The sequence below is a fragment of the Momordica charantia genome, assembly GCF_013281855.1.
Source record: "Momordica charantia cultivar OHB3-1 chromosome 11 unlocalized genomic scaffold, Mcharantia_2.0 BLBB01000011.1, whole genome shotgun sequence".
Taxonomy (NCBI): Eukaryota; Viridiplantae; Streptophyta; class Magnoliopsida; order Cucurbitales; family Cucurbitaceae; genus Momordica; species Momordica charantia.
In genome coordinates, this window is record NW_028275159.1 from 17,015,226 (window position 1) to 17,086,917 (window position 71,692).

The window sequence follows — 71,692 nt, forward strand, 5'->3', positions numbered from 1 at the left end:
TTTCTTTATTTTGTTTTTTTTATTATTTATTTATTTATTTTTATTCTTTCCTTTTGTTTTGTTTTAAAACCAATTTTCCCTCAATGAAAGCCCAACCATCCAAGACCAAAGAAGAAAGAGTCCATTCCCTTAAAACAAGACCCAACATACAAAGTTCGGTAAATATTAATTTAATTGGATTTTGAGAGCCCGATAAATATAGATAAATTTAATTAACAATCAATTTAATATTAAATGAAAAATCTCCTGATTCGAGACCAACTAACCTGAGGGACTCGGGGCGTTACAGACTTCCCTCCTTAAAAAACTTTCGTCCCGGAAAGTTGACTGTTCTAACAGTTCAGGGTACCTCGCCTTGATATCGTCCTCCCGCTCCCAAGTAGCTTCTTCCACTTGGTGGTTTCTCCATAAAACCTTAACCAAGCGAATCGTCCGGTTCCTCAACAACTTGGTTTCTCTTGCCAAAACTTTGACGGGTACCTCTCGTAGCACAAGGACTCATCCAGTTGCAATGGTTCTGGGTCCAAGACGTGCGAAGGGTCATGAATATACTTCCTCAGCATAGACACGTGAAACACATTGTGAACCGCTGCCAAGGATGGTGGCAAGGCCAACCTATATGCGACTTGGCCGATCCGTTCCAAAATTTCAAAAGGCCCAATGAACCTTGCGCTGAGCTTGCCCTTCTTCCCAAATCGTAAAATCCCCTTTACGGGTGCCACACGAAGAAACACCCGCTCACCTACCACAAACTCGAGCTCCCTACGCCTGACGTCCACATAACTCTTTTGACGGCTTTGTGCGACTTGCATCCTTCCCCTGATCTTTTGAATGGCGCTGTTAGTCGCCTGCACCAAATCCGGTCCGAAGAGAACTCTTTCTCCGACTTCGTCCCAATTAACCGGAGACCGACACTCCTTCCCATACAGTGCCTCGTACGGGGCCATCCCAATCGTGGCCTGGAAACTGTTATTATAAGCGAACTCTATTAGGTAGAGGTACTTGTCCCAACTACCACCAAAGTCTAACATGCAAGCTCTGAGCATGTCCTTCAAAACCTGGTTCACACACTCTGTCTAACCATCGGTTTTGGGGTGAAACGCCGTGCTAAAGTCCAACTTAGTGTTCAGGGACTTGTGTAGACTCTGCCAAAAAGTCGAGGTGAAACGCGAGTCTCGATCGGACACTATAGATACCGGTATACCATGTAGCCTGACAATTTCCTGTAAATACAGTTCCGCCCATTTTTCTACTGTATACGTGGCCTTGCCGAGAATAAAGTGAGCAAACTTGGTTAAACGATCTACAACTACCCAAATCGCAGTGAATCCCTTAACCGTCTTTGGTAGTTGACTGGGTGTTTATGCTGAACGCACGCGCTAAGCGTGGTAACAATTATATAGATGCAAGCGCACACCTGTCAGAGTAATATAAAATGGACGGAGTATCCAAGTATCGATCCTCAAGGACTTCTAAACAATTTCCAAACTCTAAAGTTTTAAAGAATAGTGAATGTTGGAATGAGTGATTCTTGTAAAATGGGAAGTGGTCACAAATAATGGTTTGGATTTGGGATTTGGACTTATAATAATAAAACCTAGCCCGAATTACTTCAAGTTAGCCATCAAAGACCCCGATCGTAGGTCTATCTTCGAGAACACCCTTGCTCCTTTTAGTTGGTCAAAGAGGTCATCGATGCGAGGAAGGGGGTACCTATTTTTTATTGTCACCTTGTTCAGATCCCGGTAGTCAACACAAAGTCGCATAGATCCATCCTTCTTTTTCACAAACAGCACGGGAGCACCCCAAGGAGACACGCTCGAGCGAGTGAAGCCTTTGTCTAAGAGCTCTTCCAGCGAGCCTTAAGCTCCTTAAGTTCCGCTGGAGCCATGCGGTACGGTGCCTTTGAAATAGGAGCAATCCCGGGTGGTAAGTCGATACAAAAATCCAGTTCACGAACAGGGGGTAGCCCCGGACGGTCATTGGGGAACACATCTGGGAACTCTCTGACCACGCGAACGGAGTCGGTACTAGGTGGAGTCTTACTAATGTCGACGACGTTGGCCAAATATCCCCAAGCTCCATTCTGCAACAGGCGTCTTGCCTTCAACGCTGATACTGTCCTTGGGACTCTACCCGTAACCCCTTTAAATGTAAAGTTCCGACCCGAAGGTAGTTGGAAGGAGACTTCTCTTCTCGAGCAATTAATGTTGGCTTGGTTGGTAGCTAGCCAATCCATGCCCAAAATAACGTCAAAATCTTGCATGTCCAGCTGGATCAGTCTTGCCCTTGATTATCAAAAGACAACTCACCTGCCCTCACCTTTTGACTAGCGATCAAAATCGACCCTGATGGTGTAAAGACCAACAACAAAAACCCTAACAGCTCTAATTCGAGGGTTGCCTGACGAACAAACGCAGAAGAGATGAAAGTGTGGCTCGACCCCGAATCAAACAACACATACGCAGGTACATCATGGACTAAAACAGTACCTGGATCACAATGCAAAGATAAGGACATACGCTCACACACAAAGCCAAAAAAAATGAGAAGAAATACTTGTGACCACTGTTTCGGCATCCGCCACTTCCTTGCGAGTAAGTGCGAAGACACGAGCCCTTTGGTTATTTCCCTGCGTCGAAACTGATGGTGGAATCCTCTGACCCAACCTCTGTGTATTTGCAGCCGACATGGGACATTCCCTTGCAAAATGCCCCTCTCTTCCGCACCTGGAACAACCCTTACTTCCCGTCCAGCACTGCCCCGTATGTCTTTTCTGGCAGGTGGGGCATAATGGCGGCATGCCCTGGTGTTGAGCCTGGCGCTGGGGTGCTCTCAATACCGGGTCGGCATAAGTCGAAGGAAACTTCCTTTTCACACCTGAAGATGATCCGACCTCTGGCAGGGGTGAGGCCTTGTTGAAAACATCCTTATCCATAACCAAGGCGCCCCTAACCGCTTCAGCATAGGTGGTGGGTCGCTGGAGGTCCACCGGGCCTCTGATTCCCTTGCGCAAGCCTTTAACAAACCTCTTGATCTTTAATGCCTCAGTGGGAATCAACTCTAGAGCGAAAGGGGAGAGTTCCGTGAACTTCCTTTCATACTGTGCCACCGATAAAGTTCCTTGGACTAGATGCAGGAATTCTGCCTTCTTCATGTCTTTCACAGTCTCCGGATAGTAGTAGTCGTACAACAAGTTCTTGAACCTCGCCCACCCCTGCGGCGTTATTGATCACTGCTTGCAAAGCCTCCACAAACAACACCAATTGGGGGTTCACCTGAGGAACTGCTGGGGGAACTGGAGGATATGCCCGCTCTCAAGCTGCTGCTGGAGAAAATGGAGAGACTACTCCTGCCTGATTCCCAGCAGGAGGGGGCGGTGGATCCGCTCCGTTCTCACCTCCGGGAGCGGGGTCGGCGTCAGCTCGCAATCCATACTACGACGGGGAGGCATTGTCTGGAAGAACGGCACAAAATTTCGATAAGACGTTAGCACGATACTCCACGCATAGACTAATAGGAAAAGTGGCAGTCGAAACTCCCCTAATAGTAAAACGTCCACCACAGTAAATCATGGAAAATGTATAAGCTCTCAAGGACAAGCATGAAGCGTACCTAGTGATGACGAGGAGGTCGACCGAGATCACTACTCCTACGTATGCTAGTTTCTAACTCAGTCTACAGGAACGTTTCGGCTCTGATACCAACTGTGACGCCCCAGGTTTTTATATAACATCCTAGGCAACACTAAATAATTCACCTGGCAAACCTTAGCTCTAAACACGAGATAAACAACTCCCTGGGAAATAATTTAAATGAAATAAAGCTTCGACTCTCATACGTTCTATCAGAAATATAAATGTCATAAACTGTCAGGACTTCGCCCTCCGTGGGCAATTTAAAAGCAACAACATCTCATATCCGCCTCAGTGGCAAAAATTCTTAAATAAATAAAACAAACGTACACCTAAACTCCAATGACAACAGTGACGCATTTACCAGCATCATCCATAACAAATAAAGTAGTTCTAAAGAATACAAAATTTCCTCATTGGTCCACACCTAGCAATAACATAAATCTCAATGCTACTCGTACCCAACGACCCTTCCCTCTATCCTCACTAACTAGGCTAGTGATCCCTCCTCGGTCAAGCCCTCTCCACGTCATCACCGCGGTCGACCCTGTTCACACCTGAAAACATATAAGGGTAAAAAGGGGGGTGAGTACGTAAGGTACTCTGTAAGTAGCACTTCCTAACTAGCACAAAAATCATGCTCACAGTCACGGCATATAGAATAAAACGATAGCAAAGCAATTAAATAGGCAGCGAGAGATAGCGAACAATAATTTGACATTTACATACAACAACCATGCGTCGGAACTACCAAGACTACAACCCATAATTCACTAGCCCTTGTCTCATAGTACTAAACCTTCCTCTACACCCTCCCTGTGCTACCCCCCGCTTAACTTCTCGAGGCATGACGGCTCTTGACATTTATTCCCAAGTTACCGCACCCCCTCCTTTTACAGTACTTGATGTTCGACCTTGCCATTTATTCCCAAGGCCTAGCACCAGTACTTCGCAAGCACCACTTTACTGTAATCCCTCAAGCCTAACTCCTCGAGTCGCATTGACCCTTGACATTTATCCCCAAGGCTTCAATACTCCACTACAGAAACTTGACGTTCGGCCTTGCCATTTATTCCCAAGGCCTGAACTGTGCACCGGTCCTTGCCGTTTATCCCCAAGGTATACTTCCCAGCGTATTGGTCCTTGACATTTATCCCCAAGACCCCAATACTCGTTTACAGAAATTTGACGTTCGGCCTTGTCATTTATTCCCAAGGCCACTGCTCAAGGCTTTGAACCTCCAAGCGATTTATATGCATTTTCAGGTCAGAACCCATAGTTAACGGACTATCAACCCGTCCCTTTACCCTTCACCCCTTACCACTTCACTAACCCTCCCATGACCACCTACAGGTAAATTTCCCATATTCTAAATCACTGCACCGTTTACAAGCATGCTTTTCCTCGTAATAAACAAAATACATCCACAACTCACAACCAGAACAATATAAACTAAATTATCAGTTTAACAACGCGAGCAATTCATTTACATCACATTTGCAAAACGTCATGAGCCAGTTACTTCTAACTACAACCATTCAGAACCTACTAGCCACCTACAACAATAAGAACAGGAAGCATGTTTCCTCAAAAGTGTTCAATAATAGAAAGACAGCAACAATCAAAACTAACAATCCCTACATGCTCAATTAAATTATTTTAACAAGAAAAACAGCATCAAAACCATTCCGTTAACGCTAAATAACGCACGCACTCGCCCCCTGGTGCTACTTACACAACCACGTCTTTAAGTTTGCGTCGATCTCACACCTAAGCACCAAAAACAGAAAAATACAGCAATTTAAATGTACTGTTCAGCCTTTGAAAACGACTCTACGAGGGTTCAAAGGGCTCATTACCGCAAAACGACTTCTTGTAGGTGTGGGTAAATTAGATCTAGCTTGCAAAGGTGTGGGTAGCGTAAATCGGGCTTCGAACGGATGAAGATAATCGCCGAACACCACCAAAACACTGCTGTCCACGTTTTTGCAGCAGCGAAAAGTGCCCAAAACGACCTCCAACGGCTTCGTTTTGATGTCCGTTACTACAAAACAACTTTGCTTAGGTGTGGGTATTCCAAATCGATTTCGTTTGGACGTGGGTAATCCAAATCTAACTTCGAACAAATGTGGGTCAAAGAAGAGTTACCGGGTTTCACGGATCTAAGCTATTCGAGGTTGTTAGGCTCGTTGGATCGGAGAAGGGACGCCGCGAAAACAGCCTCACGTGTATCGATGCCGCCTGCAGCTGCCCGAACGTCACGCGCCGCCGCTGCCCGTCGCACGCTGCCGCCGTCTGCCGCTGCCCAACGCCGCGCTGCTGCTGCCTGACGCCCGCGCCAGCTGCTGCCCGACGCCGCACTTGCTGCTGCCGACGCCCGCGCCTGCTGCTGTCCGACTGAGGGGGCCGTCGTCGGTGCTGCTTCGTCGGAGAAAGAAATCCGGATGGGGGCTGGCGGCTTCAAATGAAAGGGAAAGGTGGAAGAAGATGAGGAAGGAGAACAAGATGGGCTAGGATTGTTTTTTTTAATTCCCCTTTTTCTTTTGTTTTGCAACATATAACTCACTTGGGCTAGTTTCTTTTGTTTAAGGCCCACTTACCCAATCACTCCTTGTTAACAAAATCAACAATATAATTTCGTAGTTGGTCCAATGGCCCAGAGCAAGTGTCACTTAGCGGAATCCGTACTAAACCATAACTTAATAAATACTACACGCTACTAACTCACCACTAAATCTGTAACAATACACACAAGCCGAGAGGCCACACTTAAATTAAATAAAGATCACTGATGAATCAAATAAAATAAAAAATGAAATAAATAAGTAAATCAATAAACAAAATCTATTTTGTTATAAAATTTTCCGGAACTCGAGGCAAGCTAACCTGAGTAACGCGGGACGTTACAGGGTAGAAGAAGATGAAAGAAGGGTTAGGAGATGGGGCAAAAAATAAAAAGCTTACCAACAGCCATAAAAGGAGAACCACGCGCCTGAGTATATAAAGCTAAAACTCACGCTCACAAGCAGCCACGTGAGCAATTTATAATTTGCGCGCGTGATTGTTTGAATACTGGATTTCCCTCTCTTTCTTTTTATTTTTTATTTTTAGCTGTGAAGCGCCCGTTTGAAAATCCTCCTTTTCCTTTTTCTCTCTTTTTTTTTTCAAATTGTTTTTTTTCACCCTGTGTTATGTGTCAACACTTGCACGGCGGAATGGTCAACCTAATCAGCCACGTAATTCTTCAATTGACCTTAGGTCATGTTAGTGAATAGAAATGGAAGAATGAGAATAAAATATTCTCTTTGATCGTGTTTATCAAAGTGTAAGAATATGAATTAAATGGTGGGATCCACCCATTTCTTTCATTTTCATTCCCTTAAAGGGGCAATTCGAATTCTTCCACTACCTCTCATCAATCCAATTCTCATTTGTTATTCCTTATTCCGTGAGCCCCACACAATTATTGGTTACTTTTCTACTTTTACCTTTTTTCTCCCTCGTGATTAATGAGACTCGTAACTTTTTATTTAAGTATTTTGCCTTTTTTATTTCTTTTTCATTTATATTACTAATATTCTTTCTTCTAGTAAAAATTTATATCATCTTTATTAATTGATGTGATTTTATTATAAAATATTATAAATTTATATTTAATATTTAATATTTTAATTTAATTATTATAATAATAAAATTTAATAACATTATTATTAAATATTATTATAATAAAATTTACTAAAATTTTATATTAAATTATGACGATTCTAATAAAATATTATTTTAGTAGATGTAATTTTATTTTAATTATTTATTATTTATTAATATTAATATTAATTAAATTGCTATGGTAAAAATATATTTACAATTAATAATATAGTAATAAAATAAATTTCAAAATATTATTATTATAATTAAAAAATTAGCTTTAGCTAAAAAGAAAAAAATGATATACTAGTAATTGTGATATATCTGATTCCAATTCCGATTCTAGACAGTTTTAGTAAACATCGCCTGATTTCGATTCCAAAAAATTTTTGGTACACAGCATCAAATGAATAACATTCTCATTCTAATTGATTTGATTCTGATTGATTTTTATTCCGATTAATTCTCATTTCGATTCTTGGTAGGTAAACATGTTCTTAGATTTAAGTGGTTTAAGAACCTCGTTCAAAAAGAAAAAAAAAAGTGATTCTAGAAGCCTCAGAATAAGTGTTTTAATTTTTCTTTTCTACTCAATTTGGTTAGTTTCTCCATTAATTAAAAAAATTGCTAACATAAATGTAATGGTAAAAGACAGGTTAGCTCCTTGCCAAGAGGTTTGAGGTTCTTCCATTTTGACATTTATTGTCTCGTAACACAAAAATAGAAACAGAAAAAAAAAAAACTTTTGGTTTTTCCCGTCTTTTGTTTTTAAAAACAAAAATAAAAAATGTTTGATAACCGCATTTTGTTTAAAATAAAAAAACTAAAACTTTGGTAACCATTTTTAGTTTTTTGTTTTAAAAAGGTTAGAAAATTGAAAATAGAAAGATGACAACAACGTGGGTGCGAGTGAAGATGCTCTCCCCCATTCGCGGGCTCGTGAAAATTTTTAGTCTCCATCTCCACCTCGTTCTAGGGTCTGATTGATGTTCTCGAGAAAAATTATCCGTTTTATAATTGTTTTTAATTATTTTTAGAATTTAAGTATAAAAAGAGTGTAATAAATATATATTAATTATTTAAAAAATGGAATCGGGGACGGGGACAGGGTCAGGACATGCATTTTCTATTTTTGGGACTCAACACTGCGGCAATTTTTGTCTTCTCATAATGTAGAGACATGAAAATACAGATGTAAGTAAACTTTTGGAAGATAAATTTTAGAGAGATAAATAAAATATTTAGAAAAAAAAACAGTGAAAGAAAAGTTAAAGACAAAAAGAGAAAAATTTTGGAGAAAAAAATAAAGTCGAGAGGAAAGATATGTTAAAAAAAATGATAAAGAAATATAAAAATTATCGTGGAAACAAATTTAGAGATAAAACAAGATTCAAAATATAATATTTATAGAAAATAAATAAATACAAATATAAATAAAAGTTAAAGTGAAAGAAAATTGAAGGAGAAAATAAAATATAATTTTTAGAGGAACAGAAATAAAAGTTATAAAATGTGAAATTTTAGAGAGAAAAAAGTTAGGAAAAGTATTAAAAAAAACGAAGATAGACAAAAATTTGGAGGGAGACAAATAACAATAAATATTCAAAATATGAAAATTTTAGAGAGACAAATAAAATTTGTAAAGAGAAATTTAAAAATAAAAAAATTTCAGAGTGAAAAATAAATTTTTTTAGAGATAAACATGAGAAAGAAAAAAAATTGAATATTAGAAGAAAAAATGAGATTTTGAAAAACAAAAAACCCTCGTTTTCAAAACTATTTTTTTTTCTTTTGAAAAACAAAAAATAAAAAATTGAATTGGTTATGAAACAATCTTGTTTTGCAAAACTAAAAACCAAAAATCAAAACCAAAAAACGAAATGGTTATAAAACGGGCCCTAACAAAAATCAAGTTTCTCAATTAATTTGATTAAGACACAAAATCTACTATTTAATAACTTTGTCAAAACTTACAAATTTAAGTTAAAAAGTCAAGTCCAAATTCGTTTTTTTGTTTAAATCCTATCCATATTGTATCAAATACGTGTTTTCTAATTCATTTGACACGTAAGAATATATTTTTCAAAAAACAAATAATAATAAATTAAATGAAAATCTATCAATGGGTCAATTTTGTGTTACTTTTTAAGGTCAATGCGAAGATTGCAAAATTTATTTAAAGGTAAGGTGCAAGATTGATATATTATATGTATTTGTGACTTCCTGATACAAAATCTTTAATTCGCCTCTGCTTACCATAGTAATTCTAACCCAACAAAAATAATTACTACAAAGTATTTGTTATCATGAAACTATTAATTAATTTAATTAATTAATCGAAATTAAGGGTAAAAATCCAACTTTTAACTCCCTATCTTTTTGGAAAGAATACTATTGTTACCAAACATCTTTAGCCAAAAAAGTAATTACCAAATATATATTATTTTTGTTTTAAAGAAATGAAAAACTAAAAACTAAAATCATAAAAACAGACAAAAACCAATGATCATAATATATAAATTGTTGTCAAATGAGGCCTTACAAATTTAATTATAAAAGAAGTTGCATGAGAGGGAAGAGTGGAGAGAGGGAGGCCACCGTGACAAGGGAGGGGGAAATGTGAGAGAGGTTGTGCTCCTTGGTTACTAAAGATGCATCTCTTGTTGGTTTGATCACTACAAAAATAATAAAAACTAAGAAATAGTTATGCAGTACAATTTTTTTTTCAGTGTTAAAAAAGAAAAATCAGAAAAATAAAAACAGAATGATACATGAAAAATAAAAAATAAAAAATTCACCGATCTCTAGTTTTCTTTGGAGAAATGTCTAAGTCTGTTGGGATGCCGAAACGTAAACCATGGAGGCCAAACTTCCCCTCCCCAAAATATCGTACGCCGAACTGACAGGTCGGGAAAGAGGCCTTAGGCTCCCACACAAAGCCCTGAGGTCAAGTTGTTGGGTATAACAAATCCAGCTCCCAGTACGGCAAACAGTGGATGATAAGTCGCCTATCATTCGTACAGTAGAATAGATAGATGTGACACTCACTTCACTTCTTATAAAATACACCTACACTCCACTTAATCAGGTATGAAATCTGTCTGAAATTTATCTGTCTAGCGTGTACTTACTACCTATTTTTGTAGGCATCAAATCTCCAGTTGTTCGCTCTCATCAACTCGCTCCTCCACACTTGGACAGATTTTGGCATCAACAAAACGAAACAAAATTTTTAACAAATCAACTAACTTTTACAGTTTTATGACTTAGAATATGGTATAATTCTTATAATTAAAAGTTTAAGAGTTAATTATAACAAATATCACACTTTAAGGTGTTTTTGCAAATTTGACCATTATTTTCTTTGCCAAAGGGGGAAATGGTAGTAAGTTGGGTTTCAGAAGGGCAGAATTGGAAGAAAATTATTGCATGTTTATCAATTTTCGAGAATGTAGAAACGACCGAGTCATAAAAGCCACGCCTACCTACTCCTTATAAGCGGATGTCAGAACTCACCAGAAGCATAAATTCCTTATAATTTTCTATTTGTCTCTTAGCCCACCTACTTATTTAATTCAAATCCTTGCATAATTTTATATGTCTTCTTATGCCACCTTTTCACTTTTATTTCTACATTAATTAATATGTTCAAGGTTTTTTTTTTTTTTTTTTTTTTTTTTTTTTTTTTTTTTAAGATGGTCGTAGATAAAAATAAATTCACAAATTTATTTAGTAAAAATATGAAGTCAAGTTTGTAATTCTTACAAAATATTTTATTTACCCCGGATAAGTTGGTATAAACTAAGATTAGAAAGTCAAATGTACAATTTTTATGTCATTTTATTTAAATGAAAAGTTCACTAATTTTATGGACTACATAAATTCAGACTTTTAAAGATCATCTTTTCAGCTATTATATAATTATATGTATAATGTATATATTGTCATTTACCTAGGTAAATAATTATGAGAATACAGTTAACTTGTTTTCATACTGAAGTATTTCTTGTATTATAAGTTACAGATCACAACTTTGAAATTCTTCATTTGAAATATCCCAAGTATCCAAAATATTCCAAATGCTGAGTTTTTACTCATCTCATGTGGGATCCTTAACATGTCGTCTCAGATCGTGGCTCTTTTGGCTCATCGATCTTAGTCGGATCCCATTTTTTTTTTGACCAAATGCTCGTTTGAATTTTTGGACTCTGATTCCATATTAATATTAATGGGGTTCCATCTCAAAACCAATTGACAATGAGAGGAGTAGCTCATATCTATTATAAATCATTGTTAGGTACTTCTCTTTTCAATGTGGGATCCTTCACAGAGTTTGTAGTCTTATTACTCTATAAGTATCAATTATGTTATAATTTGTTTGCTAGTATGGTACAACTTATACATGCAATGTAGTTTCTCCAGCAAATTGTTTGTAAGAAGTGAGAACTTTTATTCAGTTGCATGTAAGGTTACATTTTGCAATATATATCTAATTATATCTGTTTGAGGATAAAGATACCCTGTACACGTGGAGGACGCTCATTGGTGTTCAGGGAATGAAGGAAGTATCCCAGGTCCACCTCGAACCTGTCGAGGAGACTAGGTTTGCCCATAAACAAGGCTAAGTGTAAAAAACCCCGGTTCGACCTGGACGGGTTCGATCTACTTAAACCCTACAGGTTCGACATAAAAAAGACAAAGGTAACCGCCGGTCGGGAGCACTGTCGGACCTGCCACCTATAAATAGAGGGCCTCATTTCACAGACAAGTATCGAATCTCATCTCGAACTTAATATTGAGTCCGACTAGAACTGACTCGAGCGTCAGAGAGTTTGCTCTCTTGTGCAGGTTCACTCTTGAGTTCAGGTCAGGCCGGAAGCCGGGTTCGAGCTTGGTTCGTAAAACTGCATTGTGCAATAACTTGCATAAACATTTGGCTTCGTCTGTGGGAAGGGCAATGTAAGTCATCCCGATCTAAAAAGCATGAACTAAGATGGTTCAACCAGCGAACTCAACCAACACAGTAGACCGAAGAGCTCTGGCTGCCAACGATGGTCATTAGAGGGAGGTGGGGGTAGAAGTGGCAGAGGGCCAGATTCATGAAGGCCTTGGGACCGAGCCGCTCCGTAGGTCAGCACGCATCACCACGCCCGTTCTGCCACTGATACATCCAAAACCGTCAAAGGCCAATCGCGGCCGAGGTGGTGCATCAAGAAAAACCACTCGAGGAGCAGCCCAGCTCCTACTAGGGAGAACTTTGATGCACTCCAGAAAGAAATGGAGGCAATGCGCACCCAGATGTGCACCATGGAAGATATGTACAACGAAATGGTGCAAGCTGTGGGTGCAGGGTCTCGATCTGAAGACCGAGCGGCGCACGACGAGGTGCTTGAACAAGGAGGTCTTTACCTCGACCCAGTCGATGAAGGGCGTCCTGGAGGAGATGAAGATGAGGAGTACACTCGTCAGAGAGGCGATCTCCACGACCATCTCAACAGAAAGAAAAGCTCGTCCCTTCGAAAAGGACGATCTCCAGCCTACTCGCACAAGAACTCCAACCAGTAGGCCGAATCTTCTTACAATCCAGTAGTTCCTGAGGGAGTAATTACAAGGGAAGAGTTCGACCAGCTTAAAAGCAAATTTGATGCTCAGGTTGAAGCTTTAAAGGCAAGGTGCGAGGTCAAAGGGAGCGTATTTGATGATGGCGACTTGGGAGAGTCACCATTCACCTCAGATATCCTGAAGGCTCCCATCCCTCAAAAGTTCAAAACTCCCACTATGAAACCGTATGATGGGTCTAAGGACCCAAAAGACTATGTTGAGGTCTTCGAAGGCCTCATGGATTTTCAAGCGGCAACGGACGCCATTAAATGTCGCGCTTTCCAAATCGCGCTTACTGACAGTGCACGTTTGTGGTACAGAAGATTGTCGGCTAGGTTGATCTCGACCTACTCACAGTTGAGGAAGGAGTTTATTAGTCAATTCTCTTCTCGACACTATTACAGAAAAACAGCGACTCACCTCGCCACCATCAGACAGAACGAGGGTGAGACGCTTAGAGAGTACGTCACAAGGTTCCAGGAGGAGCAGCTAAAGATCGCACACTGTTCCGATGACTCGGCCATGTGTTACTTCCTCACTGGCTTGGCCGATGAGACTCTTACGGTAAAACTTGGAGAGGAGGCTCTAGCTACTTTTGCCGAGGTCCTGCAAAAGGCGAAGAAAGTTATTGATGGGCAAGAGCTCCTCCGGACCAAGACCGGCCGACCAGAGAAGCAGATCGACCAGAGGAGGTCCGACCAGGACAAGAGTAAGACTGACTCCAAGTCCAAAGACAAGGGACCATCCTCCTCCAGCAACCGAGCTGATTATCGCAGGTTAGATAGCGGTCACAACCGAAGCCGACTTTATGAACGTTATACTCCTACCACCATCCCCATCTCTGAAATACTAACAAACATTGAAGATACTGGGATGGAAAAGCTCCTCAAGCGACCGGAGAAGCTCATAGGAGACCCAGAGAAGCGCAACAAAGATAAGTATTGCCGTTTTCATCGTGATCACGACCATAACACTTCGAGTTGCTAGGAACTCAAGCGCTAGATTGAAGACCTCATTCAAGATGGCTACTTCAAAAAATTTGTTGGCAAGCCGAGGTCTAACTCGGTAGAAAAGAAAGAGGAGAGGAAGCGTTCAAAGACGCCACCTCGCCGAGATGATCGACCTGCGGTCATCAACACCATCTTCGGAGGCCCAAGTGGGGGCTAGTCTGGGAATAAGAGGAAGAAGTTGGCCGAGAAGCCAGGCGCGAGGTGTGCGCCATTAGGGAGCAGCAACCGACCTGCTCCATTGCCTTTGATGATTCCGACTTGAAGGGGGTCCACTTGCCCCATAATGACACACTTGTGATCGCACCTCTCATCGATCACGTCTTGGTTCGGAGAGTATTGGTAGATGGTGGTGCATCTGCCAATATTCTGTCTCTTACAATGTACCTTGCTTTGGCATGGACCAGAGCGCAATTGAAGAAGAGTCCAACACCTTTGGTTGGATTCTCGGGGGAATCAGTCTCCCCAGAAGGGTGTATTGACTTGCCGGTTACGATTGGGCAGGATAATACGCAAGTCACGCAGATGGCCGAGTTCGTCGTGATCGACGGAAGGTTGGCCTACAATGCCATCTTTGGAAGACCTGTCATCCACTCATTTCAGGTTGTTCCCTCAACACTTCACCAAGCTTTGAAGTACTCAACTCCCAATGGGATAGGCATAGTCCGAGGAGAACAAAGGATGTCAAGGAAGTGCTATGCCTTGACACTTAAAGGGACATCGGTGTGCGCCCTTGAGAAACAAGCCGAACGAGCTGGAAAGCAAGACTTCAAGGTCGACCTACCCAGGGAGGGTAAAAGGGAGTTCTCTCCCCCAACAGAGGAGCTCGAGCTTGTTCCCTTGCTTAGCTCTGAAAAGCAAGTAAGCATAGGCACCAAGCTGGGGGCCACTGATAGGGAGGAGCTGATCAACTTCCTCAAGTCCAACTCGGATGTTTTCGCATGGTCCCACGAGGACATGTCTGGCATAAACCCAAAGATCATGGTGCATCGTCTCAACATGGATCCATCATTCCGACCTGTAAAGCAAAAGAAAAGACCTGTAAATAAGGAGAGGAGTGATGTAATTGTTGAAGAAGTAAACAAACTTTTAAAAGCTGAATATATAAGAGAAATTACGTATCCCGAGTGGCTCTCTAATGTTGTATTAGTGAAAAAATCCAATGGGAAGTGGAGAATGTGTGTAGACTTTACAAATTTAAATAAGGCATGCCCAAAAGACTGCTTCCCACTGAGGATCGACCAGCTTGTAGATGCAACAGCCGGTCACGAGCTGCTCACCTTCATGGATGCTTACTCTGGCTACAACCAAATTAAAATGCATGTGTTAGATCAAGATCATACTGCGTTCATAACAGACCAAGGTCTATACTGCTATAAGGTTATGCCCTTCGGCCTAAAAAACGCAGGTGCGACCAAACCAAAGAATGGTGAATAAAATGTTCGCCAAGCAGATCGGCCGGAACATGGAAGTATATGTGGACGACATGCTTGTCAAGAGCAAGCAGTCAAAGTCGCATCTTTCCGACCTGACCGAAGCCTTTGAAGTGCTGCGAAAGTATCAAATGAAGCTTAATCCAGCCAAGTGTGCCTTTGGAGTCTCCTCGGGTAAGTTTCTTGGCTTTATGGTAAATAATCGGGGGATTGAAGCTAACCTAGAGAAGATAAAGGCCGTGCTCGAGACGGAAGCACCCAAAACACTTAAGCAGCTCCAATGCCTCAATGGGAGGATTGCAGGTCTGAATAGATTCGTCTCGAGGTTCACAGATAAGTGCCTTCCTTTCTTCAAAGTCCTAAGAAAGAAGGGGCCATTTGAATGGACGACAGAGTGCGAGCAAGCATTGGAACAATTAAAGACCTACCTCTGCTCGGGACCACTGCTCGCCAAGCCCTTGCCGGAAGACAAGCTCCACTTGTATTTTGCGGTATCCGATAGTGCTGTCAGCTCGACCCTGGTTAAGAAGGAGGGGGTACGCCATAGTCCAGTTTACTACACAAGTAAGGCCATGACTGAGGCTGAGACCAGGTATCCCCAAATGGAAAAGCTGGCCCTCGCCTTGGTCACCTCGGCCCGAAGACTTAGGCCGTATTTCCAAGCACACACCATTGTGGTGCTTACCAACTTGCCCCTGAAGAACGTCTTCCATAAGTCAGAAACTTCAGGACGCCTGATGAAATGGGCATTGGAGCTGAGCAAGTATGACATCCAGTTCGAAGCCAAAACTGCACTAAAGGGGCAAGCAGTGGCAGACTTCATCGCAGAGCTCACTCCACCGTCTCGATCTGCAGAGTCCGATCTTCCTTAGATGATCTATGTAGACGGATCTTCTAATGAAAGGGGATGTGGAGCAGGAATCCTCTTGCTCGCACCAGGTGGCATGCGGTTTGAATATGCTCTACGATTCAACTTTCGAACTTCGAAAAATGAGGCCGAGTATGAAGCGCTTCTGGCAGGACTCCGCGTTGCTAAAGGACTGGGGGCTACCCACATTAAGGTTTTCAGCGACTCCCAGTTAGTGGTAAATCAAATCAAGGAGGAGTATCAAACAAAAGACTCCCTGATGGAAAAATATTTAAGTAAAGTCAGATTGCACCTTACCCAATTCAAAACTTACGAGGTGAATCAATTTCCAAGATCGGAGAATTCAAACGCAGATGCCTTGGCCAAATTGGCGTCAGCATACAAGACCGATCTAGCGAGATCGGTCCCAGTCGAAATCTTGGATAATTCTTCAATTCTGGAGCCAGACATGATGGACATTGACACACCAGCGCACTCATGGATGGATCCAATTCTGGAGTTTATCAAAGGAAACCCCTTGCAAGACTCAAAAAAACACAAGAGGATGGCACGAAGAGTAGCCCGGTTCATACTCCGTGATGAAGCATTGTATCGGCGAGGATTCTTCCTGCCTCTCCTTAAGTGTGTAACTCCTGAAGATGGGAACTACATCCTAAGAGAAATTAACGAAGGAGTATGCGGCAACCATTCAGGAGCCAGGTCGTTATCAACCAAGGTGGTCCGACAAGGCTATTATTGGCCCACTGTTGATCATGATGGCAAGCAGTTTGTGAAAACTTGTGACAACTGCCACCACTTTGCGAACATCATCCATCAGCCTCTTGAATTGCTCACCCCCATCTCGGCCCCGTGGCCATTCGCGCAATGGGGGGTGGATATTATAGGTCATTTTCCTCTGGGAAAAGGGCAAACCAAGTTCGCCGTTGTCGCTATGGACTACTTCACCAAATGGGTCGAGGCCGAGGCGCTCACCCACATCACAGGGTCCAGGATCACATCATTCATTTGGACAAACATCGTATGCCGCTTTGGTATACTGAACGCCATCGTGACGGACAACGGGAAACAGTTTGACAACGCAAAGTTCAAGGACTTCTGTAAGAAGCTGAACATAAGCCATCTCAGCTCGTCCCCCACCCATCCAAAAGCTAATGGATAAGTTGAAGCGATAAACAAGATAATTAAGCGTGAGAATGCAGTTGCTTCTCAAAGAACATGATCTTTTTTTTTCATTCTTGAGAAAAGAGAAGCCCGCAGATCTGGCGCTAATGGCTTCTTCAATCAATTGATGTTGTTGAGACTAGATTCCAGAAAAGGTAGGTGGACCGAGGAGCTACCCGAGGTGTTGTGGTCATATCGAACCACCCCAAGAGAGTCAACCGCTGAAACTCCGTTCTCGCTGGCCTTCGGCTCCGAAGCCGTTGTCCCAGTGGAGATCGGCATGCCAACAGACAGAGTGGAACAGTACGAACCAGTAAGGAATGAGGAAGAGCTGCTCCTCAACCTTGACTTGTTAGAAGAAAGGAGAGAAATGGCTCAGCTACGCTTGACAGAGTACCAAAACAGAATGGCCAGGCATTACAACGCCCGAGTTCGACCTCGAAGTTTTCAAGTCGGATATTTGGTCTTAAGGAAGATTCAGAGACACGTGGACACCCTTGACCCAAGTTGGGAGGGACTGTTCGAAGTTAAAGGCATAGTCGACCAGGAACGTATATATTGGCCGATCTGGAAGAAAACGTGCTTACGCATCCATGGAATGCAAAGCACTTAAAGCGTTATTACCCTTGAAATGTTAAAATAGTCCGACTTGTAAAAATTTTCAAGGGGATGAAATTTTAATAAACAGTGGGGTTATTTAATTTCATGACTCCAAGTTCGACGAGAAATTAAATGGGGGCCAAGGACTCCATAGGACTTAAACCTGGCAAGGTATTGACTGCCAAGGTAAATGTTAAAACTAAGGTTAAAAATTCAATCCTCTAAGCTTACGGGTTCGAGGTGCGATGTAAAAAATTACTTATGAACTTGAAATTCAATCCTTCGAACGCTTAAGTTAAAGGTGCGATGTGGAAAGTTCAATTGTCAATGTTATCCTTTGGACTTCCTAGTTCGAGGAGAAATGATGAAGTCAATCAAGGAAACTCTTAAGGTTTGAATTCAAGTAAAAGGTGCGGTGTGCAAAGTTCCTCTTAAGCTCAATCTTTTAGACTTATAAGTTTGAGGTGCGAGATGAAATTGTTTATATGAGATCAATTCTAACAAAGTATAAAAGCTTAAAGAAAGAGTAAGAAAGGAGCAGAACACAATGCACAGAGCTGGAGAAGTGAAAATTAAATTTCATTACAAGACAAAGCCAAGGCTTGTGTACCCTGTAGCTCTGCCCAAAAACTTGTACAAATAATGAAAAGCAAAAAGCAGAAACTCAAAAGCTCAGCCACTCCCGAGGTGAGAAGATAACTCACCTTGGGAGCCCAGAAGGTTGACCTACTGGGACCCGCCCTATTGCAAAGGGACTTCTTCTTGGGTGGTGCCGACCTCATTGGGCTCTTGACTAGGAGTGTCATCCTCTTCAAGATCGGAGTAGTCAGAGTCCAGCTCCCTGACGTACTTCTCCACCAGTGACTGGGGGCCTGGAGTATTGTTAGGCCCAGAAGCCCATTTTTCAGCATACTTCTTCTTCAGATCGCTGAGATCAATCTGAAGATGAGGCATGTCGGCAGTGATGCCCTTCATCAAGAACTTGAAGCCCGCATTACTGAAGTCCTTGGCAAACCCATCGAAGTCTTGGTGCTGCCTGCATGCTTCCTCCAACAGAGCTCCATTGGTGAGGCGTTCCTTCACATCCTTGAGCACGGTGGTAAGGCGCCCTATTGAAGTGTTCTTCTCCTCAAGGACTTGAGCCAGGTCGTCCTTCTCCTTCAGGAGCTGGAATTTCTCCTTCTCCATTTTGGTGATGGCATGAGCAGCTCGGAGGTGGGCCTTGTGCTTTTCTTCTTCTTTTCTTTAGTAGCAGAGCCTTGGCCTCCACCTCAGCCTTCAGAGTCTCCACTTCGGAGCGAGCTTTCAGTAGCTCCTTCATTGTGGTGGCAGCTTCCAGGGCAGTAGAGGAGTTCGCAGTCTCCCTGGCTGCCAAGATCTCCCTTCCATCCAGCTCGGCCTTCATCATGACTGCCGAGTGAATGGAGGCAATGAATGCCTGCAAAGACAAATCACAGAAAGGTTAGACCGAGTTAGAAGTTGTAAAAATAAAAGCAGATACAGAAGCAGGTCTTACCTTGGCGGCGTGGTCAATGGTCCTTTGCAGCACGGACCCAGGATCACTTATGAACTTGGATGCCCTTCGGAGGCAGCGGTCCAACCATGAAGCTGAGATGCGGGACACCTGGTCCCTTACCCTGGAGCTTGACGGTTCCACTCTGAACCGCATCTTCACGTCGGACGTCCCCCTCATTCGAGCTTCGGGGTCGTCCACCAAGTCAGTATGACTCGTGGGCAAGGGCCCACGAGGTCCAACCTCCGAGGAGGAGGTGGTTTTCTTCTTCTTCTTTTTCCTCTTCAGATGAGTGTCTTCTCTTACCTCGCACAGAGGAGACACATCCAGCGCCTCAGACTCATCCCTCGGGCGCTTCTCTCTAGAGTGCTCCTCGACAGAGTTCAGTTCGATCACTGGAGTTGGGGCGTCGGCATAGGGCCCAGCTTTGTCTTGAGCCGCAGGTTGGGCGACAGTAGGAGTTGCTGGCTCTATACCCTCAATGGACTTAAGGGCGTGAGCACGATCCTTAGACTTACGCTTCACGCTGCCAGTGAATCCGCACACCATTGTTGCAAGGCAAACAAAGTAAAAGGTCAAAAATTGAAGTTGAAGTATAAACTTGAAGTAAGGTCGAGCTCGACTTACCGAGCTTGGAGTTTGGCCTTGAAGCTTCAACCGGACGCACTAAACGATTGTAATCTAACAACCCAGACTCTAGAAGCAGCTTGTCAGTCACCAAGGTTTCGATCTTCCTGCCCCTTGGAAAGCGATCCTTATAATACTTGAGGGTGACGAATGAGGCTTGAGTGAGCTCGGGAATTGGTCTGATCGACACTGCACAAGACAGAGAAGAATTCAAGTTAGATATGAAAAGATAGAGTAGAAAGATCTACAGTTGCAAAAATAATCGTAACGACCTCATACCTAAATTTCCAAACCTAACAGGCACGTCAAAGAAGGGACGACTTGACTCGTTCTTTGCCAGCCACTCTCCAGAGGCAAAGAACCATTTTCCCACCCATCATTTGATGGAGGTCGGCCCTTTGACTATACCACCCGCGCCCTTCCTTGCGCACATGTAGTACCGACCTGGCTTCTTAGCTATCCTTTTAGCTTCAAAGCACCCTAGAAGCTGTTCAAGATCTAGCAGAATAGGATGGCCAAAGCAAAAATGACACCCCATCCGTTGGGGGCCACTTGAGTAGGAGCCAGTCCAGTTCGGTTTAGGAACTCCTGGGCAAAAGGGTGAAGGGGAAGTCTGAGGGCGTACTCAAACATTTTTAAGTAGAGAGTGACCCATCCCTCTGGAGGATTGTCAGCTCTTTCCCCTTCCTCCGGGATTCTAAGGATGATGTCATCTGGAATACTAAACCCCCTACGGAGGGGTCCAAGATAGTGCTCAGGCATTTTTGAAGGGTATTCCAAACCCTAGCCCGGAGTGGAAGTGTCGCTATCTTCCCCATCGTCGGGAAATCTAAAGTTCTCTACCTCTTCTAGCTCGGACTCTAATCTACGAGCTAAATCCTCCCCAGAGTCACTTGGCTGAGGGGGCGAACTACTTATAGTCCGACCTACACTATCTAAGCTATCACTACTGGAGGGAGAGGTCATGAAAACCACCATATTCGAAACAAAGAAATAAAACGAAAATGACTGACCTACAGAGGTTTCGAGCTGGTTTCAGATCGAACTCCAAAAATTCAGAGAACGTAAGGTTTGACCTGAAGTCTCGAAACTATTTATAGCTAATCGAAAAAACCTCTACATTGTACACGTGTAAAGAACGAGCTGCCAGGATCACCTCGAAATTCGTAACGACGGAATACTTGAGTGCTCTGACAGCCTGGCAGATCGAAACATCTTCCACAACGGTCACATTTTTTCTACGAACTAGAAGTCGCCACGTGCCACAAATTGAGTCGGGTAACTTCTCTGCCAGATCGAGATCGAACCTAACAGAGATGGGCCAATGTTTGGGGATAAAGATACCCTGGACACGTGGAGGACGCTCATTGGTGTTCAGGGAATGAAGGAAGTATCCCAGGTCCACCTCGAACCTGTCGAGGAGACTAGGTTTGCCCATAAACAAGGCTAAGTGTAAAAACCCCCGGTCGACCTGGACGGGTTCGATCTGCTCAAACCCGACAGGTTCGACATAAAAAAGACAAAGGTAACCGCCGGTCGGGAGCACTGTCGGACCCGCCACCTATAAATAGAGGGCCTCATTTCACAAACAGGTATCGAATCTCACCTCGAACTTAATATTGAGTCCGACTAGAACTGACTTGAGCGTCGGAGAGTTTGCCCTCTTGTGCATGTTCACTCTTGAGTTCAGGTCAGGCCGGAAGCCGGGTTCGAGCTTGGTTCGTAAAACTGCGTTGTGCAATTCCTTGCATAAACAATATCTAATTAACAAAGTGATGCTTCACATGCATGTTAAATATATATTTTGATATATGAAGGGCATGTTGTGATGCTAACATGAACTTAGCTAAACGATGATTGACACATATTTCTGATCAAGAAGGCATGAGTTTGGATTTTTCAACTTCTGTTAATTGATGCTTCACATGCATGTTAAATATATATTTTGATATATGAAGGGCATGTTGTGATGCTAACATGAACTTAGCTAAACGATGATTGACACATATTTCTGATCAAGAAGGCATGAGTTTGGATTTTTCAACTTCTAGTTATTGTACTATATATATATATATATATGTCTTGATCGTCACACATGTTTTGGAGCTTTTTTCTTTGTTTTGGTTGGGTTGATAGAGTTTTTCTTGTGTGTGTCTAAATATATACATATGCATATTTGAAAGAAGGGCCGAATATTTCCCTTTTATCCATCTTTAGCTCAGATGGTAGGGTGTCTCCTTAATAATGATTTAGAATCCTTCTTTTTTTGGTCGTATCTTTGTCGTTGTTTCAGGGCATTGAGTTATTTTTTGCTTTTGCTCTACACAAGTTGTGAGGTATTACATTTTCATCAACACGTTAAAGTTCATGAGTCATCGATATAAGAATTGAATTAATATTTTCATACTATTCCAAAAAAATTGATAAAATAATTAAAAAAAAAAACTATCAATAAAAGTGTCACTAACATGAACATAATATATTAATCTTAATAATGACTAAATTATGAACAAAAAAGACCCTTTAACTTTGCCTTTTGTATAAAAAATACTCCTATCCGTTGAAAAATTTCAATATTACCCTCTTGACCTTTCATAAGTGTTTCAAAAATACCATTTGAGCAAACATCACATTAATATTTTGAACGAAAAGTTGACATGGTAAAATCTGAAACAAGATGATAATTAATATAGAGTTTACCCGTATTAAGCCTGAAAAAAGAAAGGAAATGTGGAAGAATATATTGCTTTTAAAAGTGAGTTTAGGTCAAATTGGGGACAACGGAGAAACAAACTTTGTTAATAATGGAGGAATAACTTTGAGGTAAAATTAAAGTTTGAAAAGAGAGGAAATGTTGAAAAAGCTTTCACATCAATTACCACGTCGTTCTAGATTCTACCTTGTCAACTTTTGGTTTAAAATATTAACGAACGATGTCTGCTCAAATGGTATATATTTTTGAAGCGTTTAGGTCAAGTGTAGTATTGAAATTTTTAAAATGATAGAAGTAATTTTTAAACAATAGGCAAAATTCACGAGTACTTTTTGTAATTTAACCTATTATTAATTTTAACTTATTTTAAAATATGGTCAAGTATTTATTTGTTAATTTAAATATTTGTTATGAATTTATATTTTTTTATTCTTTTAAGAAATATGAACAACGATATTTTAACGATATTTCTAGGTTTCCACATTAACCATGGCTACGAGGTTTTCGTTTTTCTATGGTTCAATATCACCATCTGGTTTATTAGTTATTGATATTTTTCTACTGTTGTTGAATTGGTTTCTATTTTGTCTTTACTTTTTAAATTGTGCTTTAATATGCGGATGAAGATGTGTTTCTTTTGACAGTATACCAAAAATTAAAAAAGAATTGTTAAATTGTAAATTTAGTCATATATGTTTCGGATTTAGATTGATCCATTTAATCCATACAGTTTGAACTTACTTTCAATTAATTCAATAGTTCTACAAATTTCAATTTCATTTATATGATTTTGTTAAATATCATTGTTGATGCGTGGATTTCGGTCCTCCGGTTCACTTCTTCGCACCTACCAAACTTGTTGATCCGGGACTAGTACCTGCAAAACCAGATTGAGCTAAATCGGTGCGACTTTAGTCACACGGGCTCCGATGCTTAAGTTAGCAGGAGAATAATGTGAAATGTAGCTAATTTTTAGATGCCCCTACCTCTAAGGCTGGATCGCTACTTATAGTCGTCAGGTTGTTCCAGAACTTTCCATAGGTAGCTAAACCTAATTTCGTTGGCGGGCCTGGGCGAAACCGTGGATCGAAGACGAAGGGTCGCTGGAGGGCCGTGGACCGAGCCACGGGTCGGGACCGAGCCCATCGCGGCCCAGTGGCTTCCTTCCGATCTTCACCTGTGCCTCGACTTTTGGTTTCCATTGCATAACAGTTGCCCCCTGCTTCCAATGTGATGCTTTCGATCTCATTGGGAGTATAGCTTTTGTAGTGACCTATCTTGTCATATGGGCCCGAGTCGGATGAATTGTCGAATCATTGCGGGGCTCATGGCACCCTTGTTGTAGTGAGTGATCTTATCTTCACGGGACACAAGAAAGTGTATGTCAATTTTCCTTTTCCTTGCAAGACCCGATGCAACCTGTCATGCAACTGTCACATCTACAGTAGAACCATGCTTTGAGATTTCGAGGTGTTGGGTGCCGAGCCGAGATGTCACAAGAGTGTTGGGTACCGAGCTGAGTAGTCACAAGTGTGTTGGGTACCGTGCCAAGTAGTCACAAGTGTGTTGGGTACCGTGCCAAGTAGTCACAAGAGTGTTGGGCCCTGTGCCGAGCACCCTTTGGCCCGCTGGGTAAAGACCTCTGGACCGAGAACTGTGCTATGAGTTGAGGGCTATTTAAACCCCTCTATCCTCACCAAAATTCTTGCCAACCTCCCAACAAGGTATTCATTTCTCTGCCTGTTCTTTGTCGTATTTTCTTTTTATATGGCCGGCCTTGATTTCGAGTGGACCTCCTCGGATGATGGGTCATCATTGCATCCTTCGTCAGAGTCCCAGTCTTATCATCCATTTTGGATGGATGACTCCACTCTTACGGCGAAGGACCTGCGTCGCTTGCGTTCGAAATACCGTATCCCGGATTCGGTTAGCCTTCGTCTTCCGAATCCGGGAGAGAGTATTGACGGTTCTTATCCCGGTGAAGTAGTATTTTATGCCGCGATGTTCCAATTTGGAGTTCGCCTACCATTGCCTCTTTTCCTTCAAAACTTTTTAGCTTTTAATCAAATAACTCCTTCCCAAATCGTCCCGAACGGGTGGTCTACTTTGATTAGCTGCTTTATTTTGTGGTCGTACCTCGGGGGCGAGCAGCCTCTAACCGCCGCGGATTTTATGTCGCTTTATTATCTCAAACACAGCCCCAAGGATAACTTCCATTTTTATGTTAGTTCCCGGAACCAAATTCTGGTTATGGGTCCCTCCTTAGTGAAGCATTGAAAGAATGAATGGTTCTTTGTTGGCGGTGACTAGCTGGCCCGTGATGAGAGAGGGTTGTATTTCCCTGTCCCGACCGAGTGTAGGGAGTTGGGTAAGTAGCTTCCGAACTCCACCGGGACTTTCGCAAACGTCAATTCTGATATTCCTTTTTGTTGGCAGTTTCCCGCAACTGTGAGTTCACCGCCGAGGCAACCACTTTCTATTACACCGTTATCCAGCTACCGGATATCGAGCGTTGGGGCCCAGATTTGGTTACAGAGCAAAACCTAGTGGATTTTGGCTTGGCCCTTCCGCGTAACCCTCTAGGTCCTTGTCGAAATCCTCTCTTCACTTTGCATGAACGTCGCTTTTTACCTTTATCTTTGTTTGTAGACATGTCGAGACGGAGTGCTTCCTTGTATGAAAGAGAGCGTCGCCGGAATGCCCGGGGTTTGGGGGCCGGTTCTAGTCGGGCTTCGGATATCGAGGTAACTGATTTGACCGAGGAAGGACTCCCTTCACAACACGCTCGATCTTCCATGCCTCCGACAGCTCCGAGGCGCTCTGCCCGACTTCATGGGACAGCTACCCCGTCCTTCCCTCGAGGTCACCCAGGAAGCTCCTCTCAAGTCCCAATTTTCCCTTTCTCTGGCCCATATAATTCTGATGCTGACGGGACAGCTTACCTGGAAAGAGCATTTAGTTTCTGGCAAGGCCTCGGCGACTCATCAAGTGGGTCAGACTTTGGTCTGTCAAATCCTCAGCACAACATCAGCACCTGCCTTAGCGATCTCCACCAGGTGAGTGCTTGGTAACCTCCAGTATTTGTCATATCATTCTCCCCTAACGTCAAATCTTATCCTTGGCAGACTTTCAACCGTCTGGTGGTATTCTCGGGTCGAGTTGCTGATGAAATTAATTACCTCCGCTGCCACTATGCCCCTCGGGAGGAGTTGGAACAGGCCATTTCTTCCTTCAACCAGGCCACCAGCCTTCTGGAGGGTACCCAACGCGAGTTGTAAGCAGAGAGGAGAAAATCTCGAGACGAGCTAGCTAACCTGCAAAGGAGACTTGACGAGGCCAACGCTCGACTCTCTGACTCTGAGTTCTTGGCCAGGGAATTCAAGAAAACTCAGGAGTATGTTGACTTGCAAAACTCTGCCATGGAGTGCGGTGTTTCCTGGTCTCTTCGTCAGGTTTCTACTCAACACCCTGGCATTGACTTTTCCTTCCTCCCGGAGCGTTTTAGGGCCGAGCGTGACGCTCCTGACGACATGGATGACGACGACGACGAGTAATAGGGTAGCTTGAGCGAGTAGTTCTTACGGTTGACTTTTATGTGCTTTGTCACTATGTTGCTTGTATTCTTTTCTTTGGAATCATCAATTAACCCTCTTACCAGTCACTTACTGGCTTACGGCTCTAACCCTGATGGAGTTTTGTTGCTTTCTTTTTCGTAGGTTTTTAACTCGTTGGTCATAGCCAATGGTTTTACACCCGCTGTTGTTTTTGTATTTTTACTCCATCTCATGTTTTAACCGTGCTAGGCCAATTGACCCGCTTCTGGTTTGGCCGTGTTGAGATTGTTTAATTGTTCTTTCAAACGTGTCGATTAAAGTAGATTCATGCTTCGTCGCACGTGATCAGTGTCGAGTGGTGGTCGGACCCGAGCAGTGGTCGGTCCACGAGCCGTGTTTAGTCGAAAATAAGACCTATTAACAAACATAGGCTATCTCGTAAAACCGTCGACTAATGTAGATTTGTGCCCGTTCGCACTTGGTCGACGCCAACAGTGGTCGGACTCGAGCAGTGGTCGGCCCCGAACCCTGCTCGGCCTGCTCTGTATAGCTGGTTTTACCGTCACCGTGTAGGATTGGATTTACCAAGCTTACGTCGTTGAGTAACCGTAGTCGGTACCTGTTGCCCCCTACTCTCAATTGTATTGTCGATATCTTTTGAGAGTACGCTTGTAGACGAGGTAAAGTATTTTATCAAAAAGTCTCTTGGTATCTCGTTTTGGCTATGTCGCTTCTCCGGGGACTCTGGCCGATCTGCCGGTTTGCCTTTGTCGAGACTTATCGGCTCAGTGTTTCTGTCATCATGGTCGCTCTTGCCCCCATTTGGTGCCGGAGATTTATGTTGCTTTTTCGTCTTTCGGGGGTCGAAAATTCGGGTTCGTCGCCTGGTATTTCCACCTATCCGCAACTTGCTCCCTGCACTGTTCGTTGACTCCTCGGTATCGCTTTGCGCTGGGCCCTTCCCCTTTTTCGGGTCTCTGACAAGGGGCACTTCGTCGGACTCCTGTCGCTCGAATTGTCGAAGGACTTGAGTCATGTGTTGAAGCATGCCCTCTACCTTGTCTTCCAAGACCGCGAATTGCTTTTGGAATGGCTCAGGGGTCGTTAATGCCTGCGCCTCGGGCAACCCCTCCTGACGCTCTTGGTTTGGCTGGCTGGTCCCATCCTCGGGTCCTCCAACCTGGGGTCGCCCAAGTTCAGCCTCCTCTTGGCAGAGCAGTTATCATCAGAGCGTCGTGGATTCCTTTCTGGTGTCATGTTGCTCAACTGGATGCTTTAAGTCGTCCCCACAGACGGCGCCAATTGTTGATGCTTGGATTTCGGTCCTCCGATTCACTTCTTCGAACCTACCAAACTTGTTGATCCAGGACTAGTGCCTGCAAAACCAGATTGAGCTAAACCGGTGCGACTTTAGTCACACGGGCTCCGATGCTTAAGTTAGTAGGAGAATAATGTGAAATCTAGCTAATTTTTAGATGACCCTACCTCTAAGGCTGGATCGCTACTTATAGTCGTCAGGTTGTTCCAGAACTTTCTATAGGTAGCTAACCCTAATTTCATTGGCGGGCCTGGGCGAAACCGTGGATCGAAGACGAAGGGTCGCTGGAGGGCCGTGGGCCGAGCCACGGGTCGGGACCGAGCCCATCGCGGCCCAGTGGCTTCCTTCCGATCTTCACCTGTGCCTCGACTTTCGGTTTCCATTGCATAACAATCATAAATTCTATTAAAACCTTTTTTTTATTCACCTAAAAACTATGTATTATTATTTTTTCTTTTTTATTCAAACTCAAACCAACGTTAAGTAGTTAACCCACAAACAATCAAATTTTTAATTATCATGTATAAATTATAGTGATTGAAATCAAGCCAAACTGTAGAGAATGTAGTCTAAATCAAAGCTAGAATGCCAAATTGATAATTTAAACGAAAAAGTAAAAAGGAGGGGAAAATGGAAGGGGTAGAACTGTACTTTCACTGCAACCTGGAATGACATTAATAATGAAATAACATTTATTTCATAGAAAAGAGCAGTAAGTACTGAATGCCTCTCTGTCTGTATATATTTATCGCCATTAAAGATGAAGGAATGGGTGACGGTGAAGAGAAGAGAAAGATGAAGGACGGAGGTTCAAAGTTTTGCAGGAAAAAGTTGGAGGAGAATTCAAATGAAACTGATGGTGTTCCTCACTGTTTTTCCTGTTTACCCATCATCTTCAATAACTGCAACTCCCTCCTCCAAGCTCTCATCAGGTTTCTAGGGTTTCAACTTCATACACAACACCCACATCATTCTTCTTCCTCCCCTACAGCTAACGGAGCTTACCACCTGATATCGTCCTCACCGGAGCTTTGCTACCCCGGCGGCTCGGATCTGCCTCCCACAATGGCCGACCCACCGCCCGACGGATCGGTAAGCTTCCCTCCCCTATTCCTTTTAGTTCCGATGAGTTTGAGATGAGTTTTGAGAAAATATATTTTTAAGTAATTTGATTAGTTCGAACCTTCGCTCTTTTATTCCAAGATATATGTTGAGTTATATTTGAATCAAGTTTGTCAAAATTATTAATTAAGGTTTAATTTAAGGGTTATTCTCTTGGATATTTTTAGGATAAGTTTGAGATGAAATTTTGAAAAATATATTTCTTTTAAGTAAAAGAAACTATTTATTGGGTTTGGTGTTATGAGATGATATATCCTTTAACTAATTTAATTAATCTAGTTAAGTTACAGTAACGGAAGAAGAGAAGTTATTAATTAAGTAGTTGGGTGTTTTTAAGATTTTCACTTTTTGATTATGTAACTAAATGAAATGAAATTTTTGACAAATATTTTATTGAGTCTCAAATTCATATCATTTGTCAGATAAAAAGATTTTCACTTTTTGATTCAGTAATTTAAAAGAAACAAAAATTTAAAAAACAAAGGATCCAATGCAACTCAAAATAAGTACTGTATTTTCGACCCTCCGAAAAAAATAAGTACTGTATTTTCTATTTTCACTTTAGGTTTGAAAATGTGTTCCACAGCACATTTAGAAATTATTTGCCATTTTAGAATTTTAAGAAATTTATAAAAAAAATATTTTAATTAATTAGTAAGTATTTTTACCACAAAATATTATTATTAATTTTTTTATTTTATTGATATATATGATATATTTCAAATATAATGGATATCTCTATATGGACTGATATATTTTATTCCATGCCTTAAATATTAGTCAAAAGTTAACATTAAGGTGTCTTTGGTTGGTTTGGATTTGTAGGGTTTCATGCAGGGCCGGGAAAGTGAGTTCAGCAGACGTGCTCCTCCGCCACGGAGGAGCACCGGCGGCGGTGGTCAGACCAACTAAGATATCGGCGACTTTTAATTTTATTTTTATTTTCCTTTCTCTTTTTTTATCCCTTCTAATTCTTGTGGAGTTATATAATATATATGTATATTATACAAATCGAATTAATTACAAACTTGCTTAATTAATTATGCAACTACCAGGATCATCAGATGTTGATTAGTTTGGTTTAGTTTAGGGAGGGTAATTATGTCTATTTTGGAAAGTTTTGGCTCAGTTCAATAACCATTTTGTTTTTATATTTTTATCTTTTTTTTTTTAAATTATGTACTTGATTACATGCCATTTATTTATACTAGCTAGCTAGCTTGTTTTATTACTACGTGGAATGAACGTAATAATTTTTTTAGTTTATTAAATAAATGTAATTATTCTTTCTAAAGTAAATTGGTAAAAGTAGTGTAGCGCTAACAATATCTTCCATCTCAACCCCAAACCGTTCTTTAATTGGAAATCCTTCGTGGAATGGCTCCTCAATACATCACTAATTTGGTTAGGGATCACACACCGCTCCACATCACATCACTTGGATTGCTGTATAGTGGTTGAATTGTACAATTGTGTGTTAATCTTAAGGGTGTTCATGAATAGTTAACAAAATCGAACCAATCAACTAAATCGAAGGTGGTCAGACAGTTGAAGCAAAATGGATCGGTGGTGACGACCAATCGATTGGTCGGTCTATCTAGACTTACGAAAAATCGACTACCTAATTAACTAAAAAATAAAAATAAATTACACACACATATATATAAAAGTGTATATATATGTTTACTTTACCTTTACCTCCCATGTTTCTTTCTCAATCTTAGCAATATCTCCCCCCTTCTCAATCTCAGCCATCTTCCCAGACACCGATAGCCTTCTTCTCTTAACACTGACAGTGAAACAACCCGTATTTTCTAATACGATCATTCTGAAAAAATGCAGAAATGTAACTTTCAAGAAACTTTAAGAACTAAAATTATTCAGCGGAAGCAATTTCTTTACAGAATTTTTCTAAACTAATTTAACTAAATAGGAAGATGACTTTCAAACTTATTCCCATGTGCTAAACTTCACCCTCTACCAAAAAGATCATTTAATCCTTCGTCTGAAAAACATTTAGAAAACAGAAAAATGAGTACAAAAATACTCAATAGCAATTTCCATATCGAATTTCAAAATTCATTTTTCTTTCAAAACATTCCTAAACAAAAATACAAACAGATCAAAACTCTTAAAATCCTTTAAAATATTTAATACAATTTTCAAAACATTCAAAACAAACTAGATTTTCAGAAACAAAGTCTTCAAATAAGATAAAATTTCCAATCAATCAAAACAAACTTTCATTCTTTCAAAATAAACTTCCATTCATTCAAAACGAACTTTTAATGATTCAAATTAACAATCTTCCATTCATTCGAAACAAACTTTCATTCGATCAAACTTCAAATCCTTCGAAAGAAACTTTCTTTCAATCAAAACTTTCAAAATTTCTTCTAAAACATTTGGTACAACTTTCAAACTTTCGAATAACTAAATCATTCAAACATTCAAAACAATCTTACATTCATTCATACTTTCAAAATCAGAGTGGAAGGTTGGATTATTTGGGTAGCTTACAGAACATATGTGATTACCAATCGGTAACACCAATCAATCAGAAGCTTCTATCAGAGTTGTCGAATTAATATCGACCAGAACAGAGTTGTCGAAATAATATTGACCAGAATAGGGTTGTCGAAATAATATCGACCAGAACAAACAGAACGGTTACTTAAGTGTGAGGCCATGTGAGTGCATAACACACACATGAATCTTCATTCCCAAGGAATGCTAAACCACAAAAGTATCTTCCCACAAATAAGCCACAACAGAAATACATCAATTCCAAATTAGGCTACTACCCCCAAATAAGCAAAACGTTCCTCAAAACAAAATCATGGCATATCTGGATAGCCGTATCAAATCAATCAAAATATTTTTCAAATAAAATGCAAAACAAATACTTACTTTCAATATTAAATTAATTCAAAACATTGAACTAATTTAAAACAAATTTTATCAATCCTCCAAAACATGATTTCAAATATTTCACAAATAAACAAAATATCAATTTCAAACCTTTAAATAAATCTAAACAAAACTTTATCAAATCATATAAGAATACTTCAAATACTTTGCAAATAAACATAATATCAATTGCCAAATTATTTTTCAAATCCATAATAAAACTTGAATTTCATATGCAAGATTGAATTTCAAATCGTCGTATCAAATCCAAAATACATTTTAGTTTTGGAAGGGATACGACAAATCACTTACAATACTTTTCGAAAGGATATGAGAAATTACTTACAATACTTTTCGAAGGGATACGGTAAATCATTTACAACACTTTTCGAAGGGATACGGTAAATCACTTACCTCTTTCAGAAATCCTACAAATCTAATTAACTTCTACCTTGGTAGTTGTCAACTTGGAGGCCTAGAAACAACCAATATCCAAAATCAATCCTTAAATCCTATCCAAGGATTTAAAATTCAACCAATTACCAACCAAATCTTATCTACCCAATTTTTCCATTCAATTTATGCAAAATAATTAGGAAAATATAGATTTGGTGCTACAAAACTGGATATGAAAACTGGGTTAAAAAGCCTCTAAAATCAACAATAACAACCTTTAAAATTACAAGAATCGGTATAAATTAATACGGACTAAATTTACAAAAAGTTTCTCAACAAAACAAGTTTAAAAGCCTTATAATGAATTGAAAATTTGGGGATTTTAAATCTGGAAAATTTTTTGTTTTATAAAATAAAACTTCCAAGAATTTTCCATAAAACAATTAACAATATTTACTGATTTTTATAGAAAAATCAGATCTGAAAACTGTATAGAAAACCTTTAAAACTTGGTAAAAACATATAATTTTTCATGTAAAAATAATAACAACAAACTATAATTTATAGGATACAAATAGGTAAACTTTTTATGCAAAAAGAGTCTCAAAATAGCTCAAAAACAGAGTCATAAACAAAAAGATTCAAACCAAAAATTCTGGAAAATTTTTAGGGTAAAAAGTCCTTAAAATATTTTATTCTAAAAAAACAAAAACCTCAAAACTTTTCCCAATAAACTGAATTAAAGAACTACAAGTCAAGAAAAATAAAACTAAAACAATGAGGAAGAAAAACTTACCGATCTTTGAGAGAAAATACCAAAACTCTTTTTTTTTTCTTTTTCTCTTTGAGAGAAAACTAGGTCTAGCAGTTTAAGAAAAATAAAACTTAAGGTTTAAAGACTTTTACAACAAACTCTAATGAATCCTTATTTAAAAAGGATAATAAAAAGATAAAGATTTAATAAAACTTTTTCTTTTTATTTTTTAAATTCTAAGAACAAATTTTTTTTAAAAATAATTTTTAAAACAAAAAAGTTTATCTTTGAGAAAACAAAAGAAAACATCTAAAAAAATAATAATTTAAATATATATATTTATATATTGTTTCGGTTGTTACAACATTCGTCTCTTAATGTCGACAAGCACCATCTTTATCTCACTTTCTCATACGCCACTCTCTCAAATTCCTCGGTAGGAAATAAAATGAGATTTTATATGAAAATGATTGTTATGTCATAGGATGAACCATTACCTTAAAAGCAATTTCGACACGACCATGGTGCTAAATTGTATTTAGTCGGTTGCTCCCAAAGGTTAACACAACACCCAACTCAGACGTGCACTCGTTAGAGCGGATTGGAATCGAAGAACACGGTCATAAAGTTTTGAGAAAGTTTAGAATATTCTACCCCAAAAAAGAAAACTCAATTTTAATTTTTAAAAGGGAAACAGAAGAAACGTTTTAACTTAATGAAATAAAACATTACAAAACAAAATTAATTAATTAATTAGAACATTAAATAATGAATTTTGTAACGTTCAAATAATTAAAACTGAAATAAAATGTTTTTCATTAAAACTTATAAAAATAAGCAATAATAAAATATTATCTATTTTGCTTTGTAAATATACATTTTTCCTTCGTCATTCCTAACAATTCCCCGCGAATGACAAATGGTAAAAATAAAATAAAAATTTGAGCAAATAAAAGAAAATAAACTTAAGCATTAATATCTCTCGATTTGAATAAATACGTAATGAAGTAAGGCAACAACTTAATTAATAGTGAAAGTGAATTACCGCTTGAACTTCCAATATTCATGGTTGAGACCCCCACAACACGTTTTAATAATTTGTTTTTCGATTCCGCGATATAAACCAAATGCTATTAATGGTCATGCACATAAAACCTCAGGTCATCGTGAAACCTCTAAAAAGAGATCCTTTAACAATTTCATAGAATGCAACCTACCTTCACAATTACGTTATTGCTTTATCAAGTCTATCAGAGATAAACCACTAAAAAACAGAGCTATCAAGACTTAGTCCATACAAACCACCCAAATAAAGGGTTATGAATTCTCACAGTGCATCATAACACGAGTGCATTATCCATCAAGTCCATACCACCCAAATAAAGGCTATGGATTCTCATAGTATATCATAAACATTACAGTTTTAGTCCCATAAATAATGAAGATTCAAGAATTATCCTCATTGTTAGGTTTTTCATGAGATGATCTACTAAGTTCCTTTCAGACCTAACTCCAAGAAAGATAAGTTCACCTTCAGCAACTGCTTTACAACTCAATTTCTTAGGCGTATATGCCTTCTATTGCCATTGCACACTTTGTTTTTGACAATCACAACCTATAAATCATAATGTAGAGATATTAGTACAAATTTCCCCCACAATCATAACATATTCCATGACATAACAATTATTCATACACTTCTACACATATGTATAATAGAATAATCACTAGGGCAGTTTGCTGATTTCATGAAATATAGTTCCTCTACACATATGTATAATAGAATAATCACTAGGGCAGTTTGCTGATTTCATGAAATATAGTTCCTCCACTTAATGGAAACACATATTCGCTAGTGGACACTTCATTGTTATCAATAACACTGTTTGCCAACCACCGTCTAATATAGAATGAAACTTGTTAAATTGCACACAATTTTATAGTGAATATATTTACTCAATCTACTCACAAGATATGCAATATGAAGTCTACTACAGTTCATTAAAAACCTTATACTATCCATAGTTTTTGCATATCCAGATTGAGATACACTATCACTCTTGTTTTTTAAAGACTCATACTAGCATCATAAAGTGTTCGTACACGTTGACTATCAAAATAATCAAATTCTTTTAACATCTTCTCAATATAGACATAAGAAGAACTCATTATCATGTTTAATTATCTTAACACCAAGTTGTATATCATATGCTTAACCTAACATGCAACCTACATGCCAAACCCAATCCTGACATCAAAACTCACTAGTTCTCTCTCCTATTCTTCCAAAACTTACTCCTTCAAGTCGTATCGATCCTTGACCATCTATACACGGCCTAGACATTTCTCTACTGCGTTTGGCGTTCGATCCTTGACCTTTGTACCCAAGGTCTCGAACTTTTGCACCGACCCATAACCATGCATAGCCAAGGCATCGATGAATTTGCAACGTATTGGTCCTTGTCCTTTCCTCTCAAGGTCCCAATACTTAACTTCCACTAAGACTCATCGCATCGACCCTCGATCATTTACCTGAAGCCTCAACACTCATATTTGTCCAAAGTTGGCGTATCGAGCCCCAACCTTTGTACCTGGAGCCTCAACACCCAAATAATGATGTATCAGCCCTCTGGTCCTGATACTCACCCATTCACTTCATAACATCTCCGAACTCTCACCAGAGCCCTACTACATGCTTCCAAGCCATGACCCATGCATCAAACGTCTCACAATAATTCAACATGCTTCTTAAACCACAAACAACATGCCAACAATGGAACAGTAATACCGATATGCTTCCATAACATAATAATTTCGAACAACAACATGCTTAATAGTGATTGTAGTCATAACAAAGCATAATAAAACAATTATAAACAACTAGAACCAATCATAGTGATCGAGAACATCCAACATTCATATAGAAACATCCAGCAACAGTATCCAACGAGCATTAAGAGATAAAACACACAAATTAAGACAAGCAATTCATACATAAGCACACAACAAACATCCCTCTAAGTAAGAACTACTTACTACTAAGATCCTATCCTGCTACTAAGCTTTGTCGAAGGGTTCCTACAGCAAACAAGATCACGTTTCAGATTAGAAGCGACTTTGAAACATTGAAATTTAATCGAAACTCCATTTAGGTGAGTCGTTACCTACTAACTCATGCCAAAACCACTTGGGTTAAGAGTGGGTCAATGCCGAAGCGGTTCGGGCTTCCAAATTTAAGTTCGAATGGCTTCGGGCTTGCTGGTCCAATGCCGAAAAGCGATGGGTGACGCCAATTTGGATTTGAATAGGGGTGGATCAACGCTGAAACAATGTTGGAGGGGGTGGGTAACTCAAATCAAGCTTTGATTGGGTGTGGGTAAGTGTCGAATATCGTTGAAATAAAGAAAATGCCACAAAACCTGAGCTATTCGCCATCCGCTGCTATGGAGCCCTAGAATGAAGAAATTGGCGCGAGCTACTATTGCCTGAAGCGCCACTGCTGCTACTGACTAGGTATGCCGGAGGAACACTGGAAAACGCCGAAATGCTATAGAAAACGCTGGGGTCGTCAGATTTTCTCTGTTCGTCGTGCGCTGTCACTGTTGGAAGTCATCGCGGGTAGGGTCGGTTGCTGGAGGAACACTGAGGAAGGCACACATGTTTGGGGTTCGTGGGTTGCCACAGGATAGTTGAGCCACCGCGGATCTGAGTCCAAAACTTCTTGAGTCATCGCCAGGGTTTGCTGCTCTTCGCCCCACCACACACTATTATAGGCCGCAGCCGTCAGAGTCGTTGAGGGAGGGGATTGTTCTCACTGAAAATGTGCCGTCGTGGGTGCTGCCATCGTCACCATGCTATCTGACGTTGGAGGATGCCACCATCACTACTTCGCCGGATAATGGGTGGCTGTTGAGGAGGGTGGCGGCTAAGGTAACAAAGGGAGAAGGAGAAGAAGAAGATGGTGGTGGGTGCTTATCTTTGTCAGTTTTCTTACCTTTCTCATATGAACTTACTGGTTCGACTTTATCTTCTGACTGTGGTGTAGGTATAGATGCAGGAACAGGTGTAGCTGCATCAGTTCCTTCATCTGGAAGTGTGGGTCCATCATAACTTAATCTGATTCTAGTTGTGATTTCCTTACATTGCTCTTTACCTTCTCGTTCTTGCTTAAGATTCTTTGTGTGTCCTGACAATGTTCCTTGTGGTCTTGACTTAAATTCATTTTCTATCTACCCCACTTGCATCTTTAAATTTCTCACAGCAACATTAGTCCTTGTCATGTAGTCTTTCATCATGGCATTAAAACTTATGTCGTTGCCTCCTTCATGAGTATTATTCTTCACTCTTTGTTGGTTGTATTGTTGCGGTAGCAACGACGATTGAGTTGGTAATCCATGAGGGGTATAGTTTTGCTTGAATTGTTGAGCAGGTGCTTGCACACTACTATTAGTTCCTCCTTGATCGCTCCAAGAAAAGTTTGGATGGTGCCTCCAACCTGGGTTGTATGTGTTTGAATACGAGTTGAAATTCTGTTAGGCACCTGACCTACATAATAAACGGATGCTGGATTAGCTGGACATTTTTCGTATAAGTGGTTATCACCACAATAAACATAAGATATATCAGAAATTTGTAAAACATGAGAGGGTTCAGGAATCGCCGCTAGAGTAGGTCCTTTGTTGGCCTTCTCCATTGTCAATGCCTTCAACATCTGATTCATGCCCGCCACTTGAGCCTGCATTGAAGCTGCTGTGTCTACAATCTCGTTAACTGACTTCTCTAACAATGACCCATTTGTTGAGTTTTATGCCCTAAACTCGTGGTTTGTAAACATAAAACAAATATTCATTCAATAAAGTTGTTATTGATAGAATTGCATTAACCCAAATACAATAAACTAACATATGAGGTTATGTCATATAACTGGAACAGTATATAACAGATATACAATATATATTTAATATAAAACATATATATTTGATATACAGTGTATATATATACAATATATATTCGATATACAAGTGGATAATGTTCCAATAGTAACCTTAAGGGTTTATAGTATATGGATAAGGTTGGATACCTTATCCTGGTAACACTATAGATACGGCCTACTTTGTAATAGTTACAAATGACTTGATCCATGTCATTCGTGTGGAGACATGCGAGTGGCGGTATCCTATACAATGAGTTTGTATAAGACCGGACCGAGAAATAATTAACCTTTAGTTGTAACACCGTTAGTTAATAGATTAATATTTCAATAGGATGTCCAGGTAACTCAATCTCAATCTCGAGTGAGTTATGGACTCCTGCCTGTTAGGGCTCGTCCTTTGATTTGTATGGGTGAGAGTGGCTCGAGTCGCTGACTCAATATAGCTACCATTTTGGAGACGAGATCGAGTGGAGAGGTGGGGACATAACTACACAAGATGAAATTCACTCATTCCTGACTTCAAGGTAAGTAGATGAGCGTTCTCTTAAGTGCTAACTTTGGGACTTGAATAAGGGGCCCCACCCTCTCATTGGCTTGAGAGGGACTTCCGATTATTGGTTGGACCATAATCGGGTTGTTCATTAGAGGATCAACGGTAGTTAAGGTACAAGATGTAACATAGGGGTAAAATGGTAATTTTACCCAACTGTGGTTACGAACACTCGTGAAGGATTGACTTACCGTCAATGGTCAAAATCCATGTACGCTAAATATTCTACAGTGAGAAGAGTGCAACTGTGGGTCTTTAGTGGAGTGACCCGAACGTCGGTTGATAGAGTTTCCGAAACTCTAACGAGAAAATCTCTCTCTCGATTTCTCAATTTCCCTTTCAATTATAAGACGGTTCCCACAAACCGAGTTGTTTATATCTAGAGGACCAGAGGATAGCGAGGAAGACTTTTTAGTGGCGTTGGTGTCTACATTGAAGAGGTGTCTTCAAAGGTATGTATCACTGACTTCCTTCTTACTTATGCTTATATCTTTTCTTTGCTGTAATTCTAAGACAGGATCGAAGCACACACATTTGTGCATTTCTGCTGCGGGATCCGATCCCTTTACCTTTGGCTACGGTGTTCAACATCGTTCTAGAAGGACGATCCAATCCTCATTAGAATTGCTCAATTTGTACGCATGCGGGCAATCCATGGCTTGAAAATCTCATAAGTAATTCTTTAAAACATTCCCAAGCTTCTGCTTCATTCTCCTTTTGTCGAAAATACACAATGTCTTCTTAAAGATCTGCATTCATTGTTAAAGTATGGTACTTTGCCAAAAATTTATCCGTCCGTCCCGCCTAAGTGGTGATAGAATCTGTTTCTAGCGCATTCAAACCATTCCTAGCATTGTTCCTGAGAGAAAAAGGAAACAATTTAAGCGTTAATGCATCTTCAAAAACACCAGGAATTTGAAATGCGTTATCAATCTCAATAAAAGATTTAAGATGGGAATAGGGATCTTCGTTGGTCAATCTTCCAAATTGTCTCATTGTCTACAACATTTGGAACATGACCGACTTAAGCTCGAATTCGGCGGCTTGGGGTAAGGGGTTACTTATCCTTGAGATTAAATTATTTAATAGATGAGTGACATAGTTCTGCATGGCTACATTGCGATTATCAACTAAAATGATCAGATTAGGAACTTCTCCTGCTCGGTTTACTCCTTCACCAGCCATATCTCCATTCACAGGTGGATCTTGTGGACGTGGATGATATCGATGGTTTCTTCTTCTTTCTTTTTTTGATTTTCTTTTTGTATTCTAAACCTCTACTCCAGCTTTCTCCTTTTAATGGTTCTTTCAATTTCTGCATCAAAGTTCAATGAAACAGAACCTATGTTCATACACAACTCCCTCAAGGATTAGATATAACAATTAAGTCTAAAAAAAGAGGTATGCAACAATCACAATATGAAACTATTCAGTTGAAAAGAAAATATTTTAGAAAAATTGAGTCCCTGGCAACGACACCAAAAACTTGTTGGAACTTTCTCTACCTTAAAGAAGATAAGAGATATGTGCAAGCGTACATGGTCACAACAAATATAAAGTAATTCTAAGGTCGAATCTTCAGGGGCTTTTACTTTCAAAATGAACGTATGAAGTGAAGTTCAAAAATACAATTGTGGTTTATGGAAAAACTGGTGATAAAAGTTGTTGTTTGGGGTTGCAAATATCAAGTTTTTTCATAAAACACAACATGATATTGTAAGGACAACGGTACACAGAGTACCCCACGTATCTCCAAAATGGTATGATATTGTCCGCTTTAGGCATAGCCCTCACGGCTTTGCTTTTGGTTTTACCCAAAAGGCCTCATACCAATGGAGATAATTGTCCTCTCTTATATACCCATGATTATTCCTTTCCCTAGCCAATGTGGGACTTTGTTTGCAATCACCTTACAAACGCAACACTCTGCTTCCTACCTTAATTTTGATAGAAAATATGAAAGATACACACTTTAGGTAAAAAGCGCTACCCACTATCTGGCTAATTTTGGAAATCTGAGTTCTACTCTTTCACTAACTGCTTTTGGTTGCTGCAGAGCCCAGGGTAACCTACAATCATATTTCTATGCTTGATTACAATCCTAGAGTGTATTCATAAATTCATTTGCATTTGTGGGTTAGAGGGCCTATGTCTAAGGCCGTGGTTTATGCGCTTATGACTAAGTCACATCTCATATTGGTTTACTATCATTTTACCTAACCTAACCTTTTCAGTGTTGGGCTTCGGTACATAAATCAGTTTCCCAGTGGCCCATAAAAAAAAGACGTAAAGAGAAGTTTTTAGAAACCAACCCAAAATTGCGCCATACACTTTCTGGGTGTTTTCCCGACCATGTTAAAATGAAATCATTTTGGCTCAGGCATTCCACAGAGAGGTTGAAAACTAAATTAGTGCATAATTAAAGAAAATAAATCACAGGAAAACATGAGAGAAGTAATTTCCATTGAATTAAATTAAAGAATGAGAACGTACAAAGAGTTCTAGCTTAACCTTCTTCTCTTCCGAGCTTGAAGGTAGTTTAAACTCGCTTAAGAACTTTAAATGAAAAATATAAATGAAGAACAAGGAAACAACATGAATTAAAATTAGAACAACAAAGAAATTTTTCGAAAATACAAGTGAATAACAACGGGAAATATAACTACAACGATCTTTAAGCTAGAAAATGAAAACCTCAACTGAGGGTGGATGAATTGATGATTAACGAGGTGCAAAATAGGATGGTGACCTGCTAGGGGAAGGCTCTCTTTAAAAAGGACTCCTAAGTGGTTGAACTCCCCACCAAAATAGAAGAAAGTGGATTGAGATCTTCCAAACAACCTCAATGACTTGGAATGGGTTGTTTTCGATCCACCTAGCCACTATTGAATTGATCTCGTGTCCTCCATAAGTAAAACACTTGTTTTGGGAAATATTGCAAAAAAACGCCAGGCACATTTTTCTTGCACATGGGAAATTGTGAGTTTCTTCTAACTTTGACCATGTTTTTCTTCCATTTTTCTCAAAATACTCTACAATGTAAATTATCTAGAAATATTCTTCTAATATCCTATTTTAAGAATATGTAAACACTTTTAATTAAATATGAAGGGAAATGGTTAATTTTTATTGTCCAACATGCCTCGACATTCATATTTCTATAGCAAAATGTCAACCCTAGCAGTAGGGAGCTTCATCATCTGGTCATAGGTGGAGGGGACGGCTCGAAACTTGTGTATGGCTGGCTTTCATAGGATGACGTTTTATGCCGAAGGGCCATCCACCACCACGGACTCTGCAACCCTTGTCACAGCTCTTTTGCCTTCTGCTAAGATCAAGGGCAGCATGCCCTTGGGGTACACTTTCTCGCAAGAGAAACTGATCAGTGTGGCGGGATCGTGCTGGTGGGAGCAATCCTTTGGAACGAAAGGGAGAGATTGAGAGAGCTTTTTGAGAGAAATGGCGGGAGTTTTCCTTTTTCTATTCTGTTACCTCTTCCTCTTTGCTCCAACACACTTGAAGAAGAAGAAGATGGATGACATGGGGTAACTCCCCACGTCACAAAACCTCTCACTCCCCTACAATTTTGTAGGGGAGTTAATATTAATATTAATAATAATAATAATATTAATATTAATATTAATATTAATATATATATATAATATAATAATTAAAAAATATATAATAATATATATATAATAATTAATATATATAAAATTAATTAATCCAATTAATTAATATAATTAATTATTAATCCAATTAATATTTTATAAATATATATATACATAAATAATTAACACTTAATTATTTATTATAAAATTAGAATCATATTCTAAAAGTATAACCTATAGTCTTAATGTACATTTTATGCACATTATTTTTAACCTATAGTTTTAATATGAATCTTATTCATATTAATTTTATTTGAATCTCATTCAAATAATATCTCTCATTATATATAGTTTTAATTTACAATTAACTATATATTATAATGTATCAATATACATATAATCCCTTAAGTAATTTGAACAATTCAAATTCTTACAAAATAAAAACTACGAGTTTAGGGCAACACACCCAACAAGGTCGACAGTCCTTGTGGCCAAGACATCTCGAGCCACTGGGTCGTTTCTAGTCTATCTGGCTAGTGCCTTTCGCTTGTTACCGAAGTAGCCTCCCGTCGGACTTCCGTAGATGGTTAAGATAACCTACAACCACTTGTCTTTTTTAGAGCACTTAGGCTTTTGGTTGCTGTGGCCGGTGGGCCTCTTGGGCCTACGCCGGATCACGGAACTCTCTCCCACGAATTATTTCAGGTACCCTCGTAGGACCAAGGACACGACCTAGTCTTTAAGGTCATGACATCCGCCGTGTCATGGCCATGGTCGTGATGGAATTTACAATACTTGCTTCTGTCTTTCTTAGCTAAGTCACTCTTCGACCACTCGTGCCACTGGAGCAGGTTGTCAACTGGCATCTCGTCGATTCGTGTGAGTATTTGATGCCGGTACGGTGTCTTGCCTAATACACTCCCATGATCAAGTTAGTAATCGAATGATGAAAATAGGATAGATGCCTTTAGGGTTTTAGTGACAGATTTTACACATACCTTGTAAGGCGGGGGTCCTTCCCTTTTATAGGCACGGATGACCGACCAGGAAGGACGACGGTTGAGGTGGCAAAGGGGGGCCGAGCTGTATGGGGCCTTACCAGTGGAGGAATGCCCCCGATAATAAGAGGTGGCGCCTTCGTCTGTAGGCCTGAAACATATAGTTTGTGGATGCCAGGTCGCAATGCTCGGTGTCCTCATCGTACAGTAGAGGTGGTGTCGCATTTGCCTGCCTACGCCCATGCCTCGCTATCACTCTCAAAACCCGACGCGTGTCCTGGTCGGACTTGCACTCAACAATAGTAATTAATCAACAAAAGTCTTTTCTACTGATTCAAATAATCTCGACTATATAATTTTCATGATTCCCGTAATTTTTTTTCCTGAAATTTTCATCGACATCGATACTTCCAACAATATTTATGTGAAATACATATATTTCATTTTTATCAACACCAACAATTTGAACCTTGCCTCCAATGTTTAATGTTGAAAATTAAACTCAAGCCTTGCAAAGATTTAAAGATCCTTTGATATCATAATTTAGTATGAGTTTTGTCAACTCGATCGATTTTATTTTTCAATAAAAAAGTAGCCATTTTTTTAATTTAGATAAGAAAGCAATGGAATTTTATTGAGCACATTTGCAGGAATAGAATAAATCAGATGCGAAGCTTTTAACTTCACTTCTCTACATTTGTACATAAATTTAAAAGATTTCTAAAAATTTCTTCAAGAAACAAACTCATATGATCATATTTGACCTCAAGTCTTTAGAACATAATCGAGTCGAGATGAGAGCATCATTGCATGTTCAATGTCCACAGCTCGCATGCAAATGCCATCACCACCGCACTAACCTCACAAGAGCTTGCCCTCCGCGCGCATGCCTATGCTCCATTGTTTATCTCTGCGCATGCCAATGCCCCGTACACACATGCATGCATCTAGCTCGCGCACCCCAATTGCTCGCTCACATGCTGCCTGAACCGGGCGGGCCATCCACTCGCCCATGTGTGTGCCCCTTTCCGTGCATCTACACACGCTCGTGCACTCTCTTGCTCAGTGCATCTCGCCTTGCTATATGCCTCACGCCAGCCCTGCTGTTAATCTCATAAAGCAGCGCCCATTTCCAGCGCCCACTTATAGCACGTCATTGCCCATTGCCACGCCTTGCCAGCCACCTACCACCTGTCTCGCCCTACACCTGCGCCCGAGTGCTCACTACCGCAGCCCTTTGCCGAATGCACCGTTGCATGCACACGCCCCAACTACCATGTCGCTCAACTACCCACGCACGCCCCACGGCCCATGCCATTGTACCCCACGCTCACCTCCCAATTTTGGCGCCAATGGAGCCTTTCCGGCCACCCCATAACAAAATAGGAAATATTCTTTCCTTATTTTGTTTTAAACACATGTGAGATTATTTGCTGTAGATTTTATTTGTTTTATTTTATTCTTTAGCAAATATATCTCTAATAATTAGCAAGATATTTGTTTTTATTTTCCTTAGATTTTATTTTGTTAGATTAAGGAATAGTTTGCTGGCTTGATAAACAAGTTGTCGCATTTTAGGCTTGTTTTTCATTCTTTAGCAATTTATCATTTTTAATTTTATTGTTGAATTTAGTATTTTCTTGTAAATGTCATGGACCTTAGCCTATCAATGAGCTTGCACCCCTCTTGTATGAAACAACTTTAAAACTTTAGACCTTTGAATATTAATTGAAATAAAACTTGAGAGTTTTCTCACCCTTTGCCGTGTGTGCAAACCCCCCCCCCCCTCCAAATATCGAATCCCTTTGTGTGGTAAAACTTATGTTTTCATATTTTACCCTCAGAGCATGCTTGTTTGATTAGTCATGAAACTGGTGGAGTGTTTCTGACCTCAAACATAGTGAATATTTTGTCTATTTAAGGTAACGACTGCAGAGGTAATCCATCTAACCCTTAGCCTTTCGGGTTGAAATCATCTATACGATTGGGTTCAAGTGGCTTGTGGCTCGAGTAGTTCAATACGCTTGGGTGGTCGCGTATCATTTAGTATCAGAGCTTAGGCTCTAGATCGTGGTATATGTTATTTTTTCCATTTAAATTGTTGTCTTGTCTTTACTTTCATCTTATTCGAAAATCATAAAAATTCATCCCCTTATTCTAGTTCTTCCACATGCTACTTTTGTTCTATCTTTCTTGCATAAGAATTTTTTATTTCAAAAATTTCGCTAAAGTGTATAAATATTATTTGTTTGTGTTCAGCATCTCAAAAACTTTCCAACAAACAAAGTTTCACTTTAATCCGAGCCCCATAGCGAAAGATATCAATTTTTCTTCGAACCCCGAAAATTGTGATAAATCTGCAGAGAGTAGCAATCCAAGAGCCGACTTTAAAATACCATAACTTTTTGCTCCGAAGCCCAAGTTGAGTGAAACTGGTATCATTTGAATATGAGTTATCTTTCCAGAAAGTTCAGAATCGATAATTTTTAATCTGTGGTCTGGGAGTTATTGGACAATATCATACACGTGCAACGGAAGAAAGCAAGGATCGAAATAACAATCTAGATGCATATTACAACCTAGAATTGAACATGTATGATCATACATTATGATGCTTAGAGAAAGGTAGAGAATATTACATATTTCAAATTTCTTCAAATAGCTCCAATGAGGACCACAAAGAGGTCTTCCTAGCTATTCGCAAGGCTTGGAATAGAGTGGTGGGACTCCTTTTAGAGAAGGAGAATTTGAGAGAAATATGGAGCTAAAAGGAGTTATGTAAGCTTTTTCAAAACCATGAAATGGCCAAATGTTCCAAAAGCTTTCATGTTTGAACAAAGACCTTAAATAGGCAAATTACATGCAACTCTTGCATGTTTCACCAAAAGCTTACAATACATACTCCACTCCTGCATGGTTAAGTGTCAAAAAGTGGATTTTTAGAGATTATTTAAATGTTCCACTCAACAAGTTAGTGAAATTTTCCACCAACTTGGTTAAAAACTTTATTTTAATATTCTTAGTCAACCTTTGACTTTCTCGGGTCAAAGTCAGCTATTTGACTTTTTTCCGAAATCCGATTGTTTGACGAAATCCATGCCTCCAATTATGAATCCGCATTCATAATTTTAATATTTAAATATTATTACCAAATTTCTGAATTGATATCATATATCAATTACTTAATCATTTCTCATATGATTAACCTAATTCGTACAATTCAAATTATTCCTTCAAATTTGTTAGGGTTGACTTTTTACAGTAGAAACATGTGTCGGTCGTCTTGTATGACCACGTTTTTGACCCCTTTCCATTATTATTTGCCAAAAAAGACCACATATTCTTAAAGTAGAACATACATAGAACATTTGTGCATAAAAGTCAAACTATGGTATTTTATGAAAAATATGAGAAAAATGCGGTCAAAGTTGGAAGAAAATAACAGCTTTCTTTTTGCAGGAATTGCGCCTGGCGCAATTTTGGAAGTCAACTTGGTCAAAACGTGCGTTTTGATTAATGAGGGGCAAGAAGGACATTTCCCATGTGTTTTAATCAAAGTATAACTGTGAGTTCAAGTCCAATAGGGTTTGTTAGGTGAATCTCAACCCATTTCCACCTAAAATGGTGGGGAGTTCAACCAACCCAAGGTGCTATATAAGGAAGCCATTCCTCTAGCAGAAATTCATCCCTTCTAAGCTTGTTTTCAGCTTCATTTACATTCTCTTTTCGTTGTAGAACTCGTTCTTAGTTATAGTTTCAAGTTTTAGTTGTTATTTCCTTGTATTTTCGTACTTTATTGCTTTTAATTCAAGTTCTATCATTTGTTCTTCATTTATTATGTTATTCTTAAGTTCTTTAGCGAGTTTACACTCCTCTCACACTCGAGAGAGAAAATGGTCAAGCTAGAACTCATTGTACGACTCATTTATTCGTTTTCATTCAATGGAAAATACTTCCTTTATGTTTTCGTGCATTTTCTTTCCTTTAAAAATGTTCTAAATTAGTTATCAACCTCTTTGTAGAATGCCTTAGTTAAAAAGATTTGATTTTCAACACACTCGGGATTTAGCCCAGATTGGGCCTGATACTTTTTTCGGTTGGTCTCTAAAAACTTCTCTTTACGTCTTTTTTCCATTTGGCCAGTGGGAACTTGATTTATATACTAAAGCCCAACTCTGAGAAGGGTGAGTTAAATAAAATAATAGGAAACAATATGAGTTGTGACTTAGACATAAGCGTAGAAAATATGGTCCTAGACATAGGCCCTCTAACCTATAAAGCAAGTGAGTTGATAATTATTCTCTAGGATTGTAATCACACATAGACATATGATTGTAGGTTATCCTAGCCTCTACAGCAACCAAAAGCGGTAGTGAAAGAGTATAACTTAGTTTCCCAAGAAAAGCTAGAATTGCACATGGTGCATTTTCCCAACAAAGTGTGTTTTCCATGTTTTGCATCAAAACTAAGGTAAGAAGCAAAGAGGTTGAGTTTTGTTAAATTGCATGTTAGTTAAAACCCCAAACGACAACATTTCATCACAATTTTCTTCTTAAATCACAATTGCATATTTGAACCATTTCACGGCATTACTTGATTTTGAAAAGAAACAAGTCCCTAAGGATTCGACCTTAGATTACTTTCGAGTGTTACTCATGACCGTATGCGCTTGCACGAGTCTCTAATCTTTTTCTAGGTATAGAAAGTCCCAACAAGTTTTTGGCGCCGTTGCCGTGGACTTATTTTTCAAAATCATATTCTTTTCAAGTGAATTGTTTCATGCGTGATTGTTGCATACCTCTGTCATTGGACTTAATGGTTTTATCTAACCTTTAAAAGAGTTGTGTATGAGCACAAGCTCTGGTTGGTTGACCTTTGATCCAGAGATTGAATGAACGCTTAAGAGGACAAGGCGTGAGCAAAGGTTGAGAAAAGACCGAGAAAATCAAAAAGAGAAAGAAGTTGAAGAAATAGAAGTTGAAGAAGAGATCATGGAGATGAATAGAAATCCACAAGATCCTCCACCTCACAGAATCCACCTGTGAAAGGAGATATGGCAGGTGAAGGAGCATCAAACTGAGCAGGATGAGTGCCTAATCCGATCCTTCTAGCAGATAACCGAGATGTAGCCATTTGGAACTATGTCACTCATGCATTCCACAACTTAAATTCAGAAAATAAATAATCCTTTACCCCAAGCCGTACAGTTCGAGTTTAAGCCAGTCATGTTCCAGATGTTGCAGACGATGGACCAGTTCGGAGGACTGACTAACGAAGATCCTTACTCCCATCTCAAATCCTTTATTGAAATAGCTAATGCATTTCAACTTCCTAGTGTTTCTGAGGATGCACTAAGATTAAAAATGTTTCCTTTTTCTCTCAGGGACGGTGCAAGGACTTGGCTAAACGCGCTAGAACCAAATTCTATCAACACATGGGCGGAACTGACGAAGAAATTTTTTGCAAAGTACCACACTTTGACCAGGAATGCAGACCTTCGGGAAGACATTGTGTCTTTCCTACAAAAGGATAATGAAGCAGTTAAAGAAGCTTGGGAGCGTTTTAAAAAGTTACTCAGAAGATGCCCGAGCCATGAATAGTAGTCGGTTAAATTATACTGTGACTGAGAAAGAACTTTTGGCTGTTGTTTTCGCATTTGATAAGTTTCGTTCCTATTTGATTGGGACTAAAGTGATAGTTTTTACGGATCACTCTGCATTAAAATACTTATTTGCTAAAAAAAACAGCTAAGCATAGATTTATTAGATGGATATTATTGCTACAAGAGTTCGATCTAGAGATAAAATATAGAAAATGAACAGAAAACCAAGTAGCAGATCATTTGTCTAGGCTAGAGTCTTCTTTGCAGCATGATAGTTGTGAGATTAGAGAGCATTTTCTGGATGAGTATCTTTTAGCTATTTCTGAAGTCCCTTCGTATGTTGATTATGCGAACTATCTGGTTAACAACATAATTCCTAATGATTTGAGTAAGCACCAGATAAAGAAGTTCTTGCATGATGTTAGGTTTTATAGATGGGATGAACCTTTCTGGTTTAAACTGGGTCCTGACAATATTCTTCGCAGGTGTGTTGCTGAGCATGAACAGAAGGAGATTCTAGAGGCGCGCCACAAATCACCATATGGTGGACATTTTGCTAGACGTAAGACTGCAGCAAAGTTCCTCCAAAGTGATTTCTTTTGGCCGTCCCTATTTCGAGATGCTCATATTTTTGCTCAAGGTTGTGACCGCTGTCAAAGATCAGGTAACTTGTCACGGAGACATGAGATGCCCTTAAACCCAATATTGGAAGTGTTATTTTCAATGTTTGGGGCATTGACTTCATGAGTCCGTTCCCACCTTCATTCAGTAAGAATTACATTCTCTTGGATGTTGACTATGTTTCGAAATGGGTTGAGGCTTTGGCCACCCCTACCAACAATGCCAAGGTAGTTTATCCTTCTTGCAAAATTTTATTTTTACTAGATATGGTACACCTAGATGCTTGATTAGTGATGAGGGCACACACTTTTTAAATAGAGCAGTAAGTAATTTGTTAAAAAGGTATAACATTCATCATAATATTGCTACTGCATATCACCCTCAAACTAATGGATTAACGGAGATATCAAATAGGGAAATAAAGTCAATTTTAGAAAAGTCTGTGAATGTGAATAGGAAGGACTGGCTATTAAACTTGATGATGCTTTGTGGACTTATAGAACTGCTTATAAAACTCCATTAGGCATGTCCCCTATCGCATTGTTTTTGGTAAAGCATGTCATCTTCCGTTAGAACTAGAACATAGAGCATTTTCGGCTACGCGGAAACTAAATTTTGGGTTGGTTTCTCAAAACTTCTCTTTACGTCTTTTTTCCATTTGGCCTGTGGGAACTTTATTTATACACTAAAACCCCAACCCCGAAAAGGGTGAGTTAGGTAAAATAATAGGAAACCAATATGAGATGTGACTTAAACATAAGCTGTAACACCCCGCGTTACTCAGGTTAGCTTGTCTCGAGTTTCGGGAAATTTTTATAACAAAATAGATTTTATTTATTTATTTATTTCATTTTATTTTGTTTGATTCATCAGTTATCTTTATTTAATTTAAGTGTGGCATCTCGGCTATTGTGTATTGCTACAGAATTAGTGGTGAGTTAGTAGCATGTAGTTATTTATGAAGTTATGGTTTAGTACGGATTCCGCTATGTGACACTTGTTTTGGGCCATTGGGCCAATTACAAAATTATATTATTGGCTTGTTTTAACAAGGAGGGGTTGGGTAAGTGGGCCTTAAACAAAAGGAAAAGAACCCAAGCCCAAAGGAGTTAAAGTTTTAAAACAAAAAAAAAACCCTAGCCCTTGTTCTTTTCCTCTTCTTCTTCCTCCCTTTCCCTCTCTTGTTGAAGTCGCCGGCCACCCCCCACTCGGGTTCTTCTTCTCCGGCGAGCAGCTTCGTTCAGGCGACGCGACGAACAGCGGCGGCATCGGAGCAGCAGGTGCAGCGTCGGGACAGCAGCACGGCAGCAGCAGCGTCAGGCGGGCAGCAGCAGGCGGCGTCGGGCAGCAGCAGGCGGCGTCGGGCAGCAGCAGGCGGCGGCGCGTGGTCTCGGGCAGCAGCAGGTGCGGCGGGGCGGCGCGTGGTGGCTGTTCACGGTGTTTTCCCTCGATCCGACAAACTCCAACGACTCGAATAGCTTAGATCCAGGAAGCCCGGTAATTTTCTTTGACCCACCCTTGTTCGAAGTTAGATTTGGATTACCTACACCTAAACGAAATCGATTTGGAATACCCACACCTAAGCGAAATTGTTTTGTAGTAACGGACATCAAATCGAAGCCGTTGGAGGTCTTTTTGGGCGTTTCTCGCTGCTGTAAAAACGTGGACAGCAGTGTTTTGGGTGGTGTCCGGTGATTAACTTCATCCGTTCGAAGCCCGATTTACGCTACCCACCCCTTTGCAAGCTAGATCTAATTTACCCACACCTACACGAAGTCATTTTGCGGTAATGAGACCCGTTGAACTCTCTTAAAGTTGTTTTCGAAGGCTGAACAGTATATTGATAGTGCTGTATTTTTTATGTTTTTGTGCGTAGGTGTGAGTTCGACGCAAACTTAAGGACGTGGTTGTGTAAGTAGCACCAGGGGGCGAGTGCGTGCGTTATTTAGCTTTAACGGAATGGTTTTGATGCTGATTTTTAGCTAAAATAATTTAATTGAGCATGTAGGGATTGTTAATTTTGATTTGTGAACTTCTAGTGATTTTGTTGCCGTCTTTCTATTATTGAATACTTATGAGGAAACATGCTTTCTATTCTTATTGTTGTAGGTGACTAGTAGATTCTGAATTGTTGTGGTTAGAAGTAACTGGCTCATGACGTTTTGCAAATATGTTGTAAATGAAGTGCCTGCGTTGTTAAACTGATAATTAGTTTATATTGTTTTAGTTGTGAGCTGTTGGGTGTGACTTGTTTATTACAAGGAAAAGCATGCTTGCGAACTGTGCAGTGAATTGGAATGTGGGAAATATACTTGTAGGTGGTCATGGGAGGGTTAGTGAAGTGGTGAAGGGTGAAGGGTGAAGGGACGGGTTGGCAGTCCGTTAAACTATGGGTGGTCTAATCTGAAAATGCATATAAATCGCTTGGAGGTTCAAAGCCTTGAGTAGTTGCCTTGGGAATAAATGACAAGGCCGAATGTCAAATTTCTGTAAATGAGTATTGGCGTCTTGGGGATAAATGTCAAGGACCAATACGCTGGGAAGTCATCGGTACCTTGGGGATAAACGGTAAGGACCGGTGCACAGTTCAGGCCTTGGGAATAAATGGCAAGGCCGAACATCAAGTTTCTGTAGAGAAGTATTGAGGCCTTGGGGATAAATGTCAAGGGTCAATGCGACTATAGGAGTTAGGCTTGAAGGATTAAAGTTGAGTGGTGCTTGCGAAGTAGTGGTGCTAGGCCTTGGGAATAAATGGCAAGGTCGAAGATCAAGTACTGTAAAAGGAGGGGGGGCGGTATCTTGGGAATAAATGTCAAGAGCCGTCATGCCTCGAGAAGTTAAACGGGGAGTATCACAGGGGGGTGTAGAGGGAGGTTTAGTACTGTGGGACAAGGGCTAGTGAATCATTGGTTGTAGTCTTGGTAGTTCCGACGCATGGTTGTTGTATGTAAATGTCAAGTTATTGTTTTTTTTTGTCTCTCGCTGTCTATTTAATTGCCTTGCTATCTTTTTATTTTATATGCCGTGACTGTGAGCATGATTTTTGTGTTAATTAGGAAGTGCTACTTACGGAGTACCTTATGTACTCACCCCCTTTTTTTTAATCCTTATTTGTTTTCAGGTGTGAACAGGGTCAACCGCGGTGATGACGTGGAGAGGGCTTGACCGAGGAGGGATCACTAGTCGAGTTAGTGAGGATAGAGGGAAAGGTCGTTTGGTACGAGTAGCGTTGGGATTTATGTTATTGCTAGGTGTGGACCGAGGAGAAATTTTGTATTCTTTAGAACTACTTTATTTTTTTTTTGGATGTTGTTGGTAAACGCGTCACTGTTGTCGTTGGAGTTTAGGTGTACGATTGTTTTATTTATTTAAGAATTTTAGCCACTGAGGCGGATATGAGATGTCTTTGTTTTTAAATTGCCCACGGAGAGCGTAGTTTTGACAGTTTATAAAATTGATATTTCTGGTGGAAATTATGGGAGTCGAAGCTTTATTTCATTTAAATTATTTTCCAGGGAGTTGATTATCTCGTGTTTAGAGTTAAGGCTAGACAGGTGAATTATTTAGCGTTGCCTAGGATGGTATATAACATCTTGGGGCGTTACATAAGCACATAAAATATGGTCTTAGACATAGACCCTCTGACCCATAAAACAAGGGAGTTGATAATTATTCTTTAGGATTGTAATCACACATAGACATATGATTGTAGGTTACCTTAGCCTCTGCAGCAACAAAAAGTGGTAGTGAAAGAGTAAAACTTAGTTTCTCAAGAAAAGCTAGAATTGCACCTGGTGCATTTTCCTAACTAAGTGTGTTTTCCATGTTTTGCATCAAAACTTAGGTAAGAAGCAAAGATGTTGAGTTTTGTTAAATTGCTTGTTAGTTAAAACCCCAAACGATAACATTTCATCACATTTTTCTCCATAAATTACAATTGCATATTTGAACAATTTCACGACATTACTTGATTTTGAAAAGCAACAAGTCCCTGAGGATTCGACCTTGGATTACTTCCGAGTATTACTTGTGACCGTGTGCGCTTGCACGAGTCTCTAATCTTTTTAAAGGTAGAGAAAGTCCCAACAAAATTATTCCAAGTTTTTTCCTATATGAGCTAGCCTGGGGACCTTATGGACCAACAGGTCATGAGCTCCAACGATCCGAGATAAACCAATTAAACTCTTTAACCTAGTTAACCAACATTTGTTAACTACCGGGTCACTCAACTAAAGCCCATAGCTGCACTCTGCTTACTGTAGATATATTATGTCCATTTGATTTAACCACGATCGGTAAGTCGACCCTTCACAGGTTGTTCATAATTACAGCTGGGTCAAAATATCGTTTTACCCATGTAATTACCTCTTGTTCTTTAAGTCCCACTAATCCTCTAATGAACAATGATTTGTAGTCCAACTATCAAATCAAAAAATCCTTTCAAACCTTTTGATGAGGGTCGTGCCAATTGTTCAAGACCTGGATTCAGCCCTTAAGAGAACAACGTCTCTACTATCCCAAAATTGGGTAGGAGTGAATTTCTTTTTGCACCCTATGTCCCTAGCTATATACTTGGTCTTACCCCTAAAATGGGAGGCTTATTGAGCCAGCGCTGTTGAGCTGCTCTCACCCATGCAGATCTAAGGATAATCCCGAGTAAACAGAATTTCATAGTTAGCTTAAGATTAAGATTAAGTTACTTAGGCCATCAAAGTCGAGATAGTTTCAGACAGTAAATGGTGTTATAAAGTAAAAATGACTATCTCATGGTCCAGTCTGATGCAAACTCTTTGCACGGGACGCCCCCACTTGCATGTCTTCACATGAACGAATTAGGATCACATCGTTTGTACTACCTACAAAATGAGCCGCATCCATAGTGTCCCCAGAATAAGGCGTCCAACATTATTCCTATATTATAGACCATTTAGACTCTTAACTCAAACTTGATCCATATTTATGTCTCTACATAAAGTTTGAGTCTCATGTAAGAGTCTAGGATCCTTAGTTTATTGGATTTAGATCTAGTAAGAATATTTTATTGGATCAATATTTTATTGGATTTAGATCTAGTAAGAATATTTTATTGGATCAATAACAGTGCCCATGCCTAGTGCCAACCTGGCGCACACTATCGTCCATTGCCATGCCTTGCCAGCCGCCTATCGCATGTCTTGCCCCACAACTGCGCTCGAGCGCTCACTACCACAATACGCCCCACGGCACATGCCATCGTCCCCTACGTGTAACGCCCCGAGTTCCTCAGGTTAGTTAGTCTCGAATCAGGAGATTTTATTTTCCTTCATTTAATTTTAAATTGATTGTTAATTAAATTTATCTTTACTATCGGGCTCTAAACTCCAACTAAAATTCATAATTACCGGACTCCGTGTGGTGGGTCTTGTTTTAAGGGAGATGGACTTCTTTCCTGTTGGGCTTGGACGCGTTGGGCCTCCATTGAGGTAATTTGGTTTTAATACAAAACAAAAGGAAAAGAAAACCCTAGCCCCAAGCCCCTTTTCTTTCTTCTTCTTTTCTTCTACCCTAGCCGCCCCCGGATTTCTCCTTCATCTTCCAACCCCGCCGCCCCCCTTTCCCTTGTTTTCCGGCAAAGTGCAGCGGCTCCGGCGGCGCTTCTTTGGATCAAACAACAGCGGCGGCGGCGCCCTTCGGATCGAGCAGTGGCGCTGCGGCACTCCTTCGAACAGCAGCGGCGACGTCCCGATCCAGCGGCGGCGCAGCCCCCTCCTCGCAGCGGCGCACGGAGGACTGTTACAGCGGCGAACCGGCGACGCGACTCCCCGACGGTCTGCAGCAGCAGCGGCGTGCCCTGGCGATCTGCAACGAACCAGCGCGTTCTCCTCCTCGCGGCGGCGCACAGCGGACGGGCGGTACAGCAGCGGAACGGCGGCGACTTGCAGCTACGATCCGACGAACAACAACTCCAGCGGCGGGATTTGTACGTTACAGCGGTGTTTAGGACGTTTGGCGGTGACCCACATCCGTTCGAAGCTCGATTTAGGCTACCCACATCTTGGCGAGTTAGATCTAGGTGACCCACATCTATACGAAGTCAGTTTTGGTGGTAATGCGTCATTCGAACCCTTTTAGAGTTAATTTCGAAGGATAAATAGCGTACGTAACGTGCTGTATTTTCTGTTTTGGTGTGCTTAGGATGAGGTCGACGCAAAAAAACTTAAGGGCGAGGTTGTGGGTAAGTAGACAAGGGGCGTGTGCGTGTGTTAATGTATGCTCGATGGTCTCTAACGTGCTGATTTTGTGGCGTTTAATGCTAATTTTGTGATGTCATTGTTCTAAATAATTTTCGTTGTGTTAGTCGATATACATGGAATGGTGTTGGATATTTGTCGATAAAAATGGTGAGTTTTCTGCTTGCTAAACTGTGAGTATTGCTGTGGTAATGTTTGTTGCCTGGATATGCATGTTTTGTTTGGCGTGTTTAGTGAGTTATTATCCTTAGTAATACTTGTTAAATAATGGTGTTGGATAGTGAGCATGATTGAGTTATTATTTCGTTATTAGAAAGTTGTTAAGGTCGTGAAAGCATGCTGAACTGTACTTATGAGTTGAAAGATGCAGGGTTAGTGGTAAAAGAAAGTATATAGTAAGACTCTGGTGAAAGCTGGATTTTTGGAAGGAATGAAGGAGTGGGTGTCAGGGCCTCGGGTATAAATGGTCGGGGGCTGATACGTCACTAGTGGAGTGAAAGACTGAGTGTCAGGGCCTCGGGTATAAATGGTCGGGGGCTGATACGTCACTAATGGAGTATCGAGGTCTCGGGTATAAATGGTCGAGGGTCGATACGAGGAGTCCTTTGGAGGGAAGACTATTGGGGCCTTGGGTATAAATGGTCAAGGGCCAAATAGATGGTGAAGTCATCGAGGCCTCGGGTATAAATGGTCGAGGGTCGATGCAGTAGGGTCGGGGCTCTGGGTATAAATGGTCAGGGGCCAACCCTACTCGAAGGAGATAGCTGTGAAAGGGTAGGATAACTGTGATAAGCGTAGAGGTACTTGTGATGTTAGGGAGACTGGAGGTTGGTTGTTAGCGTGTTTCCTGGTTGTGGTTGCCACTAAAATTTTATGGAATGTGTATATGTTTGAATGCATAATGTATTGAAAAGCATGATTACGAATGTTTCTTGATATAGTTGAGCATGATGTGTGTGTGTGTTGGTGAGGGCTACTTACGGAGTATATTTTATATACTCACCCCCCCCCCTCTACAACGATTGTTTCAGGTGAAGGACTCGTGGGCGACCATGGTGATGGGACGGAGAAGACATGACGAGCGAGGACCATAGGCTGCTTAGTCACTCTTGCTTAGCTTAAGTGATTAGTTAAGACATTATGTTAGGGTCAATAGACTATTTTTTTTGTTCGTATTTGAATAATTGGGATATCTCCCCTTGTTGTTAGTTTCTTTTCGGGATGGGTGCCTATTTTAGTTTTATCCCATGCTTTGAGTTTTGCCTAGTTTGAATAATAAACTTGTCTCGTGAGGTAGTCCACGAATGTGGTTGAATGATATACTATGAGATTGATTTGTCGTTAAATTGATGAGAATTGGAATTTGATTTTATAAATTTGTTTGTATAGGGAGCTGGCATGACGTATTTGGGGGTTATGTTTAATTAGTTGGGTAGTTAACGTGACCTATAATTGTGTGGGAAATTCTGGGTCGTTACACTACGCGTGCCTCGTCATTTTGGCGGCAATGGAGCCTTGCCGCCCACTCCATAACAAAATAGGAAATATTCTTTCCTTATTTTGTTTTAAACACATGTGGATTATTTTCTTTAGATTTTACTTGTTTTGTTTTATTCTCGAGCAAATATATCTTTTCAATTTATTTTTCTTGGATTTTACTTTGTTAGATTAATGAATAGTTTGCTTGATTGATTAGCAAGTTGGTGCATTTTAGGCATGTTTTTCATTCTCTAGGAATTTATCTTTTTTATTTTATTTTTAAATTTGTTATTTTTCTTGTAAAGGTTATGGACCTTAGCCTATAAATAAGTTTGCAACTCTCTCGTATGAAACAACTTTAAAACTTTAGACTAAAATAACGAATCCCTTTCTGTGGTATAGAACTTAGGTTTTTGTATTTTACCCTCGAATCATACTTGTTTGATTGGTCATCAAACTCGTGGAGTGTTTTCGGCCTCAAGCATAGTGAGTATTCTGTCTGCTCAATAACGACTGCAAAGGTAATCCATGTAACCCTTAGCCTTTCAGGTTAAAATCATCTACCATCTATATAATTTGGTTCGAGTGGCATGTGGCTCAAGTAGCCCAATACGCTTGGGTTGTCGCGTATCACAAACATAATAAAATTGATAAAAAAGTTGGTAATATACCAAAAAAATAAATATACATTAGTTGAGAGATAATATAAAAATAATAATAAAGGAACAACATTCATAAACTAAATATTATTATAAAGAAAATGTAAAAGACGTCAACTTTTGTACGCAGTGCCTGTCTTCCATGGATTCTAAACTACAATGAAAACTGGCTTCAAGTTGCCTTAATCCGCCATGAAATTTTAGTTGGTCTGACCGCCGCCACCTGAACTTTTACGGGGTCGAGGAACGCGGTTGGTCTGACCACCACTGCCACCGCTCCTAGGCGGCCGAGGAACACGTCTACTCCGTCTCAAGGTGGTCACAGATATGTCCGCCGCGGTAGAAGGTGGTGGATCGGAGCCACCACTTTTGGCACGCTGCTTGTTTCTGTCTTCAGTTGAAACTTCCATTTTTTAGTTGAGATGTCTATTGATGATGCTACAAATGGGTGTGTGGTTCTCTAATCAAACGCTGATGAATATATATAGACAGAGATATAGGATATTCAGTACTGCAGCTCCTTTTATAATAATAAATAAATTAAGTTTTGTTCGTGTGAAATGACAGTCGTAGCCTTTGACATTTCCATCCCACTTGTTTGTTGAGAAGACGGAATCCTGTGTTTGACTTGGACCATGCAAATAAATGGTTCTGAATTATACTGAAAAAAAAAAGAAAAAAAGATGTGGTTTTAATTAATTCGGGCGAGAATGAGTATTGAGTCGGTCAAAAATCGCCACCCTCGACATCTCTCTACGTTTAGCGAACTGTGGGGGAAAAAATCAACAAATAAAAATAAACAGAAATTAGAGACGGAGTAGACGTACCTAAACAGAAATTTTAAAATCGCCACCCTCGACATCTCTCCACGTTAAAGTAGATGTACCCAAACAGAAATTTTAAAAGTACAAGAAAATGAATTGGGGTTGAACGTACACAATCAAAATTAAACATTTTAAAACTAGAAAGACAAAAACAAACCAAAAGTTGAAAGTACATATATCTACCAAAATATTATTTTAATCAAATTTAATTACTTATTCATTAAATTATAATTTGAATGTTTAAAAGAATAATACTCAGGGTGGTTTCATTTTGGCATGACTAAAAATTACTTTTGCAATTGCAAAAATGAGTTTCCATTAAAATGATCAGGTTTGGTGAAGGATAAAATTGATTTTGAGAAAATCTAAAATTATTTTTAAATGATTTTTGAAGTATTAGTTGGTTGGTGATTTTTGTTAAGCTTATTGATGGAGAATCACTTCTTTAAATAAACCATTATTTATTGAAGGAATGATTCAAACTTAGTGGCACCAATTATGGTGGCAATAAGTTAGTGGGATGATGACTTCTAAATTTAGGGAGCACTATATCAGTGGAGTTAGTAGTCATGTACACATGCTATTTTGCTATTTTTTGTTATTGTTCTAAGCCTATATAAAGGCACAATATTATCCTTTTTCAATTGAATCAAACTAAGCATTTTATATTCTCATCATATTAGTTTGCCTCTGTTTTTTATTTTGTGCATAGTTCCATTGTCTGTTCCCAACAAATTTAGTATCAAAGCCAGGTTTGAGAGAGTGAGTCGAGTATTGTAATGACCCAGAATTTCCCCCACACTTCTAGGTCACGTTAACTACCCAGCTGATTAAACTTAACCCCAAACGCATGATGCCGACTCCCTATGCAACCATTATATAAAATCAAGTTCCACCTCTGGTCAATTCAACAATAAGTCAATTTCATAGAATATCAATCAACAACATCTGTGGACAACCTCACGGGACAATTTTACTATTCAAACTAGGCAAAACTCAATGAATGGTAAAGAACTAAGATAAACACCTATCCTGAAATAAACTCAATAACAAGTGGGAACCTCCCAATTATTCAAATACGAACAAATAGTTTATTGACCATAACATAAGGTCTTAACTAATAACTTAAGCTAAGCAAGAGTGACTAAGCAGCCTATGGTCCTCGCTCGTCATGTCTCCTCCGTCTCATCACCATGGTCGCCCACGAGTCCTTCACCTGAAACAATCATTGTAGAGGGGGGGGGGGTGAGTATATAAAATATACTCCGTAAGTAGCCCTTACCAACAACTGTTGGGATTTTCTCTACCTTTAAAAAGATTAGAGACTCGTGCAAGCGCACACGGTCACAAGTAATATTCGGAAGTAATCCAAGGTCGAATCCTCAGGGACTTGTTGCTTTTCAAAATCAAGTAATGCAGTGAAATAGTTCAAATATGCAATTGTGACTTAGGAAGAAAATAATTGTGAAATGTTGTTGTTTGGGGTTTTAACTATCAAGCAATTTAATGAAACTCAACCTCCTTGTCTCCTAACATAGTTTTGATGCAAAACATGGAAAACATACTATGTTGGGAAAATGCACCAGACGCAATTCCTGACTTTTCTTGGGATTTGAGTTCTACTCTTTCACTACCGCTTTTGGTTGCTGCAGAGGCTAGGGTAACCTACAATCATATTCCTATGTGTGATTACAATCCTAGAGCATATCTACCAACTCATTTGCATTATGGGTCAGAGGGCCTATTCCTAGGACCATATTTTATGCGCTTATTCCTAAGTCACATCTCATATTGGTTTCCTATTATTTTACCTAACTCACCTTTCCCAAGGTTGGGCTTTAGTGTATAAATCAAGTTCCCACTGGCCAAATGGAAGAAAGACGTAAAGAGAAGTTTTTAGAAACCAACCCAAAAAAGTGCCAGGTGCAATCTGGCCAAAATCCCGAACGTGTTGAAAATCAAATCATTTGACTAAGGCATTCCACAAGGAGCTTGATAACTAATTTAGAACATAATTAAATGAAAGTAAATGCACGAAAACATAAAGAAAGTATTTTTCATTGAATTTAAATGAATAAATAAGTCGTACAATGAGTTCTAGCTTGACCCTCTTCTCTCTCGAGCGTGAGGGGAGTTGAAACTCGCTAAAGAACTTTAGGATAACATAATGAACAAAGAACGGAAGTAAGAAACTGAATTAAAAGCACTACGAAAGGGAAAAGCGTGAAAAACAAAAAAAATGAACAACTAGAACATGAACAAAAACCCTAAAAACGTGTTCTACAACTAGAGAGCATCTAAAAGAAGATGAAATGAAGCTTGGAAGGGATAATTTGCTGAGGGATGGATGACTTCCTTTTATAGCACCATATGTTGGTTGAAACTCCCCTCCATTTTAGGTGGAAAATGGTTGAGATTCACCTAACCACTTCACTTGGACTTGGACTCACGGTTTTGAACATGTGGGAAATGTCCTACTTGCCCTTCATTAATCAAAATGTGCATTTTGACAAATTGCCCTCCAAAAATGCGCCAGGCCCAATTCTGCAAAAAAACAGAATTCTATTATTTTCTTCCATCTTTGACCGTATTTATCTCATATTTTTCCTAAAGTACCATAGTTTGACTTTTATGCAGAAATAATCTATGTATGTTCTACTTTAAGAATATGTGGTCATTTTTGGCAAATAATAATGGGAAATGGGTCAATAACGTGGTCAAACAGGGGTACCGACACATGTTTTTGTAGTAAAAAGTCAACCCTAACACACCCCCAAACTTAGCCATTTGCTTGTCCTCGAGCAAAAACAACAACAACAAATCTAAAACAATCAACATGCTAGAAATATGAATGATCAACAATCCAAATGTTCTAAGTAAATGAATCATATAAGTCTCAGGAAAGGCTCCACAAGCTAAACGTCCTGACTTTACTCTCAAGCCAACAAACCATAAACCATCCTTTGTTTTGAAAATAAAAACGATTCTAAATCCTCTTCTTTTCTAAAACACAAAACTCTTTTACAAAACCATGGAATATGCACACTTCCGTTTTTATTCAAAAATTTTAACATCAAGTGGACCGGCTACTAGCCCCTGAGGTTTTCAACACACTAACATCGGTTTCAAACCACAGCCACTCATAGAAACTTGCTAGGTAGCAACCCGGCATAAAATGATGTCGACAATGGTTTTCACGAAGTCACCTTAATATGTAGGCTACCACCCTCCAAGATGCTAACGCCACCCATTTAAACAAAATGAATGTCTATAGTGGGACTCGTGAAAAAGTAAGTGCGTTTTCTTTCCTCTCATGTTTCTTACCACTCTTTTCTTACTCTCACTTTTATTTTTCTTTCCCCCACTCTTATTTTCACTCACGACACTTTTTTGACTTGCTTTTCTTCTTTTGTACTCTTTTCATACTCTTTCGTTCGAAAAAAATTTCTTGCATATGACTCTTTTATTGCTTGCATTTTCTTTCTTGACTCTTTTTCAAAACATAAAATGCATTTTCTTTCTTAAAACAAAAAGACACACACTGTCCCCCCCAAACTTAAGGGAAACAGTGTCCCCACTGGAGAAAGAAATTTTGAGAGATGCAAAATTTTGGCACAAAAAGGACAAGGACTTCCAAAGCAATGAAAAAGTTAAGGTTTCAAAACAAAAAGAAGCCGAACACAGTTTTATAACCAAAACAAAAAGAATGGAAAATGACTTATGACTTGATCATAAATTAGGAAATCTAACCTATTCATGCCCTTAGGAATCCTCATCGACATGACACAAAAACAAAAAAACAAAGGAAAGCATTTCATTAAAAAGATGAACATGTTGAGAGTTTATAAAAGATGCATTGAAGAAGCTAAGAACAAGCTAGTAGCTAGAACAAGAAAGCATGCAAGCTTGAACTTTAAACATATGCAAAAACACACTTTATAAACATTCCTAACAGCACAACATCCGAACACTAACCTAAACACAAAAACTAAACTAACATACAAAATCAAGATCCAAATATCGAAACAAAGAGAGGGAGATACTCCCCTATTCATCATCGGAAGACTCATCGTCGTTGGAATCGGTAGGAAGAAGGGAAGAAGATGGTAAATTGACCGCAAGCTCATCGGGAAAAGAAGGTGCTTTATCACCGAATATCTTCTTGAGGAACTCATATGTGGCACGTTGAGTAACCAAAAGAAGCTCGTACTTGTGCCTAAGCTCATCATATTACTCCCTAGTCACCACCCCTCGGGTCTCGGGATCCGCAGCGGTAATGGGAGAATCTTCCTCTCGAACAATGGAATACCCCCGAACTCTTCTTAGGGATGTGAACGACTTCTTGGACATCACAGCATTGGCATCATCGGCCTCCACTCCCCCGTGCAAGCATAACTCAGTTATTAGTCTAAGAAAAACAAGAAAACCTACCATTTTCTCGGAGCAACTCCGAATCTCGTTCCTTATGAGCTCCCCAAAGTTGAACTCAACGCCCTTCATGAGAATGTACACCATCATCGCCCTGTTGCGCTTAATGGAAGAATCGTGAGAAGTGGGTATCAACCGGTTCTTCACCACATACATCCAAACTGTCGCTTGCTTGTTGATGTCAAGGGGCTTTAGGGAAAGCTTCCCTGTGGTTGAAATGGTCCATGTCTTATGTGGTCTACAAATAAGCCTACGCGCCTCCTCCACTTGCTTGTCCGATGGATGCACCAAAATCTCATTACCTATGACATTAAAACCATCCAACAAACGATAGTGAGTATTAATAATGGAAGGCGAGAATTTTACCATTTTACCCCGTACTCTCACTACATCCCCTCGGTTTGGGTTAATGGCAGTGTAAAACTCTTTCCCCAAGGCCTCTGATACACGCGTAGTTGGGGCAAACAACTCCTCCAAACCATTCTCCACAAGCCTCCTCCTAACATATTCCGGCACCGGCTCTTGGGCCTCATCAAAACCTCTCTCAAGGAGGATATCACGTGTTGTAAAGGTGGGCCTCCTCACCTCCAATCTCACCCTTTTTACTTTTGATGGTGTTTGCTCGGTAGAATCGGTCTCCTCTTCGTTGGTCTCCTCAAGTGGCTCTTCTGCCCCTCTTTGCACCCTAGCCCTCTTGGCTTTTTTAGATGGACCAACATCGGCTTCTTTTTTGGCAGCCAAACGTGCTACAGCGTCTTGGGTCCTAGGCCTAGAAATTGCGCCAAGCGCAATTTCTGCCACTTTGTTGCTTCTTTTGTGTTTTCTTTACCACTTTGGTCAAACTCACCTCCTCATCTGAAGTCTCTGCATTAGCAACAAAGTTTGGGTCAGAAACATTCAAACTCGACAAAGAAGAGGTCTTACCTTGTGAAGAAGAGGAAGATGATTCCTCCATGGCCTCACTAAGGACATCGACAGGACCAGATGTTCCTTCTTGCTCTTGTGCAGGGGGTTCCTCATCATCTTGCTGAGATTCATGCACTGGAGTTCGTACTCTCACTTCATATTGAGAGATATTGTCATTTTCTTCCTCCTCTTCAAACTCATCTCCATGCATTTTTCGGGGTAATTCTCCAAGATCTTCATCCTCTCCATCAACATTCAATTGTCTTTGTGCTGCCCCACTGTTTCCATCATCCTCTAATAGATCTTCTCCCCTTACTTCATTCAACGCTACCAAAATTTCGGCAATTATCGATGTTGTCCTTTCCTGTTCTGAATCATCAAGAACTAGGGGCTTTTTAGTCAAGATAGGATCTGGAAAAGATGGAGACAAAATACCTTGTAGAGTGGCCGGTACAGTCTCATCCATAATTGCGCCAGACGCAATTTGGCTTTGAATTTCGACCGTGGCCGAATCTGAGTGCTCCAAGGGCTCCGTGTCGTGTTCTGAGTCTCCACTAACCTGTTCTTGACCTTCAACATGCACAACAACAGTAGTGGAAAGAGGGGGAGGGATAGACAGTTCTAAAGACTCGGTAACGGGGTTATCTTGAGAAAGATTCATCCTACGACGTATACTCATGCTATTTAACTCAAGTTGAATCTCCTCACTCACTTTCTTTGAGTTTTCCATGATTTCTTGCCATTTTATGTTTAGTTCCTCAATTTTCTCATGAACTCTCTCATTCTCTTTATCCCTAATTTCGTTATTTTTACTGAACATCTCCTCTCTCTCTTGAAGTCTAGCTATTTCTTCATCTAAGACAACACCTTTTTCTTCTAGAGATTGATTTTTTCGAAGATAAACTTTATTAACACCTCCTAATCTCTTTTCACTAGAACCTTCTTTATTAACCCTAGCATCATGAGATTCCATATTGATTTTTTCAGAATTTGAACCAGCTATGGATAGGTTTCTCCTAGGGTTCATTCTTATAGCTTCCTCATATTTTCTTATTTGTTCCCTAGGATCAAAAACTAACTTTTCATGAGAAATCCTAGGAGGTTCAAGAGGAATCATACCCGGTTTGGTTGGTGGAGGCAACAACACTCTCTTCTTGTAACGCCCGGCGTTACTCAGGTTAGCTTGCCCCAAGTTCCGGAAAATTTTATAACAAAATGGATTTTTATTTATTGTTTTATTGATTTATTTCATTGTTATTTTTTTTAATTGATTCATCAGTGATCTTATTTAATTTAAGTGTGACATCTCGACTGGTGTGTATTGTTACAGCTTTAGTGGTGAGTTAGTAGCGTGTAGTTATTTATCAAGTTACATTTAGCACGGAATTCCATTATGCGACACATGTTTTGGATCATTGGGCCAATTACGAAACTCTATTATTGGTTTGTTTTAACAAGGAAGGGTTGGGTAAGTGGGCCTTAAACATAGGGAAAAGAACCCAAGCCCAAAGAGTTAAAAGTTTGAAACAAGAAAAGGGAACCCTAGCCACTTGTTCTCCTTTTCTCTATTCCCCTCCTGTTGAAGCCGACAGCCCCCCCCCCCTCAATTTCTTCTTCTTTTTCGGTTCAGCCATCTCCACCTTCCTCCTTCTTTTCTCCGGCGAGACACCGAGCAGCCGCGCCTCCCTCAACCATACCTGCAGCAGCTTCACGGCCGTGCGGCGATTTCTGGCGGGGACCCACGAACGTCGGCGCAGCAGCGAACAGCGGTGGAGACCCACGAACAGCGGCGTTCCTTTGAACTCTAGCGGTGGCTTCGACGCGATTTCACGACGGTTCCGGCAGTTCCATAGCAGCAGCGGCGCGTCTCCATCCTCGGGTGTTCCACAGCAGTTACGGCCAGCCCAGATCCACGATTTCGTGGCGGCGTGGTGTCTCGAGAAACAGCAGCAGCGTCCCCACCTCACTCCGGTGGCCCACAGCAGCGACGTTCTTCGGTAGTTGCTGATTTGGTGCGTTGCCCCTGCTGCAACTCGTGGACAGCAGCGTTACAGTGGCATTCGGGCTTACCCACACCCGTTCGAAGCCCGATCTAGGCTACCCACACCTTGGCGAGCTGGATCTAGGTTACCGACACCTATACGAAGTCGATTTTGGGGTAATGAGTCGTTTGAACCCTCTTATAATTGAGTTTGAAGGCTGAATATTATATGTAACTTGCTGTTTTTCTGTTTTAGTGCCTAGGTGTGAGATCGACGCCAAACTTAAGAGCGCGGTTGTGTGTAAGTAGCACCAGGGGGCGAGTGCGTGCGTTTTTACCGTTAACGGAATGTTCTTGATGCTGTTTTTTGTTGGTTTTTCTTGCTAACATAATTTAAATAAGCATGTAAGGATTGTTGGTTTGAATTGTGAATTCTAGCGATCTTGTTGCCGTATTTCTAATACTGAACACTTTTAAGGAAACCTGTTTCCTATTCTTGTTGTTGTAGGTGATTAGTAGATTCTGAACTGTTGTAGTTAGAAGTAATTGGCTCATGACGTTGTGCTAATGGGATGTAGATGAAATGCTAGCTTGGTTATATCGATAATTTAATTCATATTGTCTGGTTGTGAGCTGTTGGATGAATTTTGTTTATTACGTGGAAAAGCATGTTTGTAACGGTGCAGTGATTTAGAATGTGGGGGGGGGGGTTTATTTGTAGGTGGTCATGGAAGGGTTAGTGAAGTGGTGGGGGGTGAAGGGTAAAGGGACGGGTTGATGGACCGTTAACCCTGAGGGTTCCGACCTGGAAAATGCATATAAATCGCTTGGAGGTTCAAAGCCTTGAGTAGTGGCCTTGGGGATAAATGACAAGGCCAGACGTCAAATTTTCTGTAAACGTGTATTGGGGTCTTGGGGATAAATGTCAAGGACCAATAGGCTGGGAAGTCATCGGTACCTTGGGGATAAACGACAAGGACCGGTGCACAGTTCAGGCCATGGGAATAAATGGCAAGGCCGAACGTCAAGTTTCTGGAGAGGAGTATTGAGGCCTTGGGGATAAATGTCAAGGGTCAATAAGACTCGAGGAATTAGGCTTGAGGGATTAGAGAAGAGTGGAGCTTGCGAAGTAGTGGTGTTTGGCCTTGGGAATAAATGGCAAGGTCGGACATCAAGTACTGGAGAAGGAGGAGGTACGGTGACTTGGGAATAAATGTCAAGCTATTTGTTCGCTATCTCTCTCTGCTTATTTGTTTGCCTTGCTCTTGTTTTGTTCTAAATGTCAAGTTAATTGTTCGCTGTCTCTCACTGCTTATTTGATTGCCTCGCTATTGTTTTGTTCTTTATGTTGGGACTGTGAGCATAATTTATTTTGTGCTAGTTATGAAGTGCTACTTACGGAGTACCTTATGTACTCACCCCATTTTTCTTTTTTTTGTACCTTTATATGTTTGAGGTGTGAACGGGGTCGACCGCGGTGATGATGTGGAGAGGGCTTGACCGAGGAAGGATCACTAGCTTAGTTGGTGAGGATAGGGGGAAGGGTAGTTGGGTACGAATAGCCTAGAGATTTATGTTATTGCTGGGTGTGAACCGCGGAGGAAATTTTGTATTCTTTAGAACTACTTTAATTGTCATGGATGTTGTTGGTAAACGCGTCGTTGTTGTCATTGGAGTTTAGGTGCACGGTTGTTTTTACTTATTTAATAATTTTTGCCGCTGAGGTGATTTTGAGATGTTGTTGTTTTCTTTTAAATTGCCCACGGAGGGCGGAGTTCTGACAGTTGATGATATTTATATTTCTGTTAGTATGTATGGAAGTCGAAGCTTTATTTCATCTAAATTATTTTCCAGGAGGTTGCTTATCTCGTGTTTAGAGTTAAGGTTAGCCAGAAGAATTATTTTAGCGCTGCCTAGGATGTTATATGAATTCTTGGGGCGTTACAGTTGGTATCAGAGTTTAAACGTTCCTGTAGACTGAGTTAGAAACTAGCTTACGTAGGAGTAGTGATCTCGGTCGACCTCCTCGTCATCACCAGGTACGCTTCATGCTTGTCCTTGAAAGCTTATACATTTTTCCATGATTTACTTATGTGCTGCTGCTCTGTTTCGTTAGACATAGAGTGTGTTTATTAAGCGTATCAAATAGAATGTGGTGGACTTTTTTTTCTAGAATGGGGATTTCGACTGCTACTTTTTCCTTTTAGTCTATGCGTGGAGTTTCGTGCTAACGTCTTATCAAAAATTTTGTGTCGTTCTTCCAGACAATGCCTCCCCGTCGTAGTATGAGATTGCGAGCTGACACCGACCCCGCTCCCGGAGGTGAGAACAGAGCAGATCCACCTCCCCCTCTTGCCGGGAATCAGGCAGGAGTAGTCCCTCCATTTCCTCCAACAGCCACTCGAGAGTGGGCAGATCCTCCAGTTCCCCCAGCAGTTCCTCAGATGAACCCCCAATTGGCATTGCTTGTGGAGGCCTTGCAAGCAGTGATCAGTAACGCCGCAGGGGTGGGCGGGGTCCAAGCTCCGCCACCCCAAGACCTTCATACACCCCAGAGCGAGGCTCGCTTCAGCAAGGATTTCAAGCGCTACGGACCCCCAACCTTTGACGACGAGAGTGAAAGAGCGACTGCAGCGGAAGAGTGGATCAGAGAGTTGGAAGCCCTTTACTCGTATCTTAGTTGCGAAGACCATTTCAAGGTGAAGGGCGCGGTTTTTATGTTGAGGGGCGAGGCCCTGAACTGGTGGGACTCAGTAGCAGCGGCAGAGGATCATGCGAATGTACCAGTTCCGTGGGCAAGGTTCAAGAACTTGTTGTACGACTACTACTATCCGGAGACTGTGAAAGACATGAAGGAGGCAGAATTCCTGCATCTAGTCCAAGGAACTTTATCGGTGGCACAGTATGAAAGGAAGTTCACGGAACTCTCCCGTTTCGCTCTAGAGTTGATTCCCACTGAGGCTTTAAAGATCAAGAGGTTTGTTAAAGGCTTGCGTAAGGGAATCAGAGGCCCGGTGGACCTCCAGCGACCCACCACCTATGCTGAAGCGGTTAGGGGCGCCTCGGTTATGGATAAGGATGTTTCCAACAAGGCCTCACCCCTACCAGAGGTCGGATCATCTTCAGGTGTGAAAAGAAAGTTTCCTTCGACTTATGCCGACCCGGTATTGAGAGCACCCCAACGCCAGACTCAACACCAGGGCATGCCGCCAGTATGCCCCACCTGCTAGAGAAGACATACAGGGCAGTGCTGGACGGGAAGTAAGGGTTGTTTCAGGTGCGGAAGAGAGGGGCATTTTGCAAGGGAATGTCCCATGTCAGCCGCAAATACGCAGAGGTTGGGTCAGAGGATTCCACCACCAGTTTCGACGCAGGGAATTAACCAAAGGGCTCGTGTCTTCGCGCTTACTCGCAAGGAAGCGGCGGATGCCCAAACAGTGGTCACAGGTATCTCTTCTTTTTTTTTTTTGGGCTTTGTGTGTGAGCGTACATCCTTATCTTTACGTTGTGATTCAGGTACTGTTTTAGTCCATGATGTGCCTGCGTATGTATTGTTTGATTCGGGGTCGAGCCACACCTTCATCTCATCTGCATTCGTTCGTCAGGCAACCCTCGAATTAGAGCCGTTAGGGTTTTTGTTGTCGGTTTCTACACCATCAGGGTCGATTTTGATCGCTAGCCAAAAGGTGAGGGCAGGTGAGTTGTCTTTTGATAATCAGACTCTAAGGGCAAGGCTGATCCAGCTGGACATGTAAGATTTTGACGTTATTGTGGGCATGGATTGGCTAGCTACCAACCAAGCCAACATTAATTGCTCGAGAAGAGAAGTCTCCTTTCAACTACCTTCGGGTCGGAGCTTTACGTTTAAAGGGGTTACGAGTAGAGTCCCAAGGACAGTATCAGCGTTGAAGGCAAGACGCTTGTTGCAGAATGGAGCTTGGGGATATTTGGCCAACGTTGTCGACAATAGAAAGACTCCACCTAGTATCGACTCCGTTCTTGTGGTCAGAGAGTTCCCAGATGTGTTCCCCAATGACCTCCCGGGGCTACCCCCTGTTCGTGAACTGGATTTTTGTATCAACTTACCACCCGGGACAGCTCCCATTTCAAAGGCACCGTATCGCATGGCTCCAGTAGAACTTAAGGAGCTTAAGGCTCAGCTGGAAGAGCTCTTAGATAAAGGCTTCATTCGCCCGAGCGTGTCTCCTTGGGGTGCTCCTGTGCTGTTTGTGAAAAAAAAAGATGGATCTATGCGACTTTGTGTTGACTACCGGGATCTGAACAAGGTGACAATAATGAATAGGTACCCCCTTCCTCGCATCGATGATCTATTTGACCAACTAAAAGGAGCAAGGGTGTTCTCAAAGATAGACCTACGATCGGGGTACCACCAGTTGAGAATTAAAGACGCCGACATACCTAAGACAGCCTTCAGAACCAGGTATGGGCATTATGAGTTTACCGTTATGTCTTTCGGACTCACCAATGCCCCTGCAGCATTTATGGACCTTATGAATCGGGTTTTCAAGAATTTTTTGGATCTGTTCGTGATCGTGTTTATCGACGATATTCTAATTTACTCCGTTACGGAAGAGCAGCACGAAGGACACCTGCGGCAGGTTCTTACCGCTTTGAGGAAGAACAGCCTGTACGCGAAGTTCTCGAAATGTGAGTTTTGGCTGGTTAAGGTGGCTTTCCTTGGCCACATAGTCACCAGGGAAGGTATTGCTGTGGACCCGGCCAAGGTGGAGGCGGTCAGTGGTTGGCCACGGCCTCGCACAGTGACAGAAATCCACAGTTTTCTCGGTCTAGCCGGCTATTATAGAAGGTTCGTCCAGGATTTCTCTGGGGTAGCGGCACCGTTGACTCAGTTAACCCGCAAGAATGCTACGTTCATTTGGAGCGACGAATGTGAGAAAAGCTTCCAAGAACTGAAGCAGCGTTTGGTCACGGCCCCAGTGTTAACAGTACCGGGTAGGTCGGGAAGTTTGGTGGTGTACAGTGACGCTTCACGAAGGGGCTTAGGTTGCGTTCTGATGCAGCAGGGAAAGGTCATTGCCTATGCATCTCGACAGTTAAAGGTACATGAGCTTAACTATCCCACCCATGACTTGGAGCTCGCCGCGGTAGTTTTCGCCTTGAAGATATGGAGACACTATCTGTATGGGGAAAAGATTCAGATCTCCACTAACCACCAAAGTCTGAAATATTTCTTCACTCAGAAAGAACTTAACCTTAGGCAGCGGAGGTGGTTGGAGCTGGTGAAGGACTACGACTGCGAGATCAATTTACCATCCGGGTAAGGCAAACGTGGTGGCCGATGCACTCAGTAGAAGAGCAGCAAGCGTAGCTCCTTTGGTAGTACCTCCTGGACCGGTGTTGGATGAGTTGGACCGTTCTGAGGTGGAGCTAGCGGTAGAGGATGTGTCAGCAGTGCTAGCTCAACTCTCGGTCGAACCCACCCTAAGGCAACAAATCATCGCTGCACAAAAGGGAGACTCCAGTCTGAGCAAGGGTTTCGTGAGGCTGGGCCAAGGAGATTTTTCCCTTTCGGAAGATCAGGCCCTGCTTTATCAGGGGAGACTGTGCGTACCAAGGGATTTTCCGCTAAGGAGGGATTTACTAACCGAGGCGCATAATACTCCATTCTCGGTGCATCCTGAGAGTACCAAGATGTATAGAGAGCTTAAGAGACACTATTGGTGGCACAATATGAAGCGTGAGATTGCTCAATTTGTTAGTAGCTGTTTGACGTGCCAACAGGTGAAAGCCTCCAGACAGAGGCCCGTCGGGTTGTTGCAACCTTTAAGTATACCGGTGTTGAAATGGGATGACGTGGCCATGGACTTCATTACAGGGTTGCCGAGAACGGCTAAAGGTTTCAGAGTGATTTGGGTGATTGTGGATCGCTTAACAAAGTCTGCGCATTTCATACCAGGCAAAGCCACGTATGCAGTAGAAAGGTGGGCGGAACTTTATCTGCACGAAATAGTTAGACTCCATGGCATACCAG

At 40.7% G+C, this 71,692-nt stretch overlaps 5 protein-coding genes and 3 long non-coding RNA genes across 8 annotated transcripts; 6 read left to right on the top strand and 2 right to left on the bottom strand.

Annotated features, from left to right (window-relative positions):
* Window positions 1-1,840: 1,840 nt before the first annotated feature.
* On the bottom strand, window positions 1,841-3,157 carry LOC111023247 (uncharacterized). Its single transcript, XM_022300634.2, has 3 exons — window positions 2,560-3,157; window positions 2,313-2,492; window positions 1,841-2,226 (listed from the first exon to the last, which is right to left on the bottom strand). Exons 1-3 carry the CDS (start codon window positions 3,155-3,157, stop codon window positions 1,841-1,843), a joined length of 1,164 nt encoding a protein of 387 aa, XP_022156326.2.
* Window positions 3,158-5,342: 2,185 nt separating this feature from the next.
* LOC148208220 (uncharacterized) lies at window positions 5,343-6,064 on the bottom strand. The gene is made up of 3 exons (XR_015789084.1): window positions 5,784-6,064; window positions 5,495-5,679; window positions 5,343-5,405 (listed from the first exon to the last, which is right to left on the bottom strand). It is a non-coding gene; the product is annotated as an uncharacterized LOC148208220 (long non-coding RNA).
* Window positions 6,065-13,118: 7,054 nt separating this feature from the next.
* On the top strand, window positions 13,119-13,868 carry LOC111024750 (uncharacterized). The gene has a single exon (XM_022302522.1). It carries the CDS (start codon window positions 13,119-13,121, stop codon window positions 13,866-13,868), a length of 750 nt encoding a protein of 249 aa, XP_022158214.1.
* A 2,325-nt stretch (window positions 13,869-16,193) lies between these two features.
* Window positions 16,194-17,348, top strand: LOC148208221 (uncharacterized). Its single transcript, XM_088120154.1, has one exon. It carries the CDS (start codon window positions 16,194-16,196, stop codon window positions 17,346-17,348), a length of 1,155 nt encoding a protein of 384 aa, XP_087976280.1.
* Window positions 17,349-17,477: 129 nt separating this feature from the next.
* On the top strand, window positions 17,478-17,963 carry LOC148208222 (uncharacterized). Its single transcript, XM_088120155.1, has one exon. It carries the CDS (start codon window positions 17,478-17,480, stop codon window positions 17,961-17,963), a length of 486 nt encoding a protein of 161 aa, XP_087976281.1.
* A 10,429-nt stretch (window positions 17,964-28,392) lies between these two features.
* On the top strand, window positions 28,393-29,871 carry LOC111024756 (uncharacterized). Its single transcript, XR_015789000.1, has 2 exons — window positions 28,393-28,767; window positions 29,623-29,871. It is a non-coding gene; the product is annotated as an uncharacterized LOC111024756 (long non-coding RNA).
* An 18,565-nt stretch (window positions 29,872-48,436) lies between these two features.
* LOC148208223 (uncharacterized) lies at window positions 48,437-49,298 on the top strand. Its single transcript, XM_088120156.1, has 2 exons — window positions 48,437-48,640; window positions 48,819-49,298. The coding sequence occupies exons 1-2, from the start codon at window positions 48,437-48,439 to the stop codon at window positions 49,296-49,298; spliced, it is 684 nt and encodes a 227-aa protein (XP_087976282.1).
* Window positions 49,299-50,665: 1,367 nt separating this feature from the next.
* LOC148208224 (uncharacterized) lies at window positions 50,666-52,564 on the top strand. The gene is made up of 3 exons (XR_015788656.1): window positions 50,666-50,958; window positions 51,049-51,083; window positions 52,294-52,564. It is a non-coding gene; the product is annotated as an uncharacterized LOC148208224 (long non-coding RNA).
* The last annotated feature ends 19,128 nt before the right edge of the window (window positions 52,565-71,692 follow it).

Coding starts and splice junctions, on each gene's coding strand:
- LOC111023247 (XM_022300634.2), bottom strand. CDS start 3,157: ATGAAGAAGGCAGAATTCCTGCATCTAGTCCAAGGAACTTTATCGGTG. Junction 2,493..2,559: donor TGCCGAAACAGTGGTCACAA/GTATTTCTTCTC, acceptor ATTGTGATCCAG/GTACTGTTTTAGTCCATGAT. Junction 2,227..2,312: donor TAGTCAAAAGGTGAGGGCAG/GTGAGTTGTCTT, acceptor TGGATTGGCTAG/CTACCAACCAAGCCAACATT.
- LOC111024750 (XM_022302522.1), top strand. CDS start 13,119: ATGGATTTTCAAGCGGCAACGGACGCCATTAAATGTCGCGCTTTCCAA.
- LOC148208221 (XM_088120154.1), top strand. CDS start 16,194: ATGATCTATGTAGACGGATCTTCTAATGAAAGGGGATGTGGAGCAGGA.
- LOC148208222 (XM_088120155.1), top strand. CDS start 17,478: ATGTTGTTGAGACTAGATTCCAGAAAAGGTAGGTGGACCGAGGAGCTA.
- LOC148208223 (XM_088120156.1), top strand. CDS start 48,437: ATGCAGACCTTCGGGAAGACATTGTGTCTTTCCTACAAAAGGATAATG. Junction 48,641..48,818: donor CCTATTTGATTGGGACTAAA/GTGATAGTTTTT, acceptor TCTTCTTTGCAG/CATGATAGTTGTGAGATTAG.